Source organism: Notolepis coatsorum (genome assembly GCF_963971535.1).
Source record: "Notolepis coatsorum genome assembly, chromosome: 6".
NCBI classification, from domain to species: domain Eukaryota; kingdom Metazoa; phylum Chordata; class Actinopteri; order Aulopiformes; family Paralepididae; genus Notolepis; species Notolepis coatsorum.
This window is the reverse complement of record NC_140170.1, coordinates 155599106-155663267: the sequence shown is the minus strand read 5'-3', so window position 1 is coordinate 155663267 and position 64162 is coordinate 155599106. Positions and strand designations below refer to the sequence as shown.

The 64162-nt window shown below is 45.4% G+C and overlaps 1 protein-coding gene across 1 annotated transcript; it reads left to right on the top strand.

The window, feature by feature from the left end:
* Positions 1 to 3461: 3461 nt before the first annotated feature.
* LOC311229705 (3'-5' exoribonuclease HELZ2-like) lies at positions 3462 to 38325 on the top strand (the record flags this gene model as incomplete). Its single annotated transcript, XM_084315779.1, has 18 exons — positions 3462 to 3697; positions 5177 to 5252; positions 9083 to 9639; positions 9761 to 10393; positions 14680 to 15469; positions 15853 to 15928; positions 16019 to 19496; positions 19594 to 19676; positions 19845 to 19979; positions 20782 to 20940; positions 21091 to 21238; positions 22565 to 22681; positions 22824 to 23013; positions 24260 to 24394; positions 25066 to 25278; positions 25704 to 25860; positions 29915 to 30082; positions 37846 to 38325. 18 exons carry the CDS (start codon positions 3462 to 3464, stop codon positions 37998 to 38000), a joined length of 7506 nt encoding a protein of 2501 aa, XP_084171905.1. The 3' UTR covers positions 38001 to 38325.
* Between the last annotated feature and the right edge of the window lie 25837 nt (positions 38326 to 64162).

The window sequence follows — 64162 nt, the reverse complement described above, 5'->3', positions numbered from 1 at the left end:
AAAACAAATTGTTGGTGAACAACTAACTTTAGGTTAGTTTTAACGTTAGCTACTAACGTTAGATGCAGCTACTACAGGCAATCAACGATGAGGAGGAAGCGTCAAAGCAGTATATAATAGAATAGCTGTGGTGCGTAAGCACTGCAGCACGACTCGAAACTACCGGAGTGTTATAATAAATGAATTCATGTTTAACTTGTCCCCGTGTCCAGTCCTTTGACTAGCCCCACCCGTTCATTGTAAACAATGATGCATGTAATTGTATTAACGTTATTCTGTGTTGTACTTGTAGCTATGCTATACGTTGTATTTCGTTTGTTAGCTATTTAGCTAATGTTGTTAGCATGGAATGAGAATCAAAGCTCTATCTTTCATCTTTATTTAGCAGTCCAGTTTCTCCGGGCAGTAGCGAGTAACTACTTGGGTCTAAAAATAGCTAACGTTACACTACAAATAATGCTACTTGGTTAAAAGGAGCAACACTATTGAGAAATGTAGTTAAGCTATGTGACGTTGCCCCACGGAGCTCCCGTGCTGTACTCTAGTAACGTCAGCGGCCCGCCTCCCAACACGGACAGTGACTGACAAGGGGCACTGGTTCCGCCTCATTAAAACAAACTCGCAAATAGCAATTAATCGCGCCCGTCAAAATCATTGCATTCATTTTAATTATCGCAGCAATTAATCGATTTATTGCTTATCGCGGCAGGCCTAGTGGCATGTATTGTGGGTGGGGTGCAGCAACTATCCAGGCTGTCCATAGCACCGCCCTATATTGATTAAAGTCTTCTCCTGTATTGGCATTGCCACAATTGGCCTCACAGAGTATTTTGGTGAGCTTGGTTCCCTCCATTCTTGATCCAGAGGTTTGAGTAATATACAGGGGTGCTTGTATAACAGGGAAACCAGAGTGGGCTGGGTCAGTTAATGGGACCTCGTCTCTTAAGGTCTGTGGCTCAGAGAGGTCGGCTGGGGCCCCTCTCTGAGATATGGTTGCTTGGTAGTGGTGGCTTGTTTTCTTTTTTATAATTTTTTAAACCCAGTAGCTGCTAGCTGGAGTCTTGTGAGCCTGGTCTGTCGGTGAAGGTCGTAAGTTCTGCCTGTCTTGTGTTCCTGTTATCTCCTCCCTCCCCCTCTCTCTGAATAATCTGTGTTTCTGGCGCGGCCGCTGCCTTCGTCACGTGATACGGGGCCCGGGGCAGGGAGCCCAAGGTTGTCTTTGAGATATTTTGTGGAGATGGGGCACAGTTTTGGCGGTGTTTTCTTTTCAAGGCCCTCTTTCTAGCGCCCCTGCTCTCCAGTAGCCTAGGAAAAAACACCTCTTCTGTCTCTGATATTATTAAATAAATGAAGATTGGATAAAATTATGTCTAGCCCTCTCTGAGATAGCGTGTGGCTGCCTAGTGTTTTTAGTGTAGTTGTTGGTCAGTCAATGTCCTGTCTGGTGTGGTCTGTTTTTATTTTTACAGAACAGACAGCTGAGTAAATAATTTTTTTTACCTTTTCGCCTCTTAACTCTTTCTCTGCCATACCCGAGATTTCTCGGGTTATCTCGCCATGCGTTGAACGCCAAAACCAGAGGTTTTGGTCCTTTGATATTTTTCTTCGATCCCCGTTCAATACTGTCAGCCGGAGCCATCTAGGTGTCTCTGATTCATATGCCTACGTTGGAATTGCAATGACGATCGAATATCACCAGGTGGCAGTATCGCCTACCTTTGAACTGGAATGGCTTGGTGTGGATACATGTTTTCCTTTATTTTTTTTTGGCAAGGGCTCCTCCTGCCTGAACAGATAGACACAGCGATCACCTCGAAACTTTGTTGCCTGAAGCGTATTTCCCATATAAACAAGTATAGACATATACACTGGTAATCGCGATGGCGATGCGATCACTTTGTCACTTATTCTTTTTGGAATACCTTCTGGCTAAGGTAAGGTGAACTATGTCTATTTTACCGAACCTGAAACATGTTTTTGTAACAATCACAGTTTTGTGTTTTACCGGACATAAACAAATGGAATGCCGGTTACCATGGAACCTCAACAGTAGATATGGCATATTGTAGACACTGTTTCATAGTGCTTTTACAATAGATAGAATTATAGACAGATATACAGATAGATAGATAGATAGATAGATAGATAGATAGATAGATAGATAGATAGATAGATAGATAGATAGATAGATAGATAGATAGATAGATAGATAGATAGATAGATAGATAGATTAAAAAGGTACATTTATAGATATATTTTACAGCTCTTGATACAAGGACTACCACTAGACAATATATTTTCACTCTAGTTGATTGACTGAGCTCTTGGTACAATGAGTAATACTAGACAACATGCTGTCATTTTCTAGTTGACAGACTGAGATCTTGATACAAGGACTAACACTAGACAACATGCTGTCATTATCTAGTTGATTGACTGCGCTCTTGATACAAGGACTAACACTAGACAACATGCTGTCATTCTCTATAGTTGACAGACTGAGCTCTTGATACAAGAACTAACACTAGACAACATGCTGTCATTCCCTAGTTGACAGACTGAGCTCTTATATGCCTCAGTGGTACCCAGAACCCGCACAGTTTTGGGAAAAGGGCCTTCATGTTCTCTGCTCCCTCTGCCTGGAATGGACTTCAAAAAACATTGAAACTGCAGGCCCTCACTACCTTATCTGATTTTAAAGTTCAAATTACGGGCATTTTAAAGAATGAGATGGGAGAATGTCGATGCTTCACTGAATAATGTGGTGTTATATTTAATATTTATTAGCTTGACCTTCTCTCCCCAGCAACCTCCTGCAAAGCCTCACCTTCCCTCCTCTTTCTACCCTACCTTTTTTACCCTACCCTCCAATCTCCCCCAATCCCATTCAATCTTGTTTGCTGCAGCTCAAATGTATCCCCTTGCCCCACTTTGCCTTTTATGTCTTTGTCTGTGTTTGTGTCTTGTATGTTTGTTTTTGTTTATAGAGCACATTTAAAAACAACAATATATATATATATAAAATATATATTTAAAAAAAAAATCCGAAGCTTCGAATTAAAATCGAAGCTCGGCCCCGAAGCTTCGATTGCCAAAAAAAGCTTCGAAGGTCAGCCCTAAGAGTGGTCGTCTGATAATTCACCGGAAGGTTCCCGGTTCGATTCCAGCTCCTCCTGGCAGTGTGTCGAAGTGTCCTTGAGCAAGACACTTACTTAACCCCTAACTGCTCCCGATGAGCAGGTCGGCACCTTGCATTGTTGCCTCCCTCGTCGGTGTGTGAATGTGTGAGTGAATGGGTGAATGTAAGGCACAAGTTGTAAAGCGCTTTGGATAAAAACGTTATATAAATGCAGTCCATTTAATCTGTAACTACTAATGACGAATATGACAATTTACAAATAATTGAGTGAATTTTCTGAAAATTCTTATCTTTCTAGTGACCCAAACTGTCAGACGACAACATGGCTGCATCACAGCAGCCCAGCGAACACAACATAGACTTCAATCAATTACTACAGGAGTACGATCCCCATTTGGCCTGCGACCTTTGCTGCACATCGGAATCAGAAATCACTTACTCCCTCATCCCTCATGCCCAGCACGCCTGTGTGGCATCACATCTCTTGGTCAAGCAGAAAGGCGTTCCAGGGAAATGGAGGCTTGTGTCTCCCATGCCGCTGTTTCCCATTATCGAGAGGTACGCAAAATGCAGATACTACGTAGAGGGAAAAGGATGCTCGTGGCATTTACTAAGGTGTACCTACGCCCGAAGCACAGAGGAGATGGATGTTTGGAACATTCTGAAGCAAGCCGGATGTGATTATTCCCAACTGGTCCGATGGTTAAAAGAAAAGCGGGGATTCCTGCCTCAACAGAGCAGCCGCGAGATCCACTATGGCCGAAAGGAACAGATCCACCAGCGGTTCCCCGGCGAGTTTGTGGAGTGCTGTCGAACTTGTTTTCACAGCACACCGAGGAAGTGTTCCACGAAGAGCAACACACTAGTTTGCAAATCGAAACCCAGGCACGGCTGGGAACCAATTCTAGTTCTTCGCGGGTCCAACAAGCAAAGTGTAGAGTTTAAGGAGGTCAGGCCAATTCCCCAAAAGGATGTCAGCTCATGGGCTCTTTGTACCCGTGGGAAACCATGTCCATATAGAAATTGTTGGTTTGCACACAGTGATCTAGAAAGGGCTATTTGGACAGCTGAGAGCCAGGAAGGATTCAACCGCTCAGTCCTACTCCTCCCCACTCAGAAGCAGCAGCAGCAGCAGCAAAGAGCGGCAGTTTCTCCATCTCAGACAGACCGGTATTACTGCCAAGCCTGCGAGCAAATATTTCCTACAAAGGGATACTTCATGAACCACTGTAACACATTAGTGCACAGCAAAAGAGTCAAAGAGACGCACAGCAAGACAACGGAATGGACGTTTCGAAGCCCACCTCCAACAAATCAAGCGTACAAATTGTGTGAAAGGTAATCTGTACTTTAAATGAGCTTGGCTGCACTTTTAACACTACACCATTTTTATCTATTTATTACAAAGATTTGCACTACATCCATACCTCATTTTGCATTTTTAAATATTTTTTTTTAATGTTTGTACCTTATTGTCTGCATTTGTACTTCATTGTACTACTTTAGGTTGTACTTTAGTTTGTATTGTATTGTATATTGTATATTTGTATAGTGTTGGGACTTTTTTATTGTATGAAGCACATTCTCAAGGGCTCATACAGAACCAAGCATTTCACTGTAATGTACTTTATATGTGACAAATAAAACAAGAACTTGAAATAACTTACAGGTTTTTACAAAACTCTTCCTCTCTCAAGGGCTTCTTCCTCGTGTCTGCTCGGGAGCAACTGCATATATGCTCACTCACAAGCCGAACTGCAAGAATGGCACAGGAGAGACAGAGCATCACGCAAGAACATGACTGCTACTGATGAGCAAGGCTTACTCTCCTACCAGGACGGCCTACTGAGAGAGTACAGAGAAAGCAGCAACAGAGCTCTAATTGTATGAGCCACTTTTACTAACAAAAATACATCTACAGTCTTCTCTGACACAAAATTCTGTAGAGCATTCTGCTAGGTGTATGCTTTTCCCACCTGTTCTTTCCTTTAATTTTGTTCTGTAGATGTCAGATGTGGTACCCGGTGTTACTGTCAGCTGTGAGAAGGAATTAGTGCTTTTGGATCAAATGGAAAATGTCCCACTGAAATGGCAGTTGAAAATAAAGGCAGAGGTAGGTTTTGAAACTGCTATAACCCCTCCTTTGACAGCAAGGGTTCTATGTGTAGAAGGGTGGATTATCCCTGCTTGTGGGAGTAATAGTACACAGACACTGGGTAGTAGGATACTATAGTATTGGACCTATAAGTACCCCCGTCTTTGGCCCGGAACGTCGTACTGGAGGGCTTGCAGCTGGAGTGGATGGGGCCCAGGAATTACTAACCTGGGGACTGGTACTCTGGTCTCCCTCGCCTTCCAAGGCGGTCAGCAGTAGCTCCCCACACACCCTCACTCCCTCAGTACCTCCGACAGCCCTCCCACACCCAGTGACTGTCAGTTCAATAGTATTATTGGGCTTCCCTTTAAGCAGTACCCTTCCTTGACCACCTGTATAGACCCTTCAAATGCTATTCTGTAAATGGGGTGTAAGGGTTAAATAATTATGCCGTCACAATATTTACCCAGAGAATAAAATAGCAAATGGAACTCAAAGAAAGAGACACACACAATGATCCCAATTAAAACTATGTTTAGTGAAGCCTGGGCAGATTATACATTACAAAGTTAATGTCTAATCATATGGCACCGGGTGCTTTTGTAACTAATGTAGGGGAAGCTCTTCCCACCATAGGCACCGAGTGCTCAATACATTAAAACCACCCCGCTTGTACTGGGGGAACCCAGGCATAGAACGTAAACACTTTGGGAGTCTCAGAATCAAACAGTCAATAAATCAATAACAAAAATAACCAATAAATGTGGGCCCACGTTACCAAAGAAAACCTAACCTAAGCCGGCTTAAATTGTTTGGGGTACCCCTTAGACACTGGTGATTAGCGTTCACTTCAATGGACGTTGCTGTTGATACACACGTGGTACTGTTAGTACTTAGCCAAGATGGCGGACCCACTCTTGTCACCGCTAGTCCGGATGACAAGATGGCGTCGGCAATCCGCGAGCACAGCCAGCAGGTTGGGCGAGCAGCAGGCAGTGATTAGTGGGCAGAGCGTGCTGTATGGCGTCCTCTGCTGGTGGGAAGAGTCGTCCTCTGCACCGTCTGGTTACCGTCCACCGCTGCTGTTGCTGACTTGCTTCCGTCGCGCGAGCTAATACTTGGTGCTACGTTAAACACAGCTAAGCTTTGGGTCTCGGCGCACCCTCCTGCTATTCGGTTATACTGTTAACGCAACGTGGCTGGCTACACCACCGGTCTCTTCAGCGCCTCACGCCCGGTAGTCTACTCAAGTCAGACGGAGCCGTTAGCGGCATGCTACTATACCGCACACAGTAACTACTATAACCCGATAATGTTAGACGTTAGTCTCGTTAGCTTAGACGTTAGTCCTTGGGTTCGGTTTCTCTTACTCACACACTATCACGGATACTTCTAGGATAACCCGTCACTAGCAAGTATGTCTCATCACCCGTCGCTCGCTCCGGCGGGGCTCCCCTCCACTGACTTCTTCAATGGGGCTATTCCAAAGCACCTCCCGTTGTGGCTGCGACCGTTCACGACCAAGTCCAATGTCGAAGAGAGCTTCCTGTTCCCCTCACCTCCAGGTGATTCACCTCTTCCTCGTTGCTTGCTTCTCTCCACTGCTCTGCCTGCCACCACTGCACTCCGCCCCCTGCTGGCAACCTCCACCGGTCTCACGCAAAGACCGCTCCAGAAAGGGAAACAAAGGCTCAATGTTATTGCTAGTAATCCATACTGCATCTGGAGAAGAGTAGCACCTCACTTCGTCGTTAGACTGGGCGAGCTATCCAAAGGTCCACTGTAAATCACACGTTATACACACACAGAGAAAGTAACAGTTAATTAGCACTACTGAATACTTTGTAGAATATTCAGGCTGCTACAGTACATATGCAAAAAAAGACATTGCTTGTCCGGTAGCATGGCTACATGGATAGAGCTCTGGACTCATGATTGTAAGATCACCGGTTCGAGCCCTGGTCAAGGCTGTTGCCAGAAAGTGGTATTGTTGTCCAGCAGGGAGCACTCTGTCCTCTGGACTTGGCAGTAACAATGCCCCTGTTACGGTGATAGGGACACCGTACAGCTGCAAGTGCCGTCCTTCGGATGAGACGTTAAATTTAGCTAATTCCGACTGAATTCGGTCGTTAAAGAGGGCGTCTATCGCAATGAGTATGGGGTTCCCAGACGTTCTCTGTATCTGACATCAAGGTCACCTAATCACCCCCCCCCCCCCCCCTTAATTGGCTGATATCAATCCCTGTCTCCTGAGCCTTTCAGCCATTGTGTAGTGTGATGTGTACCTGGTGCCAGTGTATGGTAGCCTTTGAGCCTGCGTAGCCCAAGGTTGGGTGCTACACAGTGGTGGTGAAGGAGGCCTTTTTCACCCTACATTGTAAAAAAGTGGGGCGGCCGGGTAGCGCAGCGGACTAAGTGTAGCCGGTGTGATCTTGTCTGCGTTGTGTTTAGTCGATTCGACCCCTGTTAAGGGATCGCCCTGAGTGGGAGTTGAACCCCGGACGCCCGCATCGCGGGCGGCATCACAGACCACTAAGCAAGAAGTGAATTCACTTCTTGCTTCCGGGTCTGGATGCCTCTGGGGAGTGAGTTTACTTGCAGTACCGCTTACCATCCACAGCCACTGAACTACTTGTACCATCGTGACTGTGGATATACTGCGGTACCTCCGTTACACTCACCCCCCTAAACTCACTCCACCCAGGGCATCCGGGTCACGGCACCACATGTAGCCGGTGTGATCTTGTCTGCGTTGTGTTTAGTCGATTCAACCCCTGTTAATGGATCGCCCTGAGTGGGAGTTGAACCCCGGACGCCCGCACCGCGGGCGGCATCACAGACCACTAAGCAAGAAGTGAATTCACTTCTTGCTTCCGGGTCTGGATGCCTCTGGGGAGTGAGTTTACTTGCAGTACCGCTTACCATCCACAGCCACTGAACTACTTGTACCATCGTGACTGTGGATATACTGCGGTACCTCCGTTACACTCACCCCCCTAAACTCACTCCACCCAGGGCATCCGGGTCACGGCACCACATGTAGCCGGTGTGATCTTGTCTGCGTTGTGTTTAGTCGATTCGACCCCTGTTAAGGGATCGCCCTGAGTGGGAGTTGAACCCCGGACGCCCGCGTCGCGGGCGGCATCACAGACCACTAAGCAAGAAGTGAATTCACTTCTTGCTTCCGGGTCTGGATGCCTCTGGGGAGTGAGTTTACTTGCAGTACCACTTACCATCCACAGCCACTGAACTACTTGTACCATCGTGACTGTGGATATACTGCGGTACCTCCGTTACATAAGCGTCTGTCTACCACCACAGAGCCAGTGGGATCGAATCTGGCTGTGGTGCCTCCGGCTTGGCCGACCATCCATACTAACACAATTGGCAGTGTTAGCGGGTGGGAAGCCGGCGTGGGTGGGTCCTGGTTGTTGTAAACAGCGACTCCTACACTTCGGTCGGGGCGCCTGCACAGCGAGGGAAGGATCTGGGAGAGGTAGTGCGACCTTCCACACATTACACTCTCCCAGTGAGAGTCCGTGCTGCCAGGTGAAAAAAAGCGGTGGGCTGGCTACACATGTGTCGGAGGAAGCATGTGATAGTCTCCGCCCTCCCAGACCGACGGTAGGGGGTAGAGTGCGCAACGACCAGGAAGGGGATTGGGAATTGGCATAACGACTAACATTGGGATGGGAGAAAAACGGAAAAAGACGGGGGGAAAAGATAATAATAAATAATACAAATAAAAAAGTGCTTCGAGTCTGTCTAGAAAAAAGCGCGATATAAATGCAATGATCATTCATTCATCATGCTTTAATAGTTTTCTGGTTTAATTTTTCTTCTGTCAGAAACCCCTTGTGGTAGTGGCCTTGCTGAAACAAGAACCAGGAGCTTCGTTCTCCCTCGATGAAACCAGCTCTGAGCCCTGCACCTATTCCACAGGTGAGGCGTTCCAAACCACAGACATGAGCTATGACATCACTGTGTCTTTCAAGTCTATCAACCCAGGCCGGTACGAGCAGTGGTTGGTGCTGGACTTCGACACAAGACCAGTGCTGCTCCAGAAGCTCCGGGTCAGGGTTGGACAGCCGTCGTCCGTTAGCCTTGAAGAACCGTCTCTGAACCGTGACCCTTCCTCTCAAAGTGTTGAAGAACCATCTCTGAACTGCGGCCCTTCCTCTCAAAGTGTTGAGCGCTGGCATCGGGGGAACAGAGTTATCGTCCCGTATTTAGACAGAACCGAAGAACAGGAAGAGCTGTTAAAAGAGTACAAGCCTCCACAGATGAGTTTTCACTATAAGCCCAGTGATGACAGTCACACACCCCTGACTCACCTGAACTACAAGGAGAGAATGCACAGCTTTCTGTACGACGAGGAATGGGCAGAGGACCAGATCATTTCCAGGTAACAGTATCATCTAACTTTTTTCTTTTTCTTTTTTCTTTTTTTTTTTTTTTTTACAAATTGTCTGTAACTTTACATTCATAGATGATGAAAATGTATGGAATTTTCTTTTTACTTTTAGATTAAATGTTCGAGGAGCCTTTACCCTGTCAAGCGTCCTGCAAGACCCTGAGTTTGGAATGAAATTTGCTCTTCAAGGGGAGCTCTTCTGTGCCATTGAAGTCCCCAAAGCTCTTTGCCCGAACACTTCAGAAGGATGGTTACTGAAACGAAGGGTCCATTCGGCTCTTGTAGCACCGATCTCCTCCTCAGCTCAGAAACAGAGTGTGGTCCACGAAGCAAGCATCCTGCAGTACAGTGGAAATCTGATTCATCTGCAGCTTCCTGAAAAATGCTGTTCTGCCCTTAAACTGAAGCCAGATGAAACATGCAACATAGAAGTTCAGTTCAGATTGAACCGCCTTTGGTTCTGTGAGATGCACAAAGCGGTGGATCTCCTTCCAGACACAGAGAGAGTGATACCGGACCTCAAGTTCTCCGATTCCACTGTGAGAAAGAAACGGCTTCCCGAACTCAACTCCAAACAACAAGCAGCAATGGATGCAATTGTTGAAGATGAGGGAGGTTTGAACAAAGCACCGTTCCTCATATACGGACCGTTTGGAACTGGGAAGACTCTTACACTTGCGAATGCAGCCAAGGAACTGACATTACAGCCACAGAACAGGACACTAATCTGCACCTGTACCAACAGGTGAATCACAGTGACTTAAATCAACATCATATTGTAAATACATTGCTTTATACTGAAAACTAGGGTAAGCCATTTTAAGTTTATTAGTGAATCTTAAAAGTGAGGAACCAGCTGACTTGATTAAAGGGGCGTGTTTAAAACGGCCATTTTGTTTTGTTAAGTGCCCCCATTAAGGGCCAGGTGTTAAGACAGCACTAATTAGTGATAGTGATAGTGATAGTGATTTAAAGGCTTGCTGGTGTAGCGTCAGCGAAGCGTCGAGAAACGAAGAGGGACAAAGAGGAGGAGTTTTCCTGGAGTTCTCCGCAGAGGGATCCACCGATCCACCCAGTGCTAAGTACACCATAATCCTATATTTCCCTCCCACACTGCTATCTCTCTACTTCCTCCCTGCCACTCTTGACAAGACAATGTGTCTCATACCTATATCCACAATCTGCTCCTCCAGAACTGACTCTACCCATCCACGCCAGTTTGCTAGCAACCCGGCTAATCTCTCCTACCCTCCTACAGCCACTAATACACCTGTCACAGTACGGGGAGGCTTATGGAATTGTCAATCAGCAGTCAAGAAAGCTGACTTCATTACTGCCTACGCCCATAGTCTAAATCTGCAGCTCCTGGCTCTAACTGAGACCTGGATAACCCCCAATAACTCATCAACACCTGCAGCATTATCTACAAACTATAACTTCACTCACACACCTCGACCTTCCAGACGGGGTGGAGGCACTGCCCTCATGACATCTCCTTCATGGGCTACAAACGTAACACCACTCCCAGAACTGTCACTCTCCTCTCTCGAATATCATGCAGTATCTGTCTCTAATCCTTTCAATCTCACCATTGTTACACTCTACCGCCCTCCAGGTACACTCGATCACTTCACAGATGAGCTGGACATGCTTCTTAGCTCCTTACCGGAAGATGGTACCCCTCTCCTTCTACTGGGCGACTTCAACCTGCCTGACTCATCTCAGTCAGTCATAGTAGTCTCCCTCCTACAATCGTTTGACCTGACTCCCACTGCCATGCCTCCCACCCACAAAGCAGGCAACTCCTTGGATCTCATATTTTCCCGTAACTCCAGCATCATTAACACCACGGTAACTCCCCTACATGTATCTGACCATTCCTTCATATCCTTCTCACTAACTCTCATGCTTAACCGAAAGGTCTTCACCCCAACTCAAACAGTCTCACTCAGACGCAACCTGCCCTCCCTATCCCCCTCCACCCTCTCCTCTGACATACTATCCGCTCTACCTTTGAGTGACACCTTCTCTGCTCTCTCCACAGAGATGGCAACCTCCACCCTCCTTTCAGCCCTTGCAACCTCCTTCGACAAGCTCTGTCCCCTCGTTGAGAAACCTGCCCGCCGTTCCCCACCCAGTCCATGGCTGACAGATCCAGTGAGAGAACAAAGACAGGTCCTGAGAGCAGCTGAAAGGAAGTATAGAAAGTCACGCCTCACTGCTGACATCGACACATATCACAACCTCTTGTTAACATTCTCCAAAACCATCACTAATGCCAAAGCTTCTTTCTTCCACCATAGGATCGAGGCCTCTGCCAAGAATCTTCGCAAACTGCATGCTACCATGTCCTCCCTCCTCACTCCCCCCCACCCCCCCCTCCCTCATCTTTCTCTGCCGAAGACTTTGCGATCTTCTTTGAGGAAAAAGTGGAGAACATCCGCAGCTCCTTCTCCCAACCCCCACCCATTCCAAATGCTGAATCGAGAACCTCATCCTTCACTCTGTCATCTTTCTCTCCCATTACAGAAGCAGAGACCCTGACACTGGTAACGTCAAACCGTCCGACTACTTGCCAGCTGGACCAGCTACCCTCCCCACTCCTCCAGACCATAGCACCAGACATCCTCCCATTCCTAACTGCAACCATCAACTCCTCACTCAACTCGGGGGTGGTCCCCACCTCCCTAAAACAAGCCAGAGTCACGCCGCTCATAAAAAAACCAACCCTGAACCCTACCGTCATAGGCAACTACCGTCCTGTCTCTCTTCTCTCCTTCCTTTCTAAAACACTTGAACGTGCTGTATCCAACCAACTTACTGCTTATCTCTTACAGAATGACCTCCTAGACCCTAATCAGTCAGGCTTCAGGACTGGTCACTCCACAGAGACAGCCCTCATTGCGGTCACAGAGACACTTCACTTAGCAAAAGCGAAAGGCCTCTCCTCTGTCCTGATTCTCCTAGATCTATCTGCAGCCTTCGACACAGTCAACCACCAGATCCTCCTTGCGGCCCTCGCAGGAATGGGAGTGGCTGGCTCTGCGCTGACATGGCTGTCATCATACCTCAATGACCGCTCCTACCAAGTGTCATGGAGAGGGACCCTGTCGGCCACCCGCCCCCTGCGGACGGGTGTCCCCCAGGGCTCGGTTTTAGGACCCCTTCTCTTCTCCCTCTACACTAAATCACTGGGTAACATTATCACGTCTCATGGCTTCTCCTACCATTGTTATGCCGACGATACTCAACTCTTCCTCTCCTTCCCTCCCTCAGATATCCACGTCTCTGAGCGGATCTCGGCCTGTCTGTCCGACATCTCAGCCTGGATGACGTCCAACCACCTCAAACTGAACCTAAGCAAAACAGAATTGCTCCACCTGCCGGCCAAATCCTCCCCCCTAACCGACCTTTCAATCACAGTCGAGAATACAGCTGTGACTGCGTCCCCGACCGCCAAGAACCTTGGTGTTGTCCTCGACGACCAGTTGAACTTCTCTGCTCACATCGCAGCGACGACCAGAACCTGCCGATTCCTCCTGAGCAACGTCAGAAGGATACGCCCCTTCCTGACAAAAGAAGCCACCCAACTCCTCGTCCAATCAACAGTCATCTCCCGCCTCGACTACTGCAATGCACTGCTCGCTGGCCTCCCGGCCACTGCCACTAAGCCTCTTCAACTCATTCAGAACGCAGCGGCCCGCCTGATCTCAAACCTACCGAAGTCGGCCCATGTCACCCCACTTCTTAGGGACCTGCACTGGCTCCCCATTGCTGCACGAATCCGCTTCAAGGCCCTTGACCTAGCATACCGTGTGGCAAAGGGAACGGCTCCCGCCTACCTCCGGTCAATGGTCTCTAACTACACACCCTCAAGACCCCTACGCTCTGCATCTTCTGGCCGCCTCAGACCTACTCCTATCCAAGCTCCGGGAGGGTCATCAAAGAGAAGTCGCCTATTCTCAGTCCTTGCCCCACAATGGTGGAATGAACTACCCACCCCAGTTAGGACAGCCGAATCACGTCCAATCTTTCGCCGTCGACTAAAGACGCACTTCTTCAACCATTATCTGAATTAAAAAAAAAAAAAAATAAAAAATCTAACCCTAACTAACCGTACTGTCATGCACTTGTCCTAATAAACTAACCTACACTGTAGCACTCAACACTTTGATGAACATTGTTGCTCAGCTGATAGAGTTGTGCCCTTCCTGATGGCTTGTCGTACAGAACTTGTAAGTCGCTTTGGATAAAAGCGTCAGCTAAATGACTAAATGTAAATGTAAATGTAATGTAAACATTTTAAAGTTCCCATGAAACGGCTAGCAGAATGCTATGTGATTCCACATATTTATGCATTTCCTGTCAAAACTGGAAGCTAGGGAGGGACTTATTGGCTTATTGATTGGCATTTACAGTAGACAATAGCGCTGAATGTGCATTATGGTCACCCCATTAGCTAGCAAGCTAACATTGAACATTTGAACAATTTAGTTAAAGAGTGCTAACTTAGTTACAATAAGGTGTAAATGTCAATGAAAAGCATTTAATTGGACGCAAAATTAGTATACGCCCCTGTGTGCAGGATGACTGAGAATCAAATGACTGTATTCCAGAAAATTACATACAAACTTTAAGATACCATTAAGAATACCTACAAAACAACTTTTTTGTCGGGACAGATACTGGTGTATACGTGACAATCAGTGCAAGACATATGTGATAAAAGACAATTTAAACATTTAAATATTTTGATTTCATGGGACCTTTAATGTTTGCTGAAAACTTGACCCTACATTACCTATAAGTTATAATCTGGTACAGTAAACTGGGTAACTCAAATATACTAAATAACCAATTCAATTGTAACCACTGTTGCAATGTATGGTCAGGTATCCCATGGGAAAGAGATTTTGAATCTCAATGGGACTTCCTGGTGTCTAAATACAAAGGAAATGTATAACCAATCAAGTCATTAACATCCTATTAACCGTTAACATATAATAAGGAATCTTTTCTTTTGTCTTTTAGCTCTGCAGATCTGTATCTAACAAAGTATTTTCATGAGCATTTCCGATGCGGACATCATGAAGCCAAACCTCTACGAATAAAGGCAGAGGAAGTGTCAATAAAGTCTACAGATGAGATCACTTTGCAGTATTGTCATCTCTCCCAAGACGGGAAATCCTTCTCCTTGCCCGATAAAGACACGTTGGATCGCCACAGGATAGTCATAACGACCACTGCGATGGCGAGACACTTGCATCAACTAAAGCTCCCTATTGGCTACTTCACCCACATTCTAATCGACGAAGCCTCCCAGATGCTGGAATGCGAAGCCCTCATGCCTCTCGGTCTAGCCGGGCCAAACACCAGAGTCGTTCTCGCCGGAGACCACATGCAGATGGGACCCAAGCTCTTCTCCGTGGAGGACGACCAGCGCTCCGATCGCACTCTCCTGAATCGACTGTTCCACTACTATCAAGGCCACAAGAGCGACGTGGCCCTGAGAACTAGGATCATCTTCAGCGAGAACTACCGCTCGACGAAAGAAATAGTGGACTTTGTTTCCACGCACTTTTACGTTGGCAAGACGGATGTCATCAAGGCCGTGGGAAATGTTCCAGCTCATCCGAGAGACCACCCCCTGAGGTTCCATCACGTCAGAGGACAAGCCCTGTCTGCCTGCTCTCTGTCATGGTATAACGTAGATGAAGCTACTGCGGTGGTTGAGGTAGTGCAGGACCTTCTCAGTAACTGGCCGTCCACATGGGGACATCAGGACCAGAGCTCCATATGTGTCCTCTCTGAGGGAGCCCAGGTAAAATGTGCATTTGAAATTCCAACGATGCTCTTTTTATTTTAAGGAACACACAACATTATTGGAAATGCGCTTACCGTCTTCTCCAGAGTCAGACTAGAAGATAGATACCAATTTCCTCTCTGTGCGTTCAGTAGAAAGGTATTTGGCTGCAAGCTATCCTTGCTTAGCACCAATGAACGGAAGTGGATACAGTGGGTATCTGCTTCCATTCATTGGTGCCAAGCTAGGCTAGCTTGCAACTTTCTACTGAACGAACAGAGAGGAAATTGGTATCTTATCTTCTGTTCCCAATTGTGATGTTTAAGATCAAGTTAAGAAAAAGATAATAATTATTTCTGTTCTGATGTTTGATTGTTTTGTTTTTCTTCTCCTTCACATAGGTAAGACTGGTAAGACAAGAACTTCGGAAGATAAAGCTTAAGGGAGTGACTGTAGAAAATATGGCAAATGTTCAAGGTACTTGTAAAAACCTAAAAGACCATTTTGTTTATTTGATTACTTTATGGATAAATTTTTTTTAACATTGTTATTTTGGTTTATCCACAGGCAAACAATTCAGAGCAGTCATTATAACAGCTGTTATAAACAAACAAACCTGTGACCACCTTCTGTCATCTGATTCACACTGTCCCGAGTTCTTCAACGATCCTTGCGTGTTAAACACAGCCATGACCAGGGCTCAGTCCCAGGTGGTTGTCATCGGGGACGCCGCTGCCCTCTGCAACTTTGGGAAGTGCTCAAGAATCTGGAAGAGCTACATAGACCACTGTATCCACAAACAGAGTGCAAGTCCACACACTCTTAATGAGGAGTTCTTGGCACTGGAATCAAGAGAGATTTCAAGATTCATCAAGTGTCATGCAGAGGACAACAGTGACAGTGAATCATCCACATCCGAGATACCTGATGATAATGATGATCCTATCATGAGGGAGCTTCTTGATGAAGATAATGATGTCCGGGTAGATCTAACATCTGAAGGCCTAATACCTGCCAATATTATCCACGGGGAACAGAGTGTCCATGAACTTGACCGGTGTGAAGTGACTGTGTCCAGTCCAACTAACTCCACCCAGAGACATACAAACAATTACAGACGATGCACCTTCATTATGGAACGGTACGATTCAGGCTATGCCATACCTCTTGATGAGCCTTCCCTCCGCATTGACATCAAAGGTCGAATGAACATGGGTTCTTCCTTCCCTGGAGATCTGGTTGATGTGGAGATTGTGGACACAGGCTGTCATCCTCTTAATGGGAGAGTTGTAACAGTGCTTAGTAAAGAAAACTGTGCCTCGAAGGTGTTTGTCTGCACCCTCGATAGCTATGATGGCCAGGTAATGACACCAATCAACAACTGCATTTCCAAAATCTTTACACCATTTTGGAAAGACAAACCGAACCACATTGCTGTGCGCAAACTTGAAGATTTTCAAATTGAAAGATTTGTGAAGATAAACGAGGAATCAAAAAGGAACAGTCTCTTCATAGTCAAAGTCCTGAAGTGGCGCGAGGGATTCCGATATCCCTTAGGAGTGGTTGTAAAAGTGCTTCCCAAAGTGACATCCTTAAAAGCCGGGCTTGAAATACTGGATATCGAGTATCAGCTCCAAAGAATTCCTCCTGTGGCGCTTGAAAATGACTGCAAGATGATTGAGGATAAGCATGCAGACGTAAAGAATCGGAAAGACTACAGAGGAATAACAACGTTCACAATTGACCCTGCACATACTAAGGACATCGACGATGCAATTAGTGTAAGAGACTTGGGGGACCACTATGAGATTGGCGTTCATATTGCCGACGTGGCAGCCATTTTGAACAAGGACAGCAACGTGGATAAATACGCACAGCACAATGGAACAACATTTTACCCTCCTGCTGGAGGAGTGCCTGTTTACATGTTTCCAGAAAGTTTAAGCTCCCATCATTTCAGCCTATTACCTGGACAGGAGAGAAACACCATATCGCTGATGGTAGAGATCGAGAAGAAAACCGACCGCATCGTGCAAAGTAATTTTCATCTCTCCGTGATTCGCTCAGACAGACAGCTGTCGTACAACAAAGCTGAGGACATCATCGGAAGCGACGGGAAGCGACAGTTTGATACGTTGGAGGGCTGTGTCGCCGTGGCCTGCCACTTCTCCCAGGTCCACAGGAAGGCCAGGAAACAGGACGACTGGTGCTACAAGATACCGGACGAGTTCATCACGGTCGGCAGGAGACGATCACACAGGATGGTGGAGGAGCTCATGATAATGTACAACCATGCGGTCACCGACCTGCTCCTGAGCAACGCGGACACCGTGAACTGCACCCCGGTCAGATGTCAGGAGAGACCGACCGCTGAGAGGCTTCGCCAGTTCAAGGAAAGATTTGCCTCTTTGATTCCGCTCTCCATTCATTTCACGTACGCAACTGATCACATTGACGGTGTCGGCGAGAAGCGAGGGGAAGATGCCGTAGATTCCAGTCACCGCCGGGGAGCTTTTCACCAAACTCAAGCAGCTGAGTCTCCAGAGTCCTTTTCCATCATGACATCTGTCATGAAGTGCCTTGAGTCAGCACTTACAGGCCAGGATATTTACCAAATTGTGGATCTGCTGACAACAGTTGACATTTACCCTCAGTTACAGCCTCTGGTAATTGAGCTGAAGAAGTCCACTCGTAAAGCATATACCCTACGCTCCAACTCCTCCCACCTGTCTCGGATTGGTCACCATGACCTCCAGCTTGACAGCTACACGTGGGCCACCTCGCCCATTCGCCGGTATGTCGATGTCATCGTGCAGAGGGCGCTGCATGCGGCTCTTAAAGGAAGAACAGTTGAGTACAGTCCTCAAGAAATAGAACTGTCCTGTCTGAGCTTCTCACAAAGATCCGATCAACAAGCGAAGTATGGAAGGAAAGCTCAAAGCTTGAATCTCGCCTCGAAGCTGAAAAATCGAAGTGCGAGAAAGGTGGCCTTCGTCGTCGACGCCTCTCCGTCTGGCAGGAGTTTGAAGGTCTCCTTCCCATTGAACAGACAGTCAATCGCGGACGAGTTGCCAATAATGTACAGGGATATGCAGTTAGCCGACCAACCGAGGCCCGATAAACATGACAACTCTGTGATTTTCAAATGGTGTCGAAGAGTGTACTCCTTCACAAACGAACACATCCGTGCCGATCTGCAACAGGAGGGGCTCAATCCGTTTGTGACGATGGTCTCGGTCGATGCGTGGCTGGAGACACTGTCGGCGATCAAAGAGGAGAAGTGGGACCGCATGCTTCACAATCTCCAGACGATCAGTTCCGGTTCTGGCGACAGGCGACGGAATCTGCTTAGTGCTACGGCACAGACGTCCGGGACCGATCCTGATCCGGAGCATTACGCTGAGTTGAGGGTGAAGATGAAACCCGGTGATGTGGTGCAGGTACAACTAGGCGCGGGCACCAAGAGGGGACTACTAGTTCCTGAGGTCCAGATGCTGGTCGTACACGACAAGTTTGAGATTTGCTTGGAGCACTCGAAGAACCCCATCGACTGTTTCTCTAAATATGCCCTCCATCCATCGAAGGCCACATACCCCACGTACATGGACTATCAGAAGATATGGAAACCACTCTGTGAAATGGAGTCGGCCTCCAATGCCGTGACAGAAAACGACAGCGTGGTCATAGAAGACGTGCATCTGACGTGGCAGGAGAAGGAGGGACGTCTTCACGGAGCCTTTCAGCTGCCAAGTGAGAAGAAGAAAGTGTGGGCCATTGAGTGTGACCTCAGACATTGTTTCTTGTGCATTCGCACGAGGGACGAAGATCACTGTTTCCAAACCGACGCGATTGACACAGACTTCATGGACATTCCATCTCTCATTTGGGTCGCTCATGGTGTTACGACCAACGTCGATGACGAAGATGAGGACCACGTGGATGTTGACTTCCGTATAAACCACATGTCCATGGAGATTCCTAGTAGGGCATTCTTGAGGGATACCAAATTCACCTTGGAATTGATCCCCAAACTGTTACCCGATGTGTAAGTCATTTGATTTTCAAACAACAGCATACACAATTAGATGTAGATGAGACAATGTATAATAATATATTATATACGTTTAATTTATTATTTGTAGACGCAAAGAGGATGCCATCAGCAACCTCACTAAAGCTAATCAACTTGTGAAGGACATTTCTCTTGGCAAAAGGACAATCTCAGGTATGTGGAACATAAATACATCCAAACATTTGAGTTTTCTTAATAAACATTTAGTATTTTGAATTTGCCCGTGCACAGTATAGCAATGTCCATTAGAGTAATAGGACATGGTTGTTAGGACGGGTTGAGGATGACATCAGCTTTTAATTAAAATGTCCCCCCACAAAGCACCTGGAGCCACAAGATTGACGCCAGCCACATTTGAGATTAGAGAAGGTTCTCTCCCAGATCTGAACAACAGCCAGCGCAAAGCCATGAGAGAGGCCCTCACAAACCCTTTCACTCTCATCCAGGGACCTCCAGGTACATCTCATGTGAAATTGATGTGACTTTGTTGTTTTCTGATGGTAGGAGTAGAGCCTGCACACTGCTATATATCATTTTCTTCTTTATTCAGCTATTTAAGGCAAGGCAATACAAGTTATTTAAAATTAATGCTGAGCAGGTAAACTCACTTTTGCTAATTTTTCCAAAGCTGCCTACTGCAGCTTTAATTATTATTTTTTTATCCACTTTTTCTCCCATTTTTCTATATTTTTCTCCCATCCCAATTTCGTATCATCCAATTCAACCCTCCCCTGTCACGAACGCTGTTTCTTGCCTCCCACAAGCCGGCTGCAATGTGGACTAAGTCATACATAGCACAAGTCCCCTCCGGTACTTGAGGTAACAGCAGTAGCATCTTTTCACCTGCGCAGCTCGATCTCTCAGTGGCGAGGAGTAACGCGTGGGAGGCTCACGCTGCCCCCGACACTTCCTGATTTTACTGCGCAGGCGCACCAACCGACCTGTAGGAGTCGCTGTCCACAACCCCCGATCCCCACCCATCAGTTTCCCACCCCCTAATACGGCCAATGTGTATTAGTATGAACGACCAGCTAAACTGAAAGCAATGTGGAGCGCTGGCCAGCGTCTCTGCATTCGTGGCGAGCGCCTTGCCCACTACGCCACGTAGCCGCCCTTGCAGCTTTAATTCTTTGCTAAACGTTACTGTTTTTGACAGCCATATTGCTCATTCGTTTTTCATTAATGTATTTATTATATATATCACATGGATAACACATATCATCCTCATATAGTGAATGGTTGATTTGTAAAATTTCAGGAACTGGCAAAACAGTGGTTGGAGTCCATCTGGTGTATTGGTTCTTCAAGCTAAATCAACAAGTTCCACACACCAGACCAGACCCTGATGATGGTACTCATAAAAGGCGGTGCATTCTGTACTGTGGGCCGTCAAATAAATCAGTGGATGTCGTCGCTTGTAAGTCACCTCAGATTTTATGATGTCATGTACAATTGTGAAAACTAATGTCATAGTTTCCCTAAATCCTAGTTTGCCTCTTCAATGTCTTCTGATCTGCAATGAGATTGTAATATTGGCTAACTCACCTCTGTATATACTACATCTAAGGTCAACTTGTGAAACTGAGGGACGTTCTGAAGCCCCTTCGAGTTTACAGCGACCAAGTGGAGATGTTGGAGTTTCCCTACCCAGGAAGCAACCTGAAGCTGTCTCGTCGATCGAGGAAGCGGGAGGAGAACCCAAACAGCCACCTGAGGTAGGATTTACCTTTCACAGTGAGGTCAAGTAGCTATCACTCACAAGCAGGTCAAAACACTTCTGATAACAATATATTAGGGGTGTAACAATACACAAAAGCCACATTTCGGTACGTACCTTGGTTTTGGCGTCACGGTTCAGTATGAGTTTGGCACAACAGGAAAAAAGCAACAGAAATCCCAAATGCATAAGGCTAGGTTTCTTTTCATTTATTCTGAACAGACAGTAGTTCCACCTAGTGTCGTATCGTCCCCATGAGAGAGTTGGTACCGCCTGGCCCTGTAGTGTATCAAGCGGTAAACACAACAGAGAACACACACAGTTGGTCCTGTCTGCTTTGGTATCTAGAGGCTTAAAGGCAGTGGAGATAAGTAGTTGTTGTCTTGTTTTTCTTCAGCATGGCTCAGGGTGCTAATGATATCTCAAATGAGCTATCGAGATCCAAAAATAGCTAGCTAACGTTATCGCCATCTATAGTTACATTGAATTTGATAGTTACATTGAATTTTTACCATGAACCGATTACGATTAAAAGATTATCAGAAGAAGTGACAAAATATAAACATTTGTATGACTACTCATGTAGCGATTACCAAGACAGCTGAGCTCCGGACCCACACAGAACCGAGATATGTCGGACCAGAACCTGGTCGGCCCCGGGAGACAGGGACCTGAACGTTAAAGAAATCCATATTTTCTGTTATTCTTCTTGCTAATTGTAAAAGCATGGCTATTCCACTGGTTATTTCAGCTAAAGTCCACTTCACAGATGACATAACGCTAACGATTCCAAAATTATGCACGACTCGTTCAGAATCAGCTTTGCCGTTTTGCATCTTGTTGCATGTAGCATAATAACAGATTCAAAAAGATAACTTTGACCGTTTACCATTTTGAACTATAATGCTGGTATAATAACGATTGATCATTGTCACGTATATGTAGATTGACCTCTGCTCTCTGACCCTTCACCTCCTCACCAGGGTCACACTCGCAGACGTTAATTATGATCCTTTAGTACCATCTTGTGGTGACAAATGCACATTGCACTAGGAGTAGAATAACTCAACAAAACTAGACATATTCTTCATATGGCTGAATGTACTGAACCGTGACATCCGTACCGTGAAGTTGTGGGATGAATACACATACCGTTACACCCCTACTATATATATATAGAATCTAGACAAATGATGCTCTTTTATCGCTATTGTTATGTTAAGTTACTGTATGTTAACTATCAATCAGGCAGATATGGCAAGTAGATCCTGTACAAATCCTGGTTCATAATGGTTACAAGTTACAACTGTATATTTATTATCAGATCCATCACATTGCATTATCGCATTCGGAGGCCAGAGAACCCGTTTGCTGATAGAATACGATCTTTTGATGCAAGAATTCAAAGCAAGGATGAACTCACTGACAAGGAGATAAAGAGGTATTTGTAAGCAGTTTGTGTAATGTACACAATTACTGTCCACTACTGCTTTTTGGCATCACACTCATGTTATTATATGCCTCATGCTTAGTTTTCGCATTTGATTCAGCTTTTAATGTACATTATTTACCTTTATTTGTAGCTACAAAGCCCTTCTCTGGCAAGCTCGTCAGTACGAGTTGATGCGGCACGATGTCATCCTTTGCACATGCACGGCAGCGTCCAATCCAATCTTTTCAATACTAGACCTACAGCAAATCATCATTGACGAGTGCGCCATGGCAACGGAGCCTGAAGCCTTCATCCCTCTTGTCACCCATAAACCACAACAGGTAATTTACAGTAATGTCTTCATTTGATCTTTTTACATCAGATTACAATGCTAATATACTGTAAATATGTGACACTAGCGTACATAAATTGCTGCAATAATGTGTGCTTGCAAATGGCTTTTACACCACTTCAATTGTTTTATTTCTTTATCACTGTGCAACCACACAACATATATACACAGAAGTAAATCCAACCGGGCGGTCAGGTGGCGTAGCGGAGATTGCGTCCGTCACCAACACCGGAGACGCTGGATTCGCCTGTTCGAATCCAGCTCACAGCTCCGGCGTTGTCACCAGCTTGGCTGGCCGTTCACACTAATACAATTGGCTGTATTAGAGGGTGAGAAAGCTGGCGGGGTGGGTCCGGGTCGTTGTAAACAGCGACTTCTACAGTTCGGTCGGGGCGCCTGCTCAGCGCGGATAGGATCTAAGGGGGGTAGTGTGATCCTTCCACACGTTACACCCTCACAGTGAGAGTCCGCGCTGCCAGGTGAAAAGAAGCGGTTGATTGGCTAGACGTGTGTCGGAGGAAGCACGTGATAGCCTCCACTCTCCCAGACCGACTGTGGGGGGTAAGTGCGCAGCGACCAGGAAGGGGATTGGGAATTGGCATAACGACTAACATTGGGATGGGAGAAAATCGGAGGAAAAAGGAGGGGGAAAAAGATCAAAAAAAAAAAAAAAAAAAGTAAATCCAACCGAATTAAGATGATCATTCAGTCTTCTGGCCAGGATCTGGTAGATTGGCTGATGATAAAATAATAAGGCTACAGCTGCTTGTGGGAGGATTGTACATTGCTATGTTTACCACTGGTGCAGAACTGATGCCCCCCCATCATATTTAAAAAAAGATTATTTAACCTTTATTTAACCAGGCAGGTAAATTAAGAACACATTTTTGTTTACATTGACGGCCTGGCGAGAGGACAATAGGCCCCCTCGAAGGGTAACAGGGAGAGGGGACAAAGTCTTGTGCGTCTCGTTCCAACTGCTGGGAGCAGCAAATTGGAAGGAGGATTGACCGAAGTAAGTGTTAACACGGTGGAACATCTAGCGAGATATGATGAGCAGCTCTGGTGTTACAGGGAGTAGGTGACAATTCTAACAAGTGTATAAAATGAGGGGGTGGGGTCAGACTAAATAATGGGTCTGACCAAGGACTGTTTTGTAAATGAGTGTAAGCCAATGGATTTCCCGTCGAGAGTGTAACGATGGCCAATATCATATTTACAATATCCTCTTCCAGATTGTGTTACTGGGGGATCACAAGCAGCTGCAGCCTATTGTCCACTGTGACCTGGTAGCTCGGCTGGGGATGAAGACCTCTCTGTTTGAGCGCTACATGGAAAAAGCCTTGATGCTCAACACACAGTACAGAATGGTAAGACGGCGCGTGGACTTCACACAAAATGACGTTTGGATGGACTAAGCACTCGCCTACCACCGCAGAGACTCTGGGATCGAATCCAGCTGTCAGCGGTACCTCCAGCTTGGTCAGTCGTCCCTACTAACACAATTGGCAGTGTTAGCGGGTGGGAGGCCGGTGGGGTATGTGTCCTGGTCGTTGTAAACTGCGACTCCTACTGGCCGGTTCAGCAGGGAAGGGATCTGGGGGAAATAGCGTGAACCTCCGCACGCGTTACGTTCCCCCAGTGAAACTCCTCGCTGTCAGGTGAAAAGAAGCGGCTGGCGACTCCACATGTATCGGAGGAGGCATGTAGTAGTTCTACACCCTCCCCAGGCCGACAGTGGGGCAATGCGCGCAACGACCAGCAAGGGAATTGGCATAACGACTAAAATTGGGATGGGTGAAAAATACAGAAAGCCCAAAAATAAATATATATAAAAAAATATATATTTTTTAAATGAAGTTTGGACACTTTATGTACATCTCACACTGAAATTATAGTTTTGTTTTCAGGTGTGTCACAACGCCCCGTTGCGGCCATTTTCTTTGCGCAAGTGAAAACAATCCACTGTTTTTACGCTCAAACACCAAAGTAACGAACATCTGATTGTTCATCTGATTTCTGTTTATTTGTTTTTTTTTAGCAAGAGCGCATATGTGAGTTCCCCTCCAAGGAGTTCTACGGTGGGAACCTCAAGACGGGAACAAAGCAGAGAACCGACGCCTTTCTCAACCAGTCTTCCCACCCGACACCCATCCTCTTCGGCCACGTGGAGGGGAAGGAGGTGGGCCTCGTGGTCTCCACAGAGCGGGGCAACGAGAACTCAATGGCCAACATAGAGGAAGCTGAACAATCGGTGAGCATTTCACCAATGTTTGCCAATGCTGTGCCAATAATATATATCCCCAGAGTTTGCACTGAATTAGGAAAATCTGCTTTTAGCTTCTGTGCCCTGACACGTGGAATGTTTTGCAAAGCACCTTAAAACTCAATACTATCCATTGGTCAGTTAAAATCTATAATGGCCAACCATTTCACCTCTGTCTGTAACTGTTGTGATTGATTTTAATTGTTTAACTGATCTGTTTTTATATTGTTTCTCTATTATGTATTGTTCCTCTCTGTATCATTGTAAATAAGAGTCTGCTCTCAATGATCTTTCGAGATTAAATAAATAATTGAATGAATGAATATATATATACAGTATACAGTATACACAGTATATGGCAGTTGCAAAAAGCATCGTTGACATGAACTGGACGTGGAACATGTTGTTGTCAGGTACGCGTGGCTTTGCTGTTGATCAAGCATGCAGGAGTAGAGGAGAAAGACATCGCCATCCTAACACCCTACAATGCCCAGGTGGCCAAGATCAGTGAGATCCTGAGAGCCAAGGGTCTCGTTCACCTCAGTGTGAACACCATCACCAAGAGTCAGGGTACGGTTGTTTGCCTATGAATGTACGAAAATGTGCTTGTTGCTATTGCTCTTGTTTTAAATGTTAGGTTATGAGTTACAGTCATCATGCTGTATGCTGGATGATATTTCACTTGTGCTGCAAAATGTACAGAGCTTTTACATATTTTAAAGGAATAGTTCTGATTTTTGGAACCATAGGCATATTTCCTGTTTACCAATGATGATGTTGATCGGTAGAGTCCTTTCTCAGCACAACCCACGCTGTTCCTCATACCAGCTCTGGATAGTTAGACACAAACCAATGCAAAGTCAATGGGGTCGAGCTCCTGTGTGTACAAGCTGACTGGGGCTCACCTTGTGTGACCTTGTGTGCTCAGTGGAGTAAATGTCAGTGAGTCTCAGTCAGTTGGTACAGACTGACTCCTGACCCCATTGACTTTGCATTGGTTTGTGGCTAACTATCCAGATGTCACTGTGATGCCAAAGGACTCAACCGATCAACAACATAAGCACTTTGAACTGCAATTTCTGTATGAAAAGTGCTATATAAATAAATGTATTATTATCATCATCATTGGTAAGTAGAAATAGGGCTAGTGTTGTGAAGGATCAGATTAAACCGAATATGTATATTTATTTATATATATATATTTAATTGTATTTGTATATCGTTTGATATCCCCTGTATATTCCTTGTACAATATGCATTGAATATCCCCGTTTCTACTAAACAGCCCATAATAGTTTCATTCTACCATTGGACTAGAACCTGGCGCCAGGTTGCCATACCCCTAGGTTCAAGTTCAATCGTGCCGCCTAACATGTCGAGGCAGCCCCCGGTTCCGCGCAGTAATATGCCGGGCGAAATACGTGTGGTACTATTTGTTCATAGCGCATATATATATATGACGCTCGTAAAGTAGAACTTTCTTTTAGTCCAGTTCTTTACCCTCCAACAGAGTGACAGACGCAAAAGCCTCCCCACGAAGCACGTGCGGTGTAGTAGGGCCTACTTGGCCCAGAATAGGCATTGAGATATCGTGTAGATTAATAGTTGAATGGTCATAGTTTGGCACCATACCGTCGAGTTGGACGTATTCTATTAAGCTAATAATAGTCTATTTATGTATGGTGCATCGTTCGGTTCGAGTTCTACAGTTATCAGTACCCCCATCGTTCCTGACGTTATCTGGACGCTTATCCAGGCTGGTCAGACCCCTAGTGGTGATTGCATCCGAGGAGCTCCGGGTCAAGAGCGACTGGACCTGTATATTGGATTACTCTACCCGACGACTGCGAGCCTTCCACGGCTCTTGGATTATGCTTTATGTACTTTGATTATTCCATGGATAAAGGCCAACACTGTCGAGTGTTGGAATTACCCCCCGGAGAGGACTACAGGTGAGGCGGCGCTCTACACGTGAGGTCGCACCACGTCTCTCCGTTGTGGACCGGCAGATACCGTTCCACAGAGGGTCCAGCTGTGTTCGTCTACGGCCCGAGGTTCTGTGGGCACTGGGTCTAAGACTTTGGATTCTCCCAAGACACCGTCGGCCAGATGGGATACCGCCAGCGACTTCTCTAACCCCCCCCTCCTACTGTCTTACAACCAGCGGGACCCCCCCCCCCCCTTAGTGTATCCAGCTATAATCATTTAAGTACTATCGCTATCGTTTCCTAAATATTCCAGGTTGTATACTTACTCCCTGCGCAACCAGAGATTGGACATTCAATGTTGATTTACCTACGAATACTCATTTGCCATAAAAGTGCATACTTAACATTTCAAATCATAAATGTAATTAAGTGAATATTGTGTACACCCTTTGCTGTATTAAATATTCGATTTGGTCCATTTGTGTTGGTTCGTTTCATCAGGTGGGAAAGTGTTCATCATACTTATATCTTGTACTGGGTGGCCAGAAGTTAAAGTACATGAGGTAGTGGTATTAAATATCATATCTAACAATACAGTCAGGGAATTGTACCCCTCAGCTACAGCTAGGGTTACAAAACTTTCAATTATCCCTTTAACAAAACGTTCCTATTTTCAAACCTCTGTTAACACTTTGATTGCCACGCAGTATGCCCATCCTTATGCCCAGTCTGCCAGTGCTGTAACCCTATGGAGATGTTTACCTTCTTTGCAGGGCTATAACTTTTTAAATATTATAGCTATATCGACATTACTATGGCCCATTCAACATCGGGTATCTATCGTTCCGGATGTGGGAACGTTAAATTTTTTCATTCATACATTGTTGTGTTAATACCATCGAGAATATAAGTATGTTTTTAAGGTTTTCTGCAGTAATTCGCGAGTTATAGGCCCTGACGCATATGATAGATTATCGATTGCCGTTTCTTTCCTATACACGCTATATTAAAAAATTCAAATGTATATGATTGGTATACATTATGCTTCATCATGTGTGAAGGAAAGGGGGGGGGGGTGGGGGGGCGTTTATAATTCCTTGATCGTCAGTAACGGTTTTATTTAGTATGGGTTGATATGTTGATCAGATTGATTGCCGTGAAATTAATAAACAATCGGGCTGAAAATAACGTTATATTCCTCTTACCGTTCGCCGATGAGACTGGAGGAAAAATATTCCAATTATTTGACGTTGATCTGCTAGATCCATTTCCCGTTTGTATGACGCAATAAACGCAGAAATCATATTGATTATTGCGTTTTGAAAGTGATCCCATGCACTCGAGTGTTTGTCTGGATCCACGTAACAAGATATTACTGCCGGAGGGATTTCCTTGATGCACCGAGCGCCACTTCCGGTTTGGCTTGGAGTGTAACTCGCCGGACATCCACCAGGCGGCGGTATTGAGGCGTTGCAATTAGAGCTGCCGCGATTACCGCATTACCGCGATATCGTTGTTACATCACGCCCACCGCAGAGTTTAGCTGAATACCGCATCACCGCTGTTTTTTATAATAATACTCTCAACCAAAGCAATGCGCGGCAGTTGGCCCAACATTAAATACAGCAGTGTGTTATAATCAAATTTTTATGAGCTAACGAATTTCGTTATATTGGACATTTGTATTAATTATATCAAGCGACGATCTGAGAAATTTGGCAGAGAGAGACGGCAACATTATCGTGAAATATAAACGTTGCATGATGACTATTATATCTCCGCCGGTTTGGCAGCGGGAGCTAGATTTGCGAGAAGTATGCAACTGCAGAGCCGCAGAGCCAGCGGCGCTCTCAGGTCCGGTCTGGGGAAGCTCAGCAGCGCTACCCACCCAACAGCTGAATTGCCAATGGCTGAATTGGAGTATTGCACTGTGCGCGCACAACTGTCAGCTCTGCGGCTCTGCAGTTGCATGCTTCTTGCAAATCTAGCTCCCGCTGCCAAACCAAATGAATCTCGACATCGCTTCACCAATAGTCGTTATCAGAACACTACACACATATCATAATAGAACACACATCGAATGCCTTTGTTAATCATAAGTAGTAACTTTATAATAATAAGAAGAAGAAAGGGTCGGGGGGGGGTAACCGCCGGGCGCTACCACCGCTGCCCGCGACACCGAGTGAACGGCGCACAACCAGAGGGGAGACTTCGAATCCGTGTTTCACTTTCAATAACGAATGCATGCTTGCCGAATCCCAAACAATATTCATGCTGCAAAGTCATCCTCTAAAGATAGACATTTAGACTAGAGGCAGACTATATGCTATAAAGAGTAGACTACAAAAAATTATAAAAATGCATTCAAACTTTTTTTTTCTTTTTTTGTGTGCGATAACCGCGGCGGTAGGAAATATTTCGTAAATTTGTGCAGTAAGGAAAACATCAATACCGCGGCAGCTCTAGTTGCAATATCAGACAGGGTCCAGCTGCAGTCCCGGAGGGAGGCTGGATGAATTATGAATGCCATGGTGAAAAAATTTAATATTGATCCCAAAAACGTGTTTATTCGTTGTTGGCGTTCAACGCATGGCGGGCAATAACGAATTATCACGTTGTTGGCGTCCAATGTGTTAAATGTGTCTGGACTGAATGAGCTCCTACACAGAGCATGATGTCTTCTGTTTGGGACACAGGGAGCGAGTGGCGGTACGTGATCATATCCACGGTGCGTTCTTGTCCCAGCGCTGACATCGACCCGCGGCCGCCCGTGGCCTGGCTCAGGAAGAGGCTCGGCTTCATCATGGATCCCAACCAGGTGAACGTGGGCATCACACGCGCGCAGGAGGGGCTCTGCATCATCGGTAAGGATAGGATCATACTCTGTATCTCACGCACCACGTCATGGTCCAATGAGGTTAAGGTTAACACTTTGATTGCCAGCATGGCGTGCACTATTTATCGTTGAATGCCACCACCCACTTCAATGATAGCGCTCTAAACGCATAATCTATGTCTTGAAAGTTTCAGGAAAATATATAGATTCCGTGATAAACGGCATTTACTGGAATATTCTGGAATACACAAAAAACTTTGTAATTTTTCGGCCTATTTATGAATCGTTTTCAAATAAACGCTAGATTATCGATAGTATATGTGTACTTATGCATGCTAGAGAAGCGGGCTGAAAAATATATTCTCTCATTTCCTGATCAGCACACACACACACACACACACACACATGGGGCAAACGCTGATATATAGGTGAAAACAGATCCGATTACCCCAAGACTGGTAAAATAAATTGCTTACCTCAGATCAGATGTTCTCCAAAAAGATTATTCCAATTCCTGATCGCCATTCCAAATATCGATCGCATTTATTGATTCAGCGCTGGGTACTGTAAATATGTATTCCACGTTGTTATGCGGCTCTGCAATCACTTCGGTCTCTCCAGATGGCCTGACGGAAAAGTTAAATGAGGAAACTGGACCCCCCCCCCCATCAGTCTAATCCAATGGGGTGCAGTACCACAGGGAGAGACAATAGGGGGCGGTATTTTCCCAATGGAGCTCAGAGAGAGTCTGCAGCACTAGCGTGAGGCTCGATTGATGAAATATGAATTCAAATCGCTAATAAAAAAAAATACGACAAACAAACGCTATATAGCATTGCTGGCATTCAACTGGCGGCATGAACTAATGACAAAAAGCGTCCGTGGCACTCAAAGTGTTAAGAGTTAATGGAACACGCCAATATTTTGGGAAATTCACTTATCGTCTTCTCCAGAGAGAGACAAGAAGATAGATACCAGTTTCCTCTCTGTGCATTCAGTAAAAAGCTATCTGGCTGCACGTTAGCCTAGCTTAGCACAATGAATGGAAGTGGACATGTTCGGGAGAGGTGTTAGTTGGACAATGCGTTGGCTTACATGTCCGCTTCCATTCATTGTGCTAAGCTAGGCTAACATACAGCAAGATAGCTTTCTACTGAACACAGAGAGGAAACTGGTATCTCTCTCTGGAGAAGATGGTAAGCTAATTTCCCAAATTGTTGGCGTGTTCCTTTAAGAGAGTGGTGGGTTTTATACATACCAAGTTTTTAGGGAATCCCAGGATCTATGTGTCATTATTTTGTGTATCATATTAGTTTTCATATTGGTGAAAACGAGTAACAAGTAATTCCCCTCGGCACGGAGACCGTTGTTTTAAAGGTGCACTACGTAGTTTTGGGAGAGTCGGAGAAGTGAATAAATTCTGCACACAAGGTTATTTACGTTTGGTTCACAGTGCCTCAAATTACATTTTTTGTAATTATGATGACAAGATTGAATAATTATAATAATTACATGTATAGTAAATGTGTTTTCTAAACTAATTGCGCGCTCTGCAAATGTACTGTGAACAACTCCCCCTCTCCTTGAACTGCGTAGTGCAGCTTTACCTGTGGAATTCACAGTCCTTCACAGTCCATCAGTTGGTTTGTAACTGCATTTATAAAGTGCACTTTACAACTTGTGCCTCACACTCGCCCATGCACGCACGCACTCACACACACATACACAGATGGTGGAGGAAACCGTGCAAGGTGCCAACCTGCTCATTTGGACGGTAGTGTAGTGGTTAACACTAGCACAGCCGACAAGGGGTCACATGACCCCTAGGCATTTTCAATAAATGCATCCTCGTCACTTGGTTGAGCTCCAGCTCTGTCACTCAATGACTTTTCCTAAAAGTACCCGTTTTATCTGGCACGGTTTCTGAAATTTCAAAATGACTTCAGGAAAATGGAATTAGAATGTTATTCCAGCTATTTCTGCAGCTATTTTTGCTGAGCGGCCATCTTTCCCCCCCTGATTTGCTGGCTTCAATTCCTCTTTTTATTAGTGTGGGTGACCTGGCGAAGCCAGGTTGCCACCCACACTATAGTAATCTATACTCTTTTTATTTATTTATTCCACCGATTATTCCACCGAAAGTTTCACCGCACCGTTTGGCTACGAATCGACTTTAAACTGGAAAATTTCGGTCCCATTGGAAATGCATTGCAAGTTAGAGTGGTGGAGTTGAAATAATTTTTTTTCCACCACCTTGGGTAAATTGCGACAGTGATCTCAATTTTGGACGTAGAAAAAAAAATGGAATTGGACATTTCTATCTCAACTGATGACCATTTGTTTGAAGGTTCTCCTCCCCATAGACACCAATGTGTTCGCACTCTAGAAAAACCAGATAATTTTGCTTTTACCCCCCTTCTGTCCCGATCGCCACCAAGGCCACAATTGTCGACGGAATGCCACAATATCGCACACAACCCTTCACCTACTCCTTGAAGTGCTCATGTGCGATTCACAACGCTTCATCTCTTATCGTTTGCTTTTAATCATCGTGACAATGCAGTCATGCGTCTGCCCTCATTGAAATACATTCAAAGTGAAAGTGCAGAGTCATTCGTGATTGCATCAGCTGATGCATGATTGCATCAGCCTAACAGGTGTGTGGCTCATGGCCCATGGCTACAGCTGACCTGCCAATGACCTCTCATGGACTTAACCCTTAACCCTCTGTGTAGCAGTACTGAATTGCTTGACAGCGCCCTCTGTCTTGCGGGTTGTGTCATTGTACTCAGTAGGGATGTGCTCTTTCATTGGTCTATGTTGACCCATTGGACTCGGTAGGGATATCCTCTTTCATTGGTCGATGTTGACCACTCCCCCGATCCTTAGACCACGCCCCCTTAGGCCACACCCCCTCAGTGTATCTCTTGCACCGTTTGTCGTAGAGACTTGCGGGTTGTGCCATTGGACTCGGTAGGGATATCCTCTTTCATTGGTCGATGTTGACCACTCCCCCGATCCTTAGACCACGCCCCCTTAGGCCACACCCCCTCAGTGTATCTCTTGCACCGTTTGTTGTAGAGACTTGCGGGTTGTGCCATTGGACTCGGTAGGGATATCCTCTTTCATTGGTCGATGTTGACCACTCCCCCGATCCTTAGACCACGCGCCCTTAGGCCACACCCCCTCAGTGTATCTCTTGCACCGTTTGTCGTAGAGACTTGTGGGTTGTGCCATTGGACTCTGTAGGGATATCCTCTTTCATTGGTCGATGTTGACCACTCCCCCGATCCTTAGACCACGCCCCCTTAGGCCACACCCCCTCAGTGTATCTCTTGAACCGTTTGTCGTAGAGACTTGCGGGTTGTGCCATTGGACTCGATAGGGATATCCTCTTTCATTGGTCGATGTTGACCACTCCCCCGATCCTTAAACCACGCCCCCTTAGGCCACACCCCCTCAGTGTATCTCTTGCACCGTTTGTCGTAGAGACTTGTGGGTTGTGCCATTGGACTCTGTAGGGATATCCTCTTTCATTGGTCGATGTTGACCACTCCCCCGATCCTTAGACCACGCCCCCTTAGGCCACACCCCCTCAGTGTATCTCTTGAACCGTTTGTCGTAGAGACTTGCGGGTTGTGCCATTGGACTCGATAGGGATATCCTCTTTCATTGGTCGATGTTGACCACTCCCCCGATCCTTAAACCACGCCCCCTTAGGCCACACCCCCTTAGTCTCAAAAAATTTCAAAAACTCAAAAAAGTCCAAAACATTTCAAAAACTCGGAAAAGTCAGAAAAATTTCTAAAACTCGAAAAGTCAGGACATTTTCAAAAACTCGGAAAAGTCAGAAAAATTTCAAAAACTCGGAAAAGTCAGAAAAATTTCAAAAACTCGGAAAAGTCAGAAAAATTTCTTTTGTATCTTTTGAACCGTTTGTCATAGAGACTCGCGAGAGACCCTCTCCCGTTGGCCGGCGGTGCACCCACACTTTCACAATTTTCCCCGCGCGGAATTGTCTAGTTAGGTTTTTTATTTATATATATATATAAAAAACCTAATAAAAAGAGGAGAATATATATATATATTTATATATATATATTGTATGTATGTATTAGGGGTGTAACGGTACACAAAAACCACGGTTCGTACGTACCTCGGTTTTGAAGTCAAGGTTCGGTACGGGTTTTCGGTACAGTGGGGGAAAGTTTGGCTTTCCATGTTCCACTCAGGGGTGATGTAGTCATTGTAGTGTGCAGTAACTAATTGTACTTGTAGGGCTGTCAACGAATATTCTATATTGAAATTAATAATCGACTTGTAAAAGAATTTAAATATAATAATTATTATATTAGATTGTGAAAAAAACAGCCCCCGGTGGGCGGTCGTTAGTGGTTAACATACCGTTGTAGTCGTTCGGTACACTACACAGCCGTTCGGTATACTACACAGCCGTTCGGTACGGTACGGTACACACTGAAACGGTTCGGTACGGATACGCGTACCTTTACACCCCTAGTATGTATATATATTTATACGGGGTGTAACGGTACACAGAAGCCACGGTTCGGTACGTACCTCGTTATTGGGGTCACAGTTCGGTACGAGTTCGGTACAACAGAAAAAATGTATTATAATTATTATTATTAATAGAATATTTTTTTTTAAATACTTATTTTTTATTTTATTTTTTTTATATATTATATTTATGATAATTATTATAATTATTATTATTAAATAGAATAATTTTATTACACGGCTCGCTCTGTGAGTACCACTCGTGGAGTAACAATGTTTTAAACTGTTTATTAGCAACTCCGAGCTTCCAGACCACACTGTAAAGATGTGTTAAACCCATATTGTACGCTGGGTATCTTTGAAATTCATATCTGATATATTTTTGACCCACTGCAAGCCCCCCGTCCACGCTTGGTACCTTATTATGACACTGGTTGCGGTCTACGTGAGAGTGACTGCGGTCGCCGGTACAGCCCCAGGCTACACGCAGTCACGAAAGGGGCTACGTGAAGCCGAGACTGAAGACTAGAGAACAGATGACATGTTATACAACAATGGCAGAGGATTATTTGGATTTAAACACTATAACAATAGCAGTTCAACTGGAGAGGAGCTCAGATGATCAGTCCGAAAAAGTATGTTTATTTTTTTTTATTTGATCAGCGTGAGTCCGGCGGGGGAGGATGTTGTTGTTGTTGTTTGTTGGCGACGTGTGTGTGTGTGTTGGCGATGCGCGGCATGTGTGTGTGTTGGCGATGCGCGCCGTCTGTGTGTGTTGGCGATGCGCGCCGTGTGTGTGTGTTGGCGATGCGCGCCGTGTGTTGGCGATGCGTGGCGTGTGTGTGTGTGTTGGCGATGCGCGGCATGTGTGTGTGTGTTGGCGACGCGCGGCGCGTGTGTGTTGGCGATGCACGGCGTGTGTGTGTGTTGGCGATGCGCGCCGTGTGTGTCTTTCCATTGGTTTCATTTGGTTAACATTATTGGGCGAACAAGAAAACGAAAAAAACTGTACAATTGTAATGACCCTGCAGCTGTTCCAATGTAAATGTGCCTTTCTCCGTGCACTTTCGCTCGCTCTGAAGTCGGACTCTGTGTGCCCGGCCACGCGCGCTGTTCTTGCACGGAAACCGCGAGTGCCTGCATGCGCGACTGGTATGTTTGCGCTGTCACGTATTCGTCGTATGGCTGCACGTACCGCACCGTGACGGCCGTAGCGTAAATTCGCGGGACGAATACACGTACCGTTACACCCCTAATATTTATATATATTATGTGTCAGTACATGCATCTCCATTCTAAAGGCTGTCGGGTCTTCTGACCCGTTCCCGGCGGGAATTAGTGGCATTTTCTCCATGGCTGTGCTAGTGTTAACACTGTTGCCTCACAGCAAGAAGGTCCTGGGTTCGAATCCAACATGGCGACCAGGTTGCCAGGTACCCAGGTGGCGTATCTCCCGGGCCTTTCTGTGTCGAGTTTGCCTGCTCTCCCCGTGCTCTCCTCCAGAAAAAGTGATAAAAAACATGCAGGAAAAAAATGTGTGTGTTTCCTATGTGTGTCGCCCATCACATGTGTGTGTGAAATGAATAAAGACGTCCAGCCCAGTTTAACCCATTGAAACTGGGAAACACATTTGTGTGTATATGCAGGCTGTATTCACTGTCTTGCTTTGTCATGAAACTGGACTTTGAAGAAGTCTTTATTTGTAGCACATTGCTACATCGTCATGCAGCGTACACACACATGCGAGATGGACGACAGACATGCATTTTTGGGTTGCCGTTGAAATGTCCTCTGCACTTGACCCATCCCGTCATCCTTCCCCCTAAGGGCAGCCGGGAGCAGACATGGGTTGCAGCGTGGGGCCACACCCTGGGAAAAACCAAAGTGCTCGTTAGAGTTGTTCCGATACCGATACCAGTATCGGAAAAGCCGCCGATACTGGCTAAAATGCTGGTATCGGTATCGGCGAGTACCCTCTAATGCTGCGCTCCGATACCATATGACGTAATTTATCAACAACACTGTGGTCTGTTGAGTAAGCATTATAAAACAAACGTGTGCTTAATCGATTAAAGTGTCAATGCCATTTGTCATTTTAACAGCAGATACTTTCTTAAATGTCATCGTCCCGACAGAGCGGTGTTGACGGGGAGCTCATGGGTTCGCTTGGTGGCTGGTGTTATTAGCATTGAACAGCTAACCGAAAGCTAGCTTTAACATTACCTTGGCTAAAGTTGGGGCTATTCATATAATCCAGCAATAATGGCTGCAGACCTGCAAGCAAAGTACAGCAAGTTGGCAAAGGAGTATTCGTTAAATCACAATGTCACCAGTAACGTTACAGTCTTTTCATATACCGACAGCTCATGCTATGCTAACTTAGCTCACGTTGGTGTCGTCATTGAGACCACCTCGCGTACACAATTAATGACATGTTGCGGACAGCCATATCGGTGACAATGTTTAGCTTTTAGTGCCAAATGATAAGAGTCTGAGGCGGAGTCTCAAAAGAGAATGTTGAATATTTATTGTGCAAAAATCACAACAGATCGACTGCTACTGAAACGGAGCCTTGTAGACAGACTGAGTAGGGTATATCTGCAGAGCCAGTGGGTAGCGAGTGCAGCAACGTATAATGTCCGTGTGGATCATTGGAGTAGGGTATATCTGCAGTGCTGAAGCCCCATACTCATTGATTAATGATACTAATACAAATCTATACAATCACCTGTTGTTGAATAAATACCATTACTTTCTAGTTATTACAAAAAAACAGTATATATAAAACAGTATTTGTTAAAAAAAATATATATATATATATTTATAAAAAAATTATATAATTTTTTTTTTTTTTTTTTTTCTTTTTTTACATGTATGCACTGGTATCGGATAAGTATCGGTATCGGCCGATACCCAAAGCTTAGGTATCGGAATCGGATCGGAAAGGAAAAAATGGTATCGGAACATCTCTAGTGCTCGTGTCGTTCTTTGTCAGGGAAGCACGTTAGCGATCTGTTCTGCATGTTTTTCCATTGGGTTTATCTCTTTTTCTGGAGGGGAAACCCTTGTGAGCACGGGGAGAACATGCAATCTCCACACTAAAAGGCCTAGGAGATACCCGCCTGGGGTACCTGGCAACCTGGTCCCCAAGCGGGAATCGAACCCAGGACCTTCTTGCTGTGAGGCGAAAGTGTTAACCACTACACGAGCGTGCCGCCATGTGCTTATGTTGTTTCCGGATGGATTACAGTGGTGCCAATCCTCCTTTTGCAGGAAACAGAGGGCTGTTGTGGTGCAGTTCACTGTGGCAGAGGCTGCTGACCCATTACCAGAAGCACGGGTGTTTGCTGGATTCGGCAAACAACATTCAGGTTCAAAACCCTCGGGCCAAAACCAAATCAAGAGCCAAGTCAGCCTCAAGGTTTTGAAACAAAAAGTGAAAGCTATGCTCAATTAGACATATCTGGAAGCTGTTTAGATAATAATAATATGTACTGTACATTACCTGTTAACCTAAACCAAAATCATTCAGCTTGCTTTTGTATTAATGAATATCCTTGACTTGTTTGAAAAAGACTGGTGTAATTATTCTCAGTGCTGTATAATCTGACATGGTTGTCCAATACGTGATATTGTGAAAGATTGTGAGAGATTTGAAAGTATTTCTTTTGTCTGTATTTATATCCATTCAATACAATGAAATTTTTTCGATCTCGTTGCATTTTAAAAAAAATGTAATAATCTATATATTTACAAGCCTCGCAAGCCAGATGAATCTTGCATGTTTTTTTTATTTTTTTTACAATGTGCATAATCACCTGTAAGAACTGTTTGAAACTATTAAAAAAAAATGAAATGATCTGAAAGTTATTTATACTTTATTTAAATTACATTTAGAATATTTTGAAAATTGTTACGTTTGCTGATGATACTAATTTACTTTGTTCAGGGGAGGACATGAAATAATGATTGAAAACAGTAGAAAGGGAATTGATAAAGTTAAAGAAATGGTTTGATAGGAATATGTTGTCTCTTAATGAAAACAAAACTAAATGTATGGTATTTGGTCTATGGTCCAAGATGGCTGCTACTGAGAGTGCTGTTGTAATTACATGAGACTCTGTCTTCTTTATATCTCAGTAATCCCAATTGTTTTGCTAAATTGAGATGGTTGGAGCTCTTACTTTGATACATTAGAATTAAGGAGGAGGATTATCAATCTAAACCTGACAAATCCTCTAACCAGAGGTTAAACCTTTCCAGCCTGGTAGGCCTCAAACCTGCACCAGGTAAACTCCACAGAGAACCTCAAACATTTGAGGTGGGTGTGGGAGAGACAATCACCTGGGAGCATGGCAAAGGCACAAAAGGCTGAGATAGAGGACATAAAGAAGTCACTCGATTATATTTCAGAACAAATGGCAAACTTCTCCCAAAAACAAGAAGCCATGTTGGAGCTGATGGGAGAGATAAAGGAGCTAAAAAAGCTTAATCTGGAGAAGGATAAAAAGATAGCAACGCTGGAAACCAAGGTGGATGAATTGGAACAATATTCCAGATTAAACAACATCATCATAAACGGTCTGGTGACTTGGCCGCGGTCCTACGCCAGAGCTGTGGCTGGGGATGGTGGTGAACCCATGAATTGCATGGCTGGTAAAGGAATACAGATCAACAGTGGAGATATAGAGGCATGCCACCCTCTACCACGAAGGAATAAAAAAGATCACCCAGACATAATACTACGCTTTGTCAACAGGAAACACAAGATTGCAAAGCTGAAACAAGGAAGAAAACTGAAGAATACAAATGTCTACATGAACGAGCACCTGACGAAAAGAAATGCAGACATTGCCAGACAAGCAAGAATACTGAGAAAGCAAGAGAAGATACAGTCTACCTGGACGGCAAACTGCAAGGTGTACATCAAGCTCAATGGAGATTCCCCGGAGGAGGCAAAGATATTGCTCATCAGAGACCTCTCTGAGATGGACCAGTACCAATGAGGACAAATAGAGGACAATATAATGACAAAACAACAAATAAGGTACCACTCTATCTCATCATGAGGAATCACAAGACTATTATCCCATATACTCTACAGTGCCATTGATATATATATTTGGTTGCTATGCCATATGCTGCACGAGGCATTATATCATGAACTCATGACAAATATCTATCCCCTATATGCTTATGTATTGTCTATCAAAGTATTATCATTCCTGTGGTACTGCTGGTATTGCTATTATGTATACCACAAATATTATTATTATTTCCTATGATCAACATCCATCTAAACTTAGCATATTATGGGTATCATAATGTAGTAACCTATGCGTATATGACTGCCCTATATATTAATGGAATCGGATGAGTCTGATGATGAGTTAAGCAACTTGAACCAAGTTCAAGTTCTTTAATAGTTGTCATACAGAAGTACAGAATACTTTCATACAAAATGCTTCTTACTGTTACGCTCCAGAGACTGTGCTAGACAAGATAGTATCAAATAACATAATATAGCATGTAATTTAGAAGAAGAAAAATGAGGTCACAGTGTTCGGTATAGACATATGTACAATGTTCTGAGTTACCATATAATATACAATACTATGCAGTGTACTAATGTACAGTACTATCTAGTGCAAAGCAGAAATGGGATGAGGTACAATTTTAGGTACAATTTACAGTAAGGTGTACGAGTTGTAGTGCAATCCTTCATCCATAAATATAAAGTGTGGGGAGTGGGTGCTACAGTGTGTTTGTTTAAAGACAATGACTGTCTCCAGAATCCAGATGGCTTGAATTTGGAGACATTCAAATACACTGAATATGATAGATATGACTTTGAACAATACATTGATCCGGACAATAATATATTCAATGACGGAACAAAATTGCAACTATTATACTGAGGAACAACTAAACATAAAACCACCTGGATATATCAATGATACACTTCAACAGTAGATGTATGTATACTAATTACGGGAAAATCAGAGATTATCTAAAGAAACATAAAAAAAAACGTCAACATTGTTGCTGTTTCTGAGACATGGTTTGACCCTGACAGGGGCATCAACTTTCCTCTTCAAGGATATGAACAAAATTATAGGAGCAGGGGAAAGAAAACAGGGGGTGGAGTTACCTTGTACGTGGACAACAACCTCAAATATAAGGTGGTAGAAAATATGTCTATTGTTATTGATAATGTGCTAGAATGTATTACTGTTGAGATATGTAGAGAAAAACATAAAAATATAATTGTCAGCTGCATCTACAGAGCTCCTGGGACTGATATTGACACATTCACAAAAACGATGGAACATTTGTTCTCCAAATCCCAACAGAAAGTAATTCTTTTTTGTGCCGACTATAATTTAAATGTATTCAATCCATACAAGCATAAATCTATAGATACATTTATTGATAATATGTATAGCTTAGCAGATACAGAGGAAAATGTGCCAGCCGATGAGTGGGGTTTCTGTAACCCAAACTCTATGTTCTTAAGAGCTGTGGAGGAACAGGAAGTTCTGTGACATAGTGGCTCCGCTCGGCGTCACTCATGCACTATCCTCGCATATGTGCATGCGCACTGAATAAAATTTCACAATGTACCTTTATCCCAGTATTCGTCTGACCACACCCCTCGTTAGCTTACCTTCATAAGCAGGTGTGTGGTCACCTGCTCTCCTCCTTCTCGCTTTCACCACAAGGAAGTGCCTTCGGTAGATCCCACTTGACGTGATGTGATGGTAGGAGAAGAGTTGGAAAACAAGAGATACGTTGACATCATATCTTTATTTTCTCTCTCACTATTTTCGAGAAAATACGGCGATATTGTCTTCGTCACTGGAGTGTCTCGGAGATGGTGATCATTCTAAAAACCTCCACCGGTTTTCGTATTGGGAGCATGCCGCTGCATGCCTCCCAACTGCAGTTTCCTTGCTGTGGCTGGTTGCGGTAAAACCTTTCAGCGACACAGCTGGACTGTAGGACGCGCCGCTGTTGTGAGAAGCGGTGGGTTCCAGGTTGGTGAGTAATGTTTTGCTTGCGAGCTCCACTTGTCTGTTAGTGCTATGGGGGCTAGCTGACAATGTTTACGAACACCGGCCCCAGATTAGGGTCCTTTGTTCAGCCTATTAGGCGACGGCGGAGGACCTTGGTTTGAAGCCCATTATAGCAACTGTTGACAGAGGATGTTCGTCGAACCTACCCTGGGGCCAGCCGGCGAGGATTGCGTCAACAAGGAGCACCGTAGCAGCGGGTTGGAGCAGCGAGCGGCCCGTGTCGTCAAACACAGGAGGCTGTGTCTACTTCGGTGCCATGTTAGAGACTGCAATTCGCTTGATCTGCGCTCCCGGTAGGCAAGGTCCTGACCAGACCTTGAACACTTCTTCTTGCTTTCCCTTCTAAATGTTTTGTAAATAACGATGTTTTCCAAAACTAGTGTTGCTGCACTACATTTAGGATACGACGCGAGTTATGTGTGAATTGTCTTGTCACTGGTCTCCATGCAAATCGGGTTATTGTTACAGATGTGAAATGATCTGGTTTGTTGTGTTGAGACACATTGTGTGTTCATGTATCGTGTACTCACAACTAAGGGGGTTAAACTAACCTATAAAGCTATGCTTAGTGACATATGAGTAAAGAATGATTCTTTTCTCAGCCTGTAATGACAATGAACAGTGTGTTCACATATTAACAGGTTTACCTGTTTAACTGGCCGTATTAAGGGTAAAGTAGGAGGGTTGTGTTTCCCCCCGGTTCCCTGGGGACTTCTTCATCCTCCTCTCAGACATGTTGTTACACTATATTGTGTCACTGTGTGGTAGGGATACGATGTAACCCTTGGCTTAGTTGTTGGGGTTGTGCTAACCGCTTGAGAAACTTTATTTTCCTAAAGAAAAGATTGTTTGGTCACTTTTTCGTGTGTGCTTAGCAAGGCCTGTGGCCGATACTAATCGAGAATTGTGTATTCTCTCATTATGAAAAACGGCGTTCCTCTGTAGAGTGTTTATGCCATTTTTTGTAGGTGATAATGGGTTGTGTGTGTCGTGTGACCTACAACTGGGTTGGGCTGGCCACAGAAGCACATGTGTAAGTCTGTTACCGGGGCTCTTGCGAGGGCCCTCTCTGTTCTGTGTTTTTTCCTTAGTAAAAATCAGATAGCAGGTTGGCACATGCGCTGTGTGAAGCTGTTAGACGCTTCATGGGGCTGACTATGACTGCGTCATACTCTTTTTTGTCATTACATCGTATCATGGGTGTGGGGTCGTAAAGGGGTGAACTGGTAACCTTTTCTCCCCCTTTTTTCTGTTGGTCAGGGGTAAACCCACCTGTCCTTCAAGGTTCCTGTCACGTTGCGGTTCGGCACGTTACAGGGTGAGGGGGGGGGGGGGGGGAGTTTCCTGGTCCCACGCCCTGGAATATTGGGCGTGTGCACTGCAGAAATTCCCCCGCCATAGAGTACATCACTGTGCGCGTCTCTGTTGGTAGGACTTCCGTGTGCTGTTCAGGTCCATATGATGGATCTGTTTCGGGGGGTGGTCAGGGCTCCTCCTCACGAAGCTCCTATTCGGGCCTTCTGTGAGTTGGGACTCTCCTTCCATGTGAGGGAGCCTCCTCAGAGTACAGAGCCTCCTCCTCGGATTGTCAAGGTGAGTGGAACCTCAAGAAGGAGTCCTACTCTATTGTGTGTGTATTCGATTCAATTCGATTATTGAGTGTGTATGGGTTCAGTGCCTCCTCCCCGGAGAGCCCTAAAACCAAACTTTTACATGGCTCAAGGTGCAATATATTCTTTTCAATCTGTATAGCTCACGTGGGAAGTCTCTCTGGGGATTTCCGTCTCCTCCCTATGGGAGGGTGGTGGGAGGTAAAAATGTGAAAACATTTTACCCCCGGCTGTGTAGACTGGGATACATACTGTTGGTGCTTCCTTCTTTTCTATTAAAAAGAGTTGGAGTTAGGAAGCATCACACCCCTCTTGTCGTTCCCCTGGGCGCCTTGGGGATTCAATGACAGGTCTAAATAGCCTGTTCATTGATGTGGTTGTGTCCCGACGCACGTATAGTGCTAGCTCGGGGTGTTCTGTAATCAGGCGACTGACTGGCACGCCTTGGTTGCTTGAGGTTAAAACGGCGTTTTTATAAAGCAACTGGGATGGAGGTTTTTCCTCTTCCGACGACCTGTTTTGGTTGTCGACGGATTCTCGTTCATATCTGGGGGATGATGACGGAATGGATCTGAACATATGTAGAGGGGTCTCACGCCCTGGGGGTGGGCCACCGGGCGCGGTTCGCACCGAACGTCTGGGTGGCGCCTTCTTTTCATGTTTAAGATCAACACGCATATCTGCCCCTTCTCCTGGAGTAGGCATGTCGGCGTGGTTAGGGCACGGGACTGGTTCTGGTCACGCTGGTCCGGATCAGTTAAACCCGTTGTCCGCCGGGGATGCAGATCTGCTGTTCTGGTACCCTGAGGGACTTGGGCTTTTTCAGGGGGAAAATGCCAGTTCGGTCCGGGTGTCACAGGGTTAAGCGCTATGGAGACCCTGGTTGGGTACATTTTGTACTCTGCACTGTCGTAATGGCTTACGGCCATGCCAACCTGTACACGCTCGATCTCGTCAGATCTCGGCCGCTACGCAGGTTGGTCCTGGTTAGTACTTGGTTGGGAGACCGCCTGGGAATACCAAGTACGGTGTGCTTGGGGCTGGTTCTCCATTCTTTTCGCTCCTCTCTCACGCATGGCGAAGAGGGGCCTGTTGGGGTGGTCTTTGACCTCCTCTGGTGACCCTGTGCTTCCCGTATCGCCGGGCCCGGTCCGAAGTAATGTTTCGTCGACCCGTAGGCCTGGGTTAACCCTTTTTTGAAAACTGAAACACTTGTACTGCGGTATAGCCGGTGTATACCCGCATGTGTGTTTTGGAGTTTTTTCTTGAGGGGTTATAAGAACAACCACCGCATTGGGTAACACCAAGGTGGTTGATTTCCAGCCCCAAGCATAACAGAACAAATTGTACAACTTGGAGATTGCAAATCTAGATGTATGAAAATAATGTGTGGAGTCCCTCAAGGCTCGGTTCTGGGACCCAAACTGTTTAATCTATATATTAATGATTTGTGCTCGGTGTCAAATGTATTGAAGTGTGTACTATTTGCTGATGATACTAACATGTTCTGTACAGGGGAGGACATCCAGCAGCTTATGACGGTCTTAACAATAGAAATGAATAAATACAAACTCTGGTTTGATATAAATAAATTATCTTTAAATCTAAATAAAACTAAATGTATGGTGTTTGGAAACCGCCAGATAAAAACAGACATTCAGTTGATAATAGATAATAATAGAATAGAAAGAGTATATGAAAATAAATTCCTGGGAGTGATTTTCGACCATAAACTGCTGGAAACCCCATATGTGGTAATTTGCAGCCATTATGTGAAAACTAGCCATTACTGTACTAGCATTACTAGTACAGTACATTACTGTGTACTAGCCATTTTCACATAATGGCTGCAAATGACCACATGCACACAGATACATTTCTCAACACACGCATGCACACCACACTAAGACCTCCATAAAACATTCTCAAATCATTTTAGATAAAAATATTTTTTGAGCGGCATTGCAGGATATAAGCAGTAAACACACAAGCTGTGGCCGCCGGAAATAGATGACGCAATGCGGCCATCTTGAAAAAAAAATTTAATCATGCATATGTAAATGCCCATAAAGGGGCCTAGATGAAAAAAATTATAAAAATCTAAATTCAATCTGCAATGGCGTTGTTTTAAAAAAAACGTGTTTTTTTTTTTATATTATTTTTTAGCATTTTTACAGTTTTATTGGTCACGCAGGACCGACAGAGGAGAGGGCGAACGGGAGGAGAGGTGGGGAAGACATGCGACAAATAACGACGGGAGCTGGGATCGAACCCGGGTCGGCCGCGTAGGTGCGCGAGGCACTATGGTATGCGCCACGAGGGCGCCCTCAAAAAACGTGTTTAACATGGGAGTCAATAGGGACGTTTTTTGACCAAAGGGGTCAACGTTTTATACACTGTGTCACTGCACAAAACATTTTTATGTATCAAACTTATTTTTTTTGCCAATCTTCGACACTCCAGGCTTTGCATTTATGTGATGGAAAATAATTAACCCTTACTGTTTTTTTGTCTTGAAAATAAGCTACGCTTCAATCACACAAACTGGTATTTAAGGGGTTAAAATCCTGAAAATGAATGAATATTTTATATGTATGTTGAGGACTGAAGTTCTGTATCGTTAGTGGCTTAGCTTGGCATCACTACTGCACTATCTCGCGTACGTGCACGCGTACTGAATAAACCACAAATGTACCTCTAATACCAGTATTAGTCTGACCACACCCCTCATCAGCTTACCTTCATAAGCAGGTGTGTGGTCACCTGCTCTCCTCCTTCTCGCTTTCACCACAAGGAAGAGGTGCCTCGGTAGATCCCCACACTTGACACCATGATGGAAGAAATTGGATTAGGAACAGCTTGGGAAACAAGGATACGTTGACATCATATCTTTATTTTCTCTCTCACTATTTTCGAGAAAATACGGCGATATTGTCTTCGTACTGGAGTGTCTAGAAGATGATGATCATTCTAAAAACCCTCCACCGGTTTTCGTATTGGGAGCACGCCGCTGCATGCTTCTCAACTGCAGTTCCTTGCTGTGTTTGTTGGGGTGAAACCTGTCAGGCCACAGCTGAACTGTCGGACATGCCGCTGTTGTGAGGAGCGGTGCGTTCCAGGTTGGGTGAGTAGTGTTTGCTGGCGGGCTCCACTTGTCTGTTAGTGCTATGGGGGCTACTTGACAAAGTTTATGGAAACCGGCCCCAGGCTAGGGTCCTTTGTTTAGCCGCCTAGGCGACAGAAGGCCTTGGTCTGGCGACCATTATAGTTTTAACTAGTGGGCCGCGACCATTGACACTGGTGATCCCTGTGTGTTCTGGACGAGTGGATTCTCTCTGTCACCGTGTTAAGACCCCATCTTTCATATCCAAATGAGAGTATTCCTTCACGAGGGGATATGTGCATGTAATGTGCGATAGCGGCAGATTCATGTTCGAAGTCAGCTACACAGGCCAGTTGGTACTGTGCTGATTCCGCCGGATGTTCACCGTTGTGAAGCGGTGTTGACGTCTTGTTTTCTCTTTTCTCTTAAAAAGTGGGGAGAGGTTCAGAACGGCGGCCTGTCTGGGTGAGTGTTATGTCATTGTTTACATGTTCATAGCTTACGGTTAGCCAGTCAGCTGTTAACTGCTGCGTTAGCCTGCTGGATCGCTGCATGGCCTGCTTAAAGCCTACTGTTAGCCAGTCAGCTGTTAGCTGCGGGGCTAGCATGTCGTGGTCGCTGGGTAAACGTTAGCTTGCTGCTAGGGCCATGGCTGGCGCGGGGTAGCTTAGCTTCTCGCGCGCCGCCGGAGCTCGCTTCTGATCGCCGTTGGCTTGATGCTATTCTGTTGAACGTGCTTTGATTTTAACATGTTTTACACTCTTGACCGCGACGTCATCCTTGACAGGGGATGTTTCGTCGACCCTGCCCTGGGCCTGGACGGGGATTGCGTCAACAAAGAGGACTGTAGCGACTGGTTGGAGCGGCGACGCTGCCCGGATCGAACAACACAGGTCGGCTGTGTTCTACGGTGTCTTGTGACTGCACTTCGCTGATCTGCGTTCCGGGTAGGTACGGGGTTGGCCAGACCTCATAACACGTCTTCTGGTTTTACTTTGCTAAATGTATTGTGAATAACGGTGTTTTTTTCCCAAAACGTGTATTGTCGCAATGCATTTAGGATACGTTGCGGGTTATGTGTGAGCTGTTTTTGTCACTGGCAGTTAGCTTCTCCGTGCAGATCGTGATGTATTGATCTGGTTGTTGTGTGAGAAACATCATGGTGTTTATGTGTACCGTGTACTCACTACTAAGGCAACTAACCTATGAAGCTATGCTTGGTGACAAGTGAGTAAAAGAATGTTCTTTCTCAGACTGTAATGACAATGAACAGTGTGTTCACACATTAACAGGTTTTCCTGTTTTAACTGGCCGTATTGAGGGTAAAATGGGAGGATTGTGTTTTCCCCCCCGGTTCCCTGGGGACTTTATCACCTCCTATCAGACATGTTGTGCATTAATTGTGTCTTTTGTGTGGTAGGGATACGATGTAACTCTTAGCTTGATTGCTGAGGTTGTGCTAAATCTGCTGGAGAAACTTATTTCCTAAAGGGAAATTGGTTTGGTTGCTGTCATGTGTGCTTAGCAAGGCCTGTGGTCGATACTAATCAAGAATGATGTATTCTCTCATTGTGAAAAAAAACGGCGTTCCTCTGTTGAGTGTTTTTGCCATTTTTTGTAGGTGATGATGGGTTGTGTGTGTCATGTGACCTACAACTGGGTTGTACTGGCCACAGAAGCACATGTGTATGTTGGACCGGGGTTCTTAGAGCCCTCTCTATTCTGTGTTTTTCCTTAGTAAAAATCAGATAGCAGGTTAGCTCATGCGCTGTGTGGAGCTGTGAAACGCTTCATAGAGCTGACTATGACTGTGTCATATTCTCTTTTTGTCGTTACGTCGTATCATGGGTGTGGGGTCGTAAAGGGGTGAACTGGTAACCTTTCCTCTCCCCATTGTTCTGTCGGTCAGGGGTACACCCCCTGTCCTTCAAGGTTCCCGTCACGTGGCGGTTCGGCACGTTACGGGGGGGGGGGGGGGGGGGGGAGGGAGTTCCTGGTCCCACGGCCTGGTATATTGGGCGTGTGCACCGCAGGAATTCCCCCGCCATAGAGTACGTCACCGTGCGCGTCTCTGTTGGTAGGACTTCCGTGTGCTGTTCAGGTCCATGTGATGGATCTGTTTTCAGGGGGGGTGGTCAGGGCTCCTCCTCACCAAGCGCCTATTCAGGCCTTCTGTGAGTTCGGACTCCTTCTTCCATGTGAGGAAGCCTCCATCAGAGTACAGAGCCTTCCTCCTCAGATTGTCAAAGTGAGTGGACCCTCTAGAAGGGTCCTTTTCTATTGTATGTATATTCGATTCAATTCGTTTGTTGAGTGTGTATGGGTTCAGTGCCTCTTCCCCGGAGGCCCTAAAACCAGTTTTTTACATGGCTCAAGGTGCAATATATTCTTTTCAATCTGTACAGCTCGCGTGGGAAGTCTCTCTGGGGATCCCCGTCTCTTTCCTATGGGAGGGTGGTGGGATGTAAAAATGTGAACATTTTTTACCCCGGCTGTGTAGACTGGGATACATACTGTTGATGCTTCCTTCTTTCTATTCCAGAAGTGTTGGAGTTAGGGAGTGTCACACCCCTCTTGTCGTTCCCCTGGGCGCCTTGGGGATTCAATGACGGGTCTAAATAGCCTGTTCATTGATGGGGGTGTGTCCCGACGCACGTATAGTGCTAGCTCGCTGTAAACAGGCGATTGACTGGCACGCCTTGGTTGCTTGTGGTTGAAACAGCGTTTTTATAAAGCAACTGAGATGGGGGTTTTTCCTCTTCCGGCGACCACATCCCATGACCTGGGTGGGTTGTCGACGGATTCTCGTTCATGTCTGGGGGATGATGACGGGATGGATCTGAACATATGTAGTGGGGTCTCACGCCCTTGGGGTGGGCCACCAGGCGCGGTTCGTCCGAACGTCTGGGTGGCGCCTTCTTTTCATGTTAAGATCGACACGCATATCTGCCCTTCTCCTGGAGTAGGCATGTCGGCGTGGTTAGGGCACGGGACTGGTTCTGGTCACGCTGGTCCAGATCAGTTGAACCCGTTGTCCGCCGGGGATGCAGATCTGCTGTTCTGGTACCCTGAGGGACTTGGGCTTTTTTCAGGGGGAAAAATGCCAGGTCGGTCTGGGTGTCACAGGGTTAAGCGCTATGGAGACCCTGGTTGGGTATGTTTTTACTCAGCACTGTCGTCATGGCTTACAGCCATGCCATTCTGTACGCGCTCGATCTCGTCGGATCTCGGCCGCTACACAGGTTGGTCCTGGTTAGTACTTGGTTGGGAGACCGCCGGGGAATACCAGGTACGGTGTGCTTAGGGGCTGGTTCTCCATTATTTTTCGCTCCTCTCTTACGCATGGCGAAGAGGGGCCTGTGGGGGTGGTTTTTTGACCTCCTCTGGTGACCCTGTGCTTCCCGTACCGCCAGGCCCGGTCCGAAGTGATGTTTGCGACCCGTAGGCCTGGGTTAACCCTTTTTGGAAACTGAAACACTTGTACTGCGGTATAGCCGGTGTATGCCCGCAGGTGTGTTTTGGAGTTTTTTCTTGGGGGGTTATAGGAACAACCACCGCATTGGGTAACACCGAGGTGGTTGATTCCCTGGTGTGTTGGAGCAGTGTCAACTCCCGGGTTCACCGTTTGAGGGTGCCCCTGCACGTTCATGACGTCTGCCAATCGTGTCAGCCTTCTCTGCCTCGACCCCTCTGGGTGGGGGTTTTTAAATGGAGGCTTGGTCATGCAACACCGCCAGCTTACGCTCCTTCCGCCGGGGCGGCTGTGTTCAGCTGTCCCCTCTGGCGCCTGTCTCGTCCGCAGTCTCCGGGCTAGGGTTAACAGCCTGTTGCCTGGTTTTTCCCCGGTGCGCTGCCTGCTTCCGTTGGTTAACCTTTTTGTGTGCTTACGGCCATGCTGACTGCCTGCTCTGCAGGGTCAGTGTGCCAGGCGGTGTACTATTGGGGGGACGGGGCCCGCTCGGCTTACGGCCATACCAACCTGAACACGCCCGATCTCGTCCGATCTCGGAAGCTAAGCAGGTTCTGGCCTGGTTAGTACTTGGATGGGATTCCGCCTGGGAATACCAGGTGCAGTAACTGAGGGGCCTTTGTCCGAATACGCTGGCGATGTGGGGGGCGGGGCACTGCGTGCCCACCTGGTGGGGTCTTGATGCTGGCATCATGGACTTCTCCGGGCCCCCATTCCAGGGAGTCCAGTCCTTTTGGTGGGTCTGGGTCTTCCTTCGCGCTCCGCTGCTACGGCCTTGCCACGGGGTTGGGTTTGCCCTTGGCCCCGTGATTCTGGGGGCAGTAACGAGGTTGTTCCTCCGTTCGTTCCCGGGTGGCATGCGGGTTGTGCGTGTGTGTAGTCGTGGGGTCAAGCCACGGTCTGCTCACCCTGTGCGTTAAGTTGCTTGAGTGCCTCTTCGCACGGTCGGGTCCGTCGCCTTCCCGTGAAGCCTCTAATAGGGGGGATACCCTCCATTAGGGGGGGTCGGGGGGGCTCGGCCCTCCCTGTTCTGATGGTTTTGGGGGGCTGTCAGCGGGGTGTATTTGTCAGCCAAGTGGCTCCGCTTGGCCTCCCTTGTGCAGTAGTGATGCCAAGCTAAGCCACTAACGATACAGAACGTTAGGTTATGACTATAACCAAGTTCTGTTAGTTAGGGGCGATGCTTGGCATCAGACGGCCGCTGCAGCCCTTGTCCTCACCTTGTGGTGAAAGCTTGGGAAGGAGGAGAGCAGGTGACCACACACCTGCTTATGAAGGTAAGCTGATGAGGGGTGTGGTCAGACTAATACTGGTATTAGAGGTACATTTGTGGTTTATTCAGTACGCGTGCACGTACGCGAGATAGTGCAGTAGTGATGCCAAGCATCGCCCCTAACTAACAGAACTTGGTTATAGTCATAACCTAACGTTAATAATGGTATTCATAATTTTTTTTTTAAAGAAATTCATAAGTAAATATATATATATTACATGTAAAGTACATGGGACAGAAAACTTCCCAAAGGGGTAAAGGTGTGCAGTGTTTTAGTGGGGTGCAGGAAGGTTAAATATTAAAATATATTTCGTTTTTAAGAATTGTGAAAGATAGGCAAAAATAAGCATGTGCTTCAGCCTATTCCTTTTTTCGGTCACTGATTTTGGATTTTGTGTGAGCTTACTTTGAATATGTACATTTGTGATTAAAATCTTTTTTTTGTAAGTCCACACAAGTGTGTTTTTGACTTGTCTGTTCATTCATCTATATTGGCTGTGGTCTTTCTACCCTCCCACCGTGGTTACCATACAAACAAGCATCCTCTAAACGCCACGCTGGTTAATTTTGTTTAAAAAGGTTAGTAATAAGTAGTAAGGATTTGTTGTCGAGATTAGAAATACATTTCAAGCACTTGTAACTAATTATTGTAGAGGTAATCCAAAATATAGCTTTAACCCTTTGTCGTGTGGCAGTGAACGGGTTAACCTTCTGTATTGTTGCAGTGAAAGGGTTAACCCTTTGATAGTGTGGTAGTGAAAGGGTTAAAGGTAGAATCTGTCATGTAAAAGTGCTCCTCTTGGTATTGCACTTTGTTTACATTTTCTGTTGTGGTCTGATGTGTGGGTTAGAGTTGAGTGGGGCGAGGAGAGGGGTTAGTACTGCTGGCCACACCTCTGGAGGAATTCACAGTATAATACTATACTGTAGCTATAATATGGTATAAATATAGAGTAAATATATATATATATCTCTTGACCAGCAATAACCCCTCCCACTGGCGGACTCAGGGGGGGCCCCCACGGTTGAAAAACGCGTGCTAAAGTGCCCTTTTGAGTGCTTTTGTGCCCCACGGTTAAATAATGTCATGCAAACGTGCCCTTTTGAGTGGAAATAATTGGAGGATGTGCCCTATTGGTGCCCCTCTAATGGTTAAACGTGACCATGTGCCCCCATCCACAGTTGAAAACATTGCACTAAAGTGCCCTTTTGAGTGGCGAAAACTAGAGGATGTGCCCATTGGTGCCCTTCCAATGGTCTAAACTTGACCATGTACCCCCACAGTTGAAAACATCGCGCTAAAGTGCCCTTTTGAGTGGCAAAAGCGAGAGGATGTGCCCATTGGTGCCCTTCCAATGGTTAAACTTGACTATGTGGCCCCACAGCTGAAAATATCACGCTAAAATGGTATTTTGAGTGGCGAAAATGAGAGGATGTGCCCATTGGTGCCCTTCCAATGGTCTAAACTTGACCATGTACCCCCACAGTTGAAAACATCGCGCTAAAGTGCCCTTTTGAGTGGCAAAAGCGAGAGGATGTGCCCATTGGTGCCCTTCCAATGGTTAAACTTGACTATGTGGCCCCACAGCTGAAAATATCACGCTAAAATGGTATTTTGAGTGGCGAAAATGAGAGGACGTGCCCATTGGTGCCCTTCCAATGGTCTAAACTTGACCCAGACGGTTAAATAATGTCACACAAAAGTGTTAGCTACAACTCTGAGCAGCCCTGTCACTACAATATTCCATCCATTTAAATGTTCAGTTTTAGACACATCCCCTCTTGAATGTTCAGATGCCAGAGGGCTTAATGCAGTCTGAGCTGTAACCCTGCATCCTACTGCTGTGTGTGAGGTAGGTAATACATCAAGCTTTCTTTGAAGTAGCAAAGATTGAGTTTGTTTTTACCAATTATGCATTACTAAATACACTATTAGTATTTAGTAATGCATAATTGGTAAAACAAACTCAATCTTTGTACACTGCAAGTGCTTTTATTGATGGCAGTATGTTTTAGCCTAGGCTAGCTGTAGTACTACTGTAGCTAGCTAACTAAACAGGTACCTTGCTTAGCTGATTCTATGCTAACCTGTGTTCTCAACTTGGAAATAAAGTGTACAAATAATTTTTGGATTATTTGCACAAAATACACTAGCACTTTAAAGTTCAGTGTGAACTTTAAAGCTAATTTAAGAGTGGTAGTAAACCCCAAAATTGGCCATTTTAGTTTTCGTTTTTGAGGACTGCATACTTTTTTTGCAAACCAAAATACTATACTTTATACTTATACCACATGTGTGGGCGCAGGGAGGTGTATGTCATTTTGTCACCAGTGGTGGTGGGTGTGTCTGTCTGGAGGTGTGGGAAGAAGGGTAATTAATATCACCTGTGCCTGGGAACAGTGGCGGACTCAGGCTGTTTGAAGGGCAGGGGCGAAAAGAAAAAAAGGGCACCTACTGCACAACATGGGACCCCATCAGTGAACAAAAAGCTATGATGCGTCATGTATGGTGAAATAGTCTTCATCCTTGATTAAGATTAACATTAGAATAATATAGACAATCCAGATTAATAGTATAACCACACCTCTATGATAAAAACACACAGGGAACAATACACCTTTCAAATGTTTATTTCACCTCATTGTCATGGTGTTTGAAAAGTGGATTATCATGGTGTTTGAAAAGTGGATTATCATGGTGTTTGAAAAGTGGATTATCATGGTGTTTGAAGGCCTAAACCATTGCTGCGGTGGTACAGTACATTTCTCAATGCTAAAGATATCAGTGAGGAATATAAATATTTGGGAAACAGCATTTTAATATGGTCTGGGTTGAAAAATAGTGAACCTATTCTGTAACTGAGGGGTACAATTCCCTGACTGTATTAATCAAGTATTAGTATCATTAAACTACTACCGTGTATGTACATTACTGGCCTTACTGTACACAAGTATATTAGATGACAACACTTCCACAATGAAACGGTTTCCACACAAATACTCGTTTAGAATATTTATTACATAAAGAATATTATATTACATTACTTTGGTGCGCTTATAAGGCAAAGAATGTACGTAAGTAAATCAATATGGAATGTTAGGAATTAGATCTGGTATTCTGGGGAGGGGGGGTGTACTACCGGTTGTAAGCCAGCAGGGGGAGGCAATGCTCTATGAAAGTCAATGGTCCACGGAGGCGATCTTACTCCCTAGAGCAGCGGGGAAAGGCAGCCTGGTCCCAGGGTGCGCGCCGCGTAGGTGAAAGCCGTGGAGCCTCTGGTACGACAGAGACGGGCTCGAGTGATGGTCTCACGGGCAGGTGTAGATCCCACAGTAGCAGTGGGGTAGGCGGTTCTCTGCTCCAGCAGCTTGGTCAAAGCAATGAAGAATAATAATCCTTGCCGGAAAGTGGCTCTGCTGGTACGGTGTAGGTATCCTCCGGTGCGCGGTAGTGCACGGTTGAACTTGACGTTACTATCCTATTAGTACGCGGCAATAAATGCTCTATGTAGACGCACAATTACCCACTTCACGTGGTCTTTGACTCGTAATGAAGGTTTACTAATAAATAGCGAACGATACGTTAAACAAACGTATTAGGATAACACGAGACTCTATCTTGGGGCGATGCAAGCCCTACTCTGCCCACGTTGCGTAGTGGGGAGAGACGTCACTTGGATAACTGGAACTGAACGAGACTGAACGGGACAAGGGACTAAAAGGAGTTCTACATTTCTTGCGCCCTATTTATGTGCACGGTGAACAAATAGTACCATTCGTATTTCGGTAGCCGTATTCCTATGCGGAACCGGGGCTAGTTGGGACATGTTCGTGTCGGTAGCTTTCAAGTCAGCTCTAGGGGTAAGTCACTGGCGCCTAGGGGATCGCTTCCAATAGGAGAACGAATATTATGGTCTGTCCTGTAGACTAAAGGGATATTCAGTGTATATGTACAAAGAATATACAAGGGATATCAAACGATATACAAATATTATACATGGGATCTCAGGCAATAAATATATATATTCGGTTTAATCTGACCCTTTGTAACAGCCGCCCCCTAATTAGTCCCACCTAATTAGCTAAGCAGAGACAGATTAACCGCACTGTCCACTACTCAATGTCTGTGAGGGGTCGGTCAGTTCACAAAGTCATGGGTCATGGTCGTCATTAGGCGAGTCGGGGAGCCTTGGCGACTCTATCAGCTTCGCCACGGGTCGGTTGTAGGTCCGCCCTTGGCCGAGCACTTCTGCCACTCTGACCTTTCCGTCGGCACCAGTGGTCACTTTGCTTACGCGGCCGGCCGGCCACGCAGCTCGGGGTGGTGACTGGTCTATGGTCATGACGACTGGACGGGATGAAGGGGGGCTTAGGAGGAAGCGGGCCTGAGACTGCTTTGATCTGTGCTTGGCTGTGCTTTCTCCTCCTCCGTCTGTTTCTCTTGTTCGCTCTGTACCCCGTGTGAGGAGGGGCCGGTCCCGGCCGCCCCGTCAAGGAGTCGCTTGGGGTGCTGGGTTCGAGGTCAGCTACGTCTGGAGCGCAGCTGAGGGGGGTGGGGTTCTGAACTCCCTCTGGTGCCCACGGTTCTCTCACGGGCCTCTCGCTTAATGTCAATAGCCTCTGCTGTACGGGGGAGAGGCCGGTGTCGCTCGCCTCTGTGTGTAGGCAGCTTGTAGACGTGGGTTGACTGTCAAGTCCGTAGAGGGGGCCTTGGAGCGTCCATCCCAGTCGGGTCTGAACCGCGACCGGGCATCCTTTGGGTCCGACGTGGGCCGCCTCAATTGGGAGAATGAGGTCCGCGTGGTCGGAGCCGATGAGCAGGGTCGGTGTGGCGCCGTCGATAAGCGGTATAGGTAGTTGACGTAGGTGCCCATACTTAGCCATCAGCTGTGGGATGGGGTAGGTGTACTGCGACAGGCCTATGTCGTGGCTGGTGAAGACGTTACTTATACTATACTGCTTCTCGGGCTTGTCCACCGCTGCTATCTCGAAGGAGACCTTTTCACCCTTTATGGTCTTCTGGTCCCTTCTGATGGTGCGTATGGTCATCGTATCTTTGACACCTCGCAGGCCCAACTGGGCTGCTGCGGAAGCGAGGAGGAGAGTCTTTTCGGACCCATTGTCCAGGACGGCGTAAGTGTCCAGGACCTTGTCCTCGTGGCTCAGGAGCACTCTGACCACTTTGAGGAGCACACGGGGGGTCCCGCTATGCTGGGGGTCTATGTGGAGCACTCCTGTCTCGGGTGGTGACGTAGACTCTATATGGTGCGAGTCGCACCGTGACTCCCAGTGTCTGCCGTAGCAGTCGGGACACCAGGGAGCGGTCTGGTGGAACTTTGGTTCTGGTGCCACCGCCTCGGCATGGTACATTACCGCGACGGGCCCACTCTGTTGTCCTGGCTGACGCCTGTTGATGTCATGCAGGACCTCCAGGTGGGTGCCACCGCACCTGCTGCACTTCTTTTTCAGGCGGCACTCAGCTGCTAGGTGGCTGCGCGCGCAGCGGAAGCAGCGGCGGTGGTCCTTGACCCACTGGCTCACATCATCCGTGGTCAGCTTCTTGAAATCTTCGCACTGATAGAGCCGATGTTCTCCCTCACAGTACTGGCACTCAATCTTCCACTGGTCCTCTTTCGTCGAGGGGGTGTTGTGGTTCTGGTGCTGCGGTACTGATTCGGCTTGGTGCATAACAGTCACCGATCTTCGGCCATCGTTTACTCTCCTAGGTCCCTCTCTGGAGCTTGGTGTGCTCCGCACGAACGTATCCAATCGTAGGCTGCTGACTTCTCTCGCCAGGAAGTCGGCCAAGTCTAGGAGGGATGGTTCTGGACCGTTAGGATCACGGTGGTCTCTTTGCCGCCTGAAGCGCTCCTGTCTGGCGGGCGGCAGCTTCTCTAAAATCCTCTCGACGTTAGAGTTGGCGTATAGCTCGTGCATACCCTTTTCTCGTTGCGCTCCCAGCATCCCTACCAGGGACTGTACTTTTATAGACAGGTCGTCTAGTGAGCGATTGTCTGTTGCTGGGGGTAAGCGGTCAATATGCCTTATCTCTTCTATTACGTAATCCCATATACGTCCATATCTCTGGTCCAGCGCTGCTAGAGCCGCGGTGTATGGGGTCGTAGAGGTGGCATAGGCTAGCGCTATATTGTGCGCCCGGGGCACTTTCAGGTGCTGCAGTAATATTGCATACTTGTGGCGTTCATCAGCGACATCCACCATCATTGTCTCTAAGCACATCCGGAGCTCTGTATACTGTGCTCGATTCTCATGGGTGAAGTCTGGAAACGTCGGTGTGCCAATGTATGATGTCATGGATGACTGGCACATCGGTGAGCGTTGGGGGAGAGGCCTCCTAGGCGAGTCTCCTCTTGCGTGTCGTCTTGGGCTGGTACTTGGTGGGTACCGAAGGTCGGGTACCCAGGTGCTGTTCCTCGGGGCTGACGGTGCGTCAAACTCACCCGTGAGTTGAGTCGGGGGTTTGTAGCGCAGGGCCTCGGGGCTGACTTCTGGGCTGTACTGGACCTCCTGGTCCTGAGTACGTTGTTGCTGGTCGGGGCTGTACTGGGCCTTGTGGGATATTTGTAGATATCCTGATGAAGAATGTGCTCAGTCAACCGAGGCTTGGATAATAACAAGGGTTTATTAACCAAACAGATAGAATTACATAGAGAGAATGGCTGAGGCTCTCGCCCCAGGTGATCAGCTGAAATTACCCAGGTAAGAAGCCTTGATTGTGGTCGGGAGGAGCCCTTTATAGTTCAACAAGGGGGGTGTGTGGTCCCATTTGATAGGTCAGATGGGGGGGGGGGGGTACAGGTTTGGGGACACAGGGGAGGGGGGTGATTCCACAGAGAGGGGGGGGGCACAGGTAAGGGGAACATATTTACATGAGGACATATTATACCACAATACTCACTTTTCTTTCTTATAATGTGGGTGAGATTAATGTATAATATACCAGGATTGTTTGGAACAGGTAAAAGTGGGGACCGATGTAATCCATCGGTTATCAGATAATGAAAAAAATAGAAAATAATTAAAATAATGAAAATGTTGGCCAATGTGTTCTGTTGGTTGGCCTAATAATTTAAACTAGTATTATTTATATACATGATTCATGACATGATCGACTGGACTGCGGTCTGTGTTATTTTGATATCAGAGATGTGGGAATAGATGTCACCCTTTTCTTTTATTAATCGCTCAAAATACCTATATCAATGAGTGGTCCTCATCTCTGATATCAAACAACAATTAACATAATCATTAGAAGCTATCGCTGTGCAAATATCTTGGCATACCTTCAGTCGTTCATGTCGTGACTCTGGGGAGCTAATGTGATCGTTGTGCATACAGGCATCGTAATAAACCAATTAAATACATGCACTGTCTGTGTGGTCAGAGTGCACAGGGTGAAAAAACAAAATAGTGTGCATAATTATTAGGAATAGGATTTACACATAAGGCTAATGTGTACAAAAACATTTTAACAACCGTTAACCTGGTGGTTAATAAAACTAACATGATTGATTATGGGAAACTGTTCAAAAATATATATATATATATTTTTGCACGTTTTATGATGATTCTTGATGAAATTACTTAGGATCCAGTTGTATTTACCCTGAGTTTGAGTGTCACTTTCATCTGTGATTGCCTCAGTTTTGTTGGTCTTTACTTAGAATCAGGCAATTTTCTCCATTTCTTCTCTATAAATGAGGAGATAAAACGTCTTATGCATCGCTTCTGTATGTAATTCTAGTGCATATACTATCAATGGTTCACCATACAGGTGCAAAACAACGTTACATGTCCTCTTCTATGAGAGAATAAAACAACTGATTCTTTCTTGTCTGACAATACAATTTTGTAACCTAAGTAATTCAAATGTGATGTAATGTGATCATGTGGTCACTTCTTCCTTCAGCAATACATTTTAGCTCATTATTACTAACCATTGTTAATGCTTTCTCATTGATTTCTTTTCATCACATCCCTAGTTCATCGTTTTGCAGATACATACAATTGTGTGAAAAGTTTCCTTCTTGTGAAGGTATTAATCTGAATGATGTTGCGTCGTTGTTGACAAGGTGTTCTCTGTCGGTCGTGTGGCAGGGCCAAACAGTAACACATAAAAATTAAATAAATACATACAATAGACATTACCTTAGTGGCTAATGTGTCAAAATAAAATTGAAAACCGTTAACCTAGTGGTTAATATAAAAGGTGATTATGATAATCGTTATGCATTGTTCTGTGGTGCATACTATCAATGGTCAAAACAAACTTGGTGTCTTGGAACAATCCAACTGGTTCTGCCCTGTTTAACAATACCATTTTGCAATGTGACTCTGTGATCATTTCTCATTGTCATTATAAAATTGGTTAATGCAATCTTACTGATTGTATTTCATCATATTCCTAGTCAATAATTTTCCAGATACATATGAACTCTGTGAAACAGTTCTTGTTTGTGAATCTGACAGTTGCTGTGAAGTGTTGATCATCTGTTCTCGGTCTGTCGTGTGGCAGGGCCAATACATACATAACAATGTGGACAATGTGTGTTCAGAAGTATCTTGTTCCACAGGTCTCTGATGATGTCTCTTCTTGACGATGCAGTCGGGAACATTCACTGGTCGACGTTCATTCAGAGGGGGCCTACAGGAGGTCGCCGTCCGCTCCCTGTGTACCTTGTCAAGGGTCACCGGTAGCAGTCAACTATAGTGGTCTTTTCCTGCAGCCTATGTTGTTCTCCACCACCATCACATGTCTGCCACTGTGCTCACGCTTGGCCCCTATCAGGCCTAGAGACATGGTGGTCAGGGCGTTCTTGAACGTGCTGTGTGGTGGTTGGTCCCCTCCTCGTCATTGCGGTACCACTTGATGGAGGGCGAGGGCCCGCCGGTGTAGTGGCTAGTCAGTAGGACGCTCTCTCTCACACGGATGACAATCTTGTCATGGGAATCCACCTTGATGGTCGGGGCTTTGGTTCCCATCTGCAGGTGATGGGTTTGGTCTGCAGTGCCGGGGTGGAGGCCGTCAAAGGTTGATCTCCTCTTCGTCAGTGTCTCCTTGGTCAGTCTCCTTCGTGGTCCTCTGCTCCACTTTCTTGGGGATGTCTGTGGGCTGGGTTGGATGGTTCTCCCACGGTTGTTGTCGTCGCCTCTGGTTGTGTCCGCAGCTTCGTGGTTCAGGTCACGCGTCGTCTCACTCGTCCTGTCCTCTCACCAATTCGTGATCTGAGGGTGATAAACACTGCCTTAGAAAACTCCTCACATAAATGATTCAACGCCTTTCTGCTAAAGTGGAAAATCATTTTGGGATTAATTCAATTCATTGTAAATAAAATCACTTAATTGACAATAGGAAATGCAAGCCAATTGCATTAGCAGTGATTCCTTACGTCAAGAAGGTCACATTCACTACAATTGTATCAGATTTTGTATCTAACTAGATCTTACAGCATTAGGCTTTAAATAAAATTTGTAAATGAATGGCCAAAGTTTTGAATCAGATAAAATAGCTCCTTGTCTTCATATTCTGATGGTCTTAAATTGAAGTTGATCTTACCTCAGGCCGCGTACGATGGTGTGCTTCTTCAAGATACTTACCTCGCCATGACTTCTCGGTTGTTCTTCACATCTCAGTGTGGCTCATCATAGCATAGCATGGGGAAAAAACATAAAATCTAGGTAGCCAGTTAATTTTGCATGAAAAACAATCATTCGTTTTGTCAATCATTCGTTTTGTCATATAACCCTACCTAACCTTACTGTCATGCATTTGTCCTAATAAACTAATCTACACTGTAGCACTCAACACTTTGATGACCATTGTTACTCAGCTGATAGAGGTGTGCCCTGCCTGATGTCCTGTCGTACAGAACCTGTGAGTCGCTTTGGATAAAAGTGTCAGCTAAATGATCAATGTTGTTGATATCTTGTACATTTAGATAATTGTGTTTCAATTTTGGTGGTTGATAATTTTGCAGTCATGGAAATGTATTAGTTGTTAAAAGAATAGTCTAAGGAATAGTCATGCATGTTATTGGTTATAAACAGAGAATAGAAGGAGGGGATTGTAAGTAGTTGTTTTCATCATTAATCTTTCATCTCGGGCACTTCTCTAATTCATGTGCCTCTTGAAAAGAGATGATGAAAACGACTGGTTAGTTATTGTTAGTATGGGAGTTAGGTAGATTTTCATAACTGCAAATTCATCACCGGTGTCTAATTCATGTTAATTAAGTGGTTCTCTGTTGCCATCCACCGCCAGGTGAGTTCATCAAGTCTGTGGTCACGAGTGTAGGCATTTGCATTGCTTTGTCTCCCAAGTGTAAATCTGCATCTAAAGCGATACTTCCTACTATACTAAGTGGAGATACTAAGTTGAGTCTCTATAGGTGTGGTCAGACTGGCTATTTGAATTGTCTTTCACTCCACATCGTCCTCAGCTGGTTTGAGTGTTCAAATGTAGATTACTTTGGGGTCTCAATTTAAATGATTGTAACTGGTCTCACTTTGTGTCTTGTCTGTGTTCAGATGCAAATCACTGGAGTTTCAACTTTTGTGATACAATGTGTTTACACCCATTCTGCATCTTGACCCAGAGCCAGATCTCTTGGTTGTCTGTAAATACAAACACATGTTAATTTTCCACTCTTTTCTAAGACCATCTGAGTGGGTTATCCTTGATTGTCTGTGAGCTTAACAAAACATCAGCTATTTATCATCCATCCCGTCCTAGGATGTAATGATAGTGTTATCATTTATCAATCATATCGCATATGTACACAAGCATCATATGAATGTGGAACCACACATTTTGAATCATGTTTAAAAATGTCTTACAATGGAAAGGGCTAGTTATCTTTCATTGGTTCTTTAGATAAACACATTAACTCAAGTGAATATAACCTAAACATCTTACTTTTAAACATAATCTATGTTGTTTGTGTTCCAAGTTTTCAACATTGAAAGCTTATAAAGTCTAATCTAACGCTGTTTATGTGGACTACAATTCCTGTACTGCCATATACTGGGAACCGGAAGTGTTTGTTTAGCTCCCATGGTCAGTATGACCGGTACGCCCACAGATGTATTATAATTCTGAAACAGACATTGTAATTAGCTTTATGTGACTTATAATGTGTAAATTAAAGCAACATAAACACTCAAGTGATCTGAGATAGTTGTAATTTGCTGTAACTGATAGTTGTGTATATGTACAGTTTCTACGTCAAATGACTCCCTTTTCTTGACTCCTTTTGTATCACAAAAAGTACTGAATTTGCAAATCTGGTATGTCATAAATGTATAGATGTAGCAGTACTGACTATCTGTCTGTCATGTATGTCATAATATGTTCTGATAATTTGAAAATGGGGGACCCTGATGTAAACAAATCTGGTATTGAAAATGGGGGACCCTGATGTAAACAAGACAAAAGTCTTCCTCTGGTCTGCATCCCCTTAACAATTGTGTGTATTGAGCTGTACAGTATTGTACCCATTCTGCAATCTGTTAATAAAGTTTTCAATCAATCAATCAAAGCATCTATATTTATGATTTTCATACTCACCGGGGAAAGCTGCAATGTTCGGTTCGTTTCTCCGGTGGTCTGGGATAATGCAACTCGCATCTCGCCACCGCAGCTCAACACTTTCCAATAGCAGCGCGCACATACATATACAAATAAAACATATACTGCACGTGGATTTCATATACCTTCGGCCTTGGGCATATTAAACTTTACGTTTGCCTATGGATAGTTTAATATAAAATCATAGCTTCACGGCGCGCATAGCGTGACGTCATCGCTCCATGCAACGTTCGTGCGTTCTCATTTGCCTCGGAAATAATGCTTTGCAATTCATACAGTATTTTTCCAACGAGCTCTCAATAGCCTGGAATTCCTATACCAGCGTTTTGTTACCGAATGAACGCGCCTGTGCATATGTGAAACGTAAACAAACTGAAACGATAAAACTATACTTCCCGTGGGCCGGTGTTCTGCGGAATCCGGAAATTACTATCCTAGTTTGTTCCCGTGAACTGCACTTCAATGTTATTCTTTGTATAACGGTAACTCGTCTCTCAATGCTCGTCGCGCTATCCGCAGCCGGTTCTTGACTCAATAAAGCAACGCGACGGGTCCTATAATACTTGTGCACATACAAACGAGACTTAAACAGACAAACAAACATTAATACATATAAGTTAACGTGTGTGTATATCTGACTGTATTGGATCGCTGTACGTTTAGTCGGCCAACATCTGTTGCGACAAGGCATTTATACCCTTGATATATAACTACACATCGTTATTAAAATCATAACGACCGAACCTGACTTCGAAATTTACCAGCGATATATTAGATTATATATACCTTTTAATCATACTCTCGGCCTCTTAACCCGCGACTAACGTCCTGTTTAATGTACTTTCCGCGACTGATGTCCCGTTTAATGTACATTTACGTACTCCCGGGACATCGCGTAATCATGTACTAACTAGGACATCGCGTGATCATCTTCCCGCTATCTGTATTGATCAATTGGTTAATTTAATCCAAAATACATCGTTTTCAGGAATGGAAGAGATTGTGAGCTTAGTTTGAGGTTGAAACAATGAATATTATGACGCTACTCTGGTAATTTCTAATTATGATTCCATCAGCTTCTCGGTCCTACTTCCCGCCTCTTTGCAAAGGAATCACAGAACGTTTTTAACAGAGTAGCGTTTTCAAGGATATCACATCATAATAAGCTCACGTATCTTCTTTTGTTGCCTATATTTTTTAGTCTGCATCAGCTAGACTAGGGGTAGCAATCCATCAACCTGTACTGTGTGCCTTAGCTTTTGGTCGGCTCCGACTCGACCTGGAATAGCACTTCAACCTTTGTGCCTAAACTTTTGGGAATAGCACTATAACCCATCCTCTCAGAACCGCCTGATAAAGGACCCAGGTGCACGCGCGCCCTGGTAACGATTCTCAATACAGATCAGATATATTAATGCACATTATTCTTACTCAGCCATGATCTCAATATT